This window comes from Apium graveolens, chromosome 8 (genome assembly GCF_009905375.1).
Source record: "Apium graveolens cultivar Ventura chromosome 8, ASM990537v1, whole genome shotgun sequence".
NCBI lineage: Eukaryota > Viridiplantae > Streptophyta > Magnoliopsida > Apiales > Apiaceae > Apium > Apium graveolens.
Window position 1 is genome coordinate 238,308,491 of NC_133654.1, and position 72,089 is coordinate 238,380,579.

Genomic DNA, 72,089 nt, shown 5'->3' on the forward strand with positions numbered 1-72,089 from the left:
GCTAGACTTGCAAGAGCTGGGTGTACGAGCTGAGTTAGCACCACAACAATCTGGTAAACGTGCGTATCTACCTCCCGCTTGTTACACTTTGTCCTTGAAAGAGAAAATAAGCTTTTGTGAGTGTTTATCAAGTGTCAAAGTTCCATCTGGATATTCCTCAAATCTAAAAAACCTCGTCTCAATGAAAGATTTGAAGCTTCTAGGTTTGAAGTCACATGATTGTCACGTGCTAATGCAACATCTTCTACCGGTTGCAATTCGAGGCATATTGCCGAGGCACGTGAGAGTGGTTATCACGAAATTGTGCTTCTTCTTTAATGCTATATGTAGCAAGGTCATCGATCCCTTGACTTTGGATAAATTGCAAGCTGATATTATAGTCACACTTTGTGAATTTGAAATGTATTTCCTACATTCATTCTTCGACATTATGGTGCATTTAGTGACTCATCTTGTGAGAGAGATAAAAATTTGTGGTCCTTTGTATGTGCGTCAAATGTATCCTTTCGAGAGGTTTCTGTGCATTTTAAAAGCATATGTGAGAAATCGGCGTCATCCTGAAGCAAGCATAGTTGAAGGGTATTCGGTTGAAGAGACTATTGAATTTTACACGGACTATCTAGCATCTACCGATCCAGTTGGAATTCCAAGATCTCGTCAGAAGGTAGACTTGACGGTCAGGGTACAGTAGGACATAAAATGATCACTCCCGGTGCTGAAATGCTTGATAGAGCCCATCTCTTTGTTCTACAACACATGACAAAAGTTAATCCTTACTTACAAGAGCACATACTGAAGATTCGACGAAAGAATCCCTCTAAGGGTGGCAAGTGGGTTACAAATGAACATAATCGATCTTTTATGAAATGGTTTAAAGATCGAGTGATGTCTCAATATTCAAAAAATCCTTCAACAGTTTCCAATACTCTGAAGTGGTTAGCTTATGGCCCAAACATGCCACTGAGTTCTTTCCAAGGATATGATGTAAATGGGTACAGTTTCTACACACAACATCAAGATAATAAGAGCACCGTGCAAAATAGTGGAATATCTGTAGAAGCTTTTTCAACAGAATTTGAAAGAGGCAATTCCATTGCATCACGAGATGTAAAGAAGTCTTATTATGGGGTGATTGAGGAAATCTGGGAGATTGATTACAAAGATTTCAAAGTTGCACTATTTAAATGTAAATGGTTTGATATCCGTCGTGGTGTTCGAGTGGATGAGTCATGTTTCACTTTGGTTGACTTCAATCGGTTTGGTCATGAGGACGATCCATTTATACTTGCAACACAGGTCAAATAAGTTTTTTATATTTGAGACCCGGCTGATGTGAGGTGGTCAATTGTTCTTCAAGGTAAGCGACGTATTATTGGAGTTGATAATGTCGAAGATGAGGAAGAGTATAATCAATTTGACGTGAACCCCCCTTTCTCGATTGGCCTACAAACCACATCTATAGAAGATAGTACGGATATAAGTTATGCACGCAATGACCATGACGAAGGGGTATGGATTGATCATCAATAATGATTTGAAATACCTTCATGCCAATGAAGGTAATTTTCTACCCTATAATTAAGAACAGAAAAACAGAAGAACTCTGACAAATTCATCTTCAATTTATTCATTTAGTGGACACAAAGTGTATGCAGAAGTGTTGATTTTTTTTAAGTAATTCTACTTTAAAACGTTAAGTTCAACATTTCCAACCTGCAAGTCCTGAAAAAATATTGCCTGGAGAACAGAAGCTGATATTCCTTTCTAGACTCACTTTTACTTAATGTGAAGATTATACCATACAAAAGTTTGTTAATCGGATACTATTGCCAGATGAAGACACTGATGTACTAGAAACTCGATTGCTATATATTTTACTTATGTGTGAACTTGTAGTTCTACTTATAATCAGAAATATTTTTTTCTTTTCCAGGTCACTAGTGTTAAATTTGTAAACAAAGGTGAACTGGTAGTTACCGATCCGGTGATAATGTAAGCTCCGTTCTTTTTTGTGCTTCAGTACATGGCTTGAATTTATTTAAATTTTGATAACATGGCCATAGTTTTCTGGTTCTAATAAATACTAATAGGTTGTTAATTCTTTTTTCTTTCCTGTTCTTCCCTTCTTAATTATATAAACTTTGTAGTAATTTTTAACTTGGGCTTGTAATACGACGTAATTAGAATTTCCTTATAATGTGCCTGGACTGGTTTTAGTGATGAACTGGTTCTCATTTTGTCCATGTGCACAGTTGGACTTGGTATTTTAATATTGGATTAGAGCATAAGCTGGTGATTCTTTTGCAGACTGTTCGTGTGTGGAAAAGGTCTGAGAAAAGGGAGCTATAAGTGCAAAGATATAGTAGACCATCACACTGCAGAGGTAAGTCATACTTCATTTATTGGTGTCATTAAACTGTCACGAGTAGGTAGAGTTCAAAATGTCATTAGTTGGTAGATTAGTGCTCAAAATTGCCTATTCTATTTTGCACTGTCATGCACTATAAATGTTACATAGTTGATTATCTAGATAAGCATTATAGTAGTTATTTTTAGTCTATTACAAGTAATGTGTTTGTATTATCATTTAGAAATGTAATAATTTGATACTATCAAATTAGTATCATTTACGTAATCATCAACAGGTGCGAGCTGTCACAGTCCATCCATCTCAGAAGTACTTTGTAACAGCGTCCCTTGATTGTACATGGCATATCAAACCTTGATCTGCAAAACTGTCAAAAAACTAAAGATTTGCTCATAGATTGAAAAATATAGTTATTATATTTAAGACATTTACTATTAATAATGTGGTAAAGTAAAATGTGGAATCACTATACTTGATAAATAAAAATACTATTGCATAATTACTTATAATAGCCAGGATCAAATTATAGATGGTAGATACATGAAGCAAAAAAAAAGGCTTGGTTTGAAATGTATGGAATAATGAATTATAATACATTTTGCAATTTTAAAGGATTGCAGTAGGAGTCTGTGTGCTTTATTCTTATGACTTGTGTATGGCTCCTCACAAACTACGGTTGAGTATTCAACTTGTCCTTTAAATAGTAAGTGCAAGTTTCATCTATGTATTCACAATACTCCACTGATTTTTACTTATCTTTTAGATATTTCAAAATTTTATTTTCGAAAATCTAGTAATGAAGTTTTCTGGACCAGATCTAGTAATGAGTACAGTATTAATATCCAAAATTGAAATGATTCAGTAGTAATGAAGTTTTCTGGACCAGATCTAGTAATGAGTTAGAAAACTTTCAGTCTTTCACATACGAGTAATTACTTTAAATTGTTCAACTTTCATAGGTTTCTGCAACAAATGGTATCAATTATCAGCTCCATAGACACTGTTGCAATAATCCCAGCTATACATGATATTTGATCTTACAGGTGCAATAACTTAATGTATCATATGTACCATATGTAATAGCTCTTACATTTCCTAACCTATTATGTTACAGGTATAAGATTAATGGATCAAGATGAAGATAGGAGGGAGCAAAACAGAGAGGAAGACAGAGAGCAAGACGGGAGCAAAGTTCTAAATAATTAGTCAAGAAAAGAAGCAGAGGTCCAACGTTGTGCAAAAACTTGAAAAGAAGGATCGCAAAACAGAATTTGGATTGTACCATTTCTTTCAATGAATATGGTGAGCCAATTGGGGATATGCTTAAAGATTTTAGGACTTATGTAGGATCAGTGGTTCAATTCCAAGTTGATATAAATATCGAGAGTTGGGACCTTGTAAATCAAGGCTTGAAAGATGCAATATGGGAAGATATTAAGGTACAATAAGACAATAAGGCATTTGACTTCAACTATATTTAACATTCTTTGGCTGCTTGCTAATATTTCACTATTAGTAATTTATAACTTACTCATTATGTTCAGACCCGGTGGAAATTGGATGATTCACGGAAAAAGAACGTGTTAGAAAGAGCAAGAAAGCAGTGGAGAGATTTCAAGGGAAAGCTGACTAAGAATTATTTTCGAGAAGGCAAGGATCCATGTGAAAAATACAGCTTCATTACCGAGGACACGTGGAAAACATTCAAACAGAGACGTGAGATTGCAGAGTTTAAGTTAATTCAATGTCAATTCCTGAAAGTAGGCATGTCTGATAAATTATAAATTATAAAGAAGTATAACACATCTAGATTTTGCAAACCAGAATTTTTTTTTGATAAATTATAAGACTATACTCAGAATTTTCGAATGGAATCCATCTCAGTACAATAAAGAACTTACACAAATGATCGGGTAGGTCAGGGAGTTCAATAAATCTCAATCATTATTCGACAAAAATAATTGATTATAGTAGGCAGAAAGGCTTACTGATAATGAGAATCAGTTGAACTGTTAAACAACTCAGAGAAGTTCTCATCCAACAAATCTTGTCTATACCCACCTGAAAAATCCTAGTAATTACCTAGTCTTGTAATGATGCAGTTTACTAGTTCACATTGCCAATAAAAAACAATGAAATTAAACAAGGGATTGCAAAATTACAGCTTCGGAAAGTAGAATTTGCTGCACTGAGACAAGTCTGACATATAAAACTGAACTGGATGTGGTATCATCTATTGTTTCTTCCCCTTTCATACTCAAACTGGATTCATAAGATTGAAATGTTGGTGGTTCAATGATGGCTCCTCCTGATTTTACTGTCTTGACGGATCTGAAGGACAGTTGGGTGGTTTCAGTGACACATGAGATGGCCCCTCCTGACTATACCATCTTCTCAGATTATGAGGAAAATGAGGTGGTTTCAGTGACACCTAAGCCATGTGAACTTGTCAATGTTCCCGATGGTTCATGGTTTTGAGGGAAAACAGACTGAAAATGTACAATCTTTTCAAGCTAGATGTGGTGGCAGCTGCAGCGCAAAGAACCTGCAATAACTGAAAATGCTATTGATATTACGAATATTTTACAAGCTTCTATGCGGAGTGAGAAGTACGAAGTGGTACCTACTAATCTAGAAGATGTAATTGCTACAGAGCCTGCTGTAGATATAAACACAACGTCATAAAAAGCTGACACTTAGCTAACAGAATATTATGTCCAAGTTTCTATTGTAAATTAAATTCATCACTGTAGCTAATTCTTCACCAATATCACATTCTTCTTCATCATTGTCATCTTTTTTATATTCATCTGAATTAACTAATTTTGACTAACATGAAACTTTTTTATCTTTATTAAACAGGAAATAAGCGAAAAGGCAAAAGAAAGTCAGAAACATAATGAACATGTTCATTACCTGGGGCCTAGTGGATATGCTTCAAAAAGAACAAAGTGGTCTATTGATGACCCCATCGCTTCTCTCAATGATTCTGATTGCAGCAATCTGTCAATGCTATCAACTGAGTGTACTGGACGCGGTTTTGATTGGCTTAGAGCATGTGCAAGAGCTGATGGACAGGGTGGTCATTACTTTCCAAATAAGAAGACAAAGGATGTGTGCCTGACCATGGTAATTCACTATACTTTTTAAAATCAGCAGGGGTATCCTTGTGAAATGAAGTGTTTCTAATGAATTTATTTTACAGAATGAGTTGCACAATCAAGCATCAGAAGGTTCATGGACTCCACAAGGCCATGATGACTTATTAGCACGTGCACTTGGGAATAAAGAGCACGGGGGACGTGTTAGAGGCGTTGGTGGAGGCGTGAAAATAAAAGATGTATTTAAGTCAGGGCCAAGGAGACATAGTGCTCTTGTATCGACAGATGAATTGGCCACCATTATGGAAGAAATCAGAAAGAAAGTTCAGAAATAGTGCGAGAAAATGATGAATTCAAAATTGGAAGGCATCTTCAATCAGTTGAAGCAGATGGGTGTGTCACTCGAGGCTGATCAATTTGTAAATGATGCTGGTGCCCGAAAAGTTGATAATGCTCGAAGTAGTTGTCATTCGGTGGATCCGGAAGATTATTTCTCAACTATCAAGGTATTGTCAACATAATTTTGGACTATTAAATCTCTTGATTAGTTGGGTTGAACCCGTCAAAAAAGTTGTTCATGCTTAAGATTGTGGACTTGTGATTCTTCTTTCATATTAATTCAACACTGATTCAAATCGAAATCCTGACTCAACTGGAAAATTAGTGAAATTTCTACCGTATAGATTCACAGGGGCCAGTGAATCAAACATATAGTACTTATACGACTGAATTATTTTGTGCTCTCAAAAGACATGACTTGAACCTGATATAAAAATCTCTTTCTAATGAAAATTTCTTTTGAATATTGCAGGTTCCAACACTTTGTCGGCTATGTGTAATACATGTAGAAAGAGGAAAAGTTGTTACAGCTAGAGGGACTCTTTTCCCAACCAATCAAGGAGAGATGATCCATAATAACCCGATTGCCCCTCAGAATGTTAGAGTATCAGTTGATGATGTTATAACTGAATACCAACTTACTCCACTTCCTGTTCCATGTTACGAACACGAGACAATAGGAAATGCAGCTGGTAGCTTTGTTCAATGGCCGAAGGACCTTGTGATGTTGGGACATGTATATCTTGTTTGGTTCAATTATGAAAAGTTTCCATTAAATATAACCCAATAAATATGTCTTTGATTAGGATCCTATATTGGAAAAGAAAAAACTCCATGAGATGACGCCAATTCAAAAGTCATCAAAGGTTGAAAGTAAAGGGTCGGTGATTCCCCTGAAGCAAAGCCCTCAAGTAGTTGGTGATGACATAAATTCGAGTGATCACTGTGCAGATTTAAGTTTCTTACTCAAAAAGAGGCCCCCTTCTAAAAAATCTGATGCATTCATTTTTGAGGAAAATGGAGATGGTCCAATATATATCACACTCGAAGATGTCAATCAGTTTTTGAGAATGAGTTGGTTAAACATACCCATTGTGGAACTGTTTGTAAAGTAAGACTCAGTCTTTCTTCCTAATTCACTTTAGAATCTATTAGCATACACATATATTGTGATAAATAATATTTATAGGTATGTTAGCAAGTTGTGCAAACAATTGAAGGACGATAAGTTTGCATTCATGTTGCCATCTAGACTAGCAATACCACATAATCATGAGCAGCAAAAATGCAAGGACGAAGCAACTGATTACATGACAAGTCTTTTGGTTGCTAATAAGGATAAACGTTATATCCCAGCCCCTTACATCCAAGAGTGTAATAACCCCAATTTTTGGAATTTTTGAAACCCTTATGAATAGTGTTATGCTGAATAAGAAAACTTTTCATGCCACACTATGTAGGGGTTCTTTTATTGATCTTCTGGGATATTATTAGTACTCTATGTGGTATATAAGTGTATATAAAGATCGTCAGAATCCAAATTTGAACCTTTTGATTTTTCCCGAGAATCCACCAGATACCGAAAGAATTGAGTATAAGGTAACATGATTGAAAGGATTTAAATTCAAGGATTATAAGAGAGGATCATAAAAGGAATATAATATATTGAGAAAGGTTAAGGGAACCCAAGTAATAAAATCCCGGGTATGATCCCTCAAACGATAAACGAGAACGAAAGTTATGCGAACCGTATGACAGATCAGCGGTCATTAGGCAAGCAATTAAGAGTTAATCAAGGAGGTTAGGGATGATGATGTCATCAAACCAACAAGATGACATAAAAAAGGTGACATAAGCATGACATAAGGGAAGGAGGTGTGGTTGATTTATAACCACACAAATTTTTTTCATGGTTAAAAATGATTAAAGCAAAACAAAAGTCAACCAACCAAGGCAAATCAAAACAAATCACAAAAAAACACTAAACACTCCATTTTTTCATCAAGCTCTCGGCTTTTCCATGGAAAAGCAAGGGAAATTTTTCAAAACTTAAGCTACACACCTTCATGATTCAAGAGGTTTGTTTCTTTAGCTCCTATAATTCATAAATTAAATGAGCCATAAGTTTAAGCTCAAGATTCCATGATTATCATAGTAATCGATTCATCAAAGTTCTTGGTGAATAGTGTTTTTCAAGAACTTGAAATTTTGATCTTGTGTTTTTGTTTAGATATAGCTTTGGTAAGGATTTTGAAGGGTGATTCCAAGCTCCCTAGTACTTTTACTCACCAAGGAAGGTATAATCTCATACCCTAGCCCTACTTTTGTATAAATTAGAGTTAGTATGTTTGGTATGGTTCATGAGAGGCATGGTTATTGTGTATTTAGAGATTGGTTGGTTTTGTGATGTGTTTGGAGTTGTAAATCTTGTTAATTAGTTAAAGAACTTAAGTAAAGCTTTTAGTTCATGTGGGGAATAAGTTTAAATGGTTAATGTTGAGTTTTTAGGGCTGTTATGATGTAGTATGGATGGAGTTTTGATTGGGTTGTGATTGTGGATTGATTGTGGGTTGAATTGGAGTGTTTTAAATTTGGATAATCGCGTAAAGATTGTCGTCGTAATGTCCGATTTACTTTAGGCTGTTTTTGTTCTTAACATTAGGACCCGTGAACTCACTGCTAGGTTTTGACCATTGCCATTATTAGATAGTTCATGTTACGAGCTTCGTTTTGATATGTAGTTCGTTTGATTCCGATGTACGGTTTAGGAGAAACGACCGTTTTAAGTAACGGCGTTTCGCGACCGAACCATTACCCCTCGCCTTACTTTGAAACCTTGGTTAAGGATCTTAAATGACTAATTGGGGTAAGAAACAATTATGTAAAGTGGATTAGGCAGTTGGTAAGGTACTCGTGAAAGAATCGCCTTAAAACCCTTAATGTTTAATTTATTAAAAATGGTGGAGCCGAGGGTACTCGAGCGACTTAAGTAAATCGTTAAGCGCGAAAGCGAACGTTAGGACTCTAAATGGTTAAAGTCTAGTTTCTTAAGCGACCGGGGTTTAATTCCGACTTATGTTTTGTTCATAGGTTATCGGACCCACTCTAAGCTTAAGTCTATCCGGGAGCACTCAGGCAAGTTTTCTACCCGTTATACTGTTATTGTGATGTATATGTGTATATGCATTATCTTGTGATAGATGCATGATTGTTATTAGCAAATTCTTGCGATATATTGGAGCATGTGATATGGTATATATGCATGTCTGTTTCGTAATCCTGATATATATATGTTGGTTCAAATGCTTATTAGTTGCATAATACCTATGCTAGAGCTAAGCAGTAGTTGCGTATACCCTTAGTATAGGGGACCCAAAGGTGAACATTTTCTAAAACCGGGAGTCGATGTTCCCGAGTATAATATATATATATATATATATATATATATATATATTGATATAGTTTTCAAAACTATTAATCGAATAAGGTTTATTCGATAACCTTATTTTATTTATTTAATGAATATTAGTTTGAATATTCATTCAAGGGCTTATGACTCCGTTTATTTTATTAATGAATATTATTTTGAATATTCATTCGAGGGCTTATGACTCCGTTTATTTTATTAATGAATATTATTTTGAATATTCATTCGAGGGCTTATGACTCCCTTTATTTTATTAATGAATATTATTTTGAATATTCATTCGAGGGCTTATGACTCCGCTTATTTTTATTAAATAATATTCTTTATTTTGTTAAAGAATAATGTTTCGATAATCAAACTTACTTTTGATTATTCAAATAAAGATAGTACTTTCGTATAAGTATATCTTTGGTTATTAAATATTCATTTCAAGTATGAGTTTTAACACTTCTACTTCGATTATTTTTATAAGGATTATCTTTATGAGAATATTATTTAAATAATAATATTCAGATATTTCTAATATATTGGGACTGATTTACTTTAATAAATCAGCAGTACTCCAAACATTCTTAAAAATATTTTCGAGTCTTCAAAATGATTTCTAAAAGTTGGGGCGGATCCCAAAACTCATTCTTTTATATTTAAGATCCTCCTTTCGAAGGGGATTTAAATACTCGCTCAAAACCTGGGGGATCCGGCTCTGTGGTGTATTTTACATTCGCAACGTGGTTGCTGTTTTGAGAAAACAATTTGATTACTTGCCCAACGTTCGGGAAGTAAGTCCATCTAATTGAGTCGGCATAAGCGACAGGCCGGGGTACGGTCTATCAAAGTGTAAGTGGCTGGGTGGCAGTCCATCAACGCGTAAGAGGCCGGGTGGCGGTCCAGCACAAGGTCCTTATGTGGCCAGGGTAATGACCGGTGGGGGATTCATCCATCTACTAGTAGAAAAGGTTACTTATTGGTATCTTTGCCTGATCAGCAAGATATCAGGTTTATGCCAATATTTTCTCCTTTCCAAAATTCATTGGATATTGCAACTCTGTTTATAATTTTCATAATAGAGGTTTTCAAGGAGTGTATGAAATGTATATATATATAGGTGTATATATATATCGGGACTTAATGAAGTATCTCCTAACTTCATTATTTATAATGATATTTCAAGGATTGAATCTATTCAAGTCTTATCTTGTAGTCTCATCTGGGTGATGAACTTTTGAAACTGATTATAACTTGAACGGTGGTAGTTCAAGTAGTATTCAGATATAAGTATATTGGAGTAGCTTGTAACTTCATCTTTTAAACTTATATCTAGTAAATGATTATCTTGTGCATATCAAAAATTTTCGGAAAAACATTGAGACAAGGTTAGATATATGAGATCACCTTATAACGATATTTTATACAGTTATAAACGGGAACTCTGTGTATATTATACATGTCAGGGGATTTCAAAGATTGTGAAAAGTATATATATATATATACTGAATATTTTATGACTTGGTCGCGGTAAGATATCAAACTTGGTTAATTTCTTCTTGACCAAGGCTTTCATGAGTACTATGAGAATGCTCATATATTGTAAATCATTATACATATTATTTTGGTGGGCTTGTTGCTCACCCTTGCTTTCTTCTTTCATCACACAACATCAGATAGACAAGATGAACAGGACCAAGCTTCCAATTTACAAGCGGTTAGAAAATGTTCCGCAGTTTTCTGGAAGCGTTGATGCCGCCGTAGCTGAGGTAGGAGCTACCAATAGGCTAGGTTTTTAACTATTGATGAACCAGATTTATGTATATTTATGAATCGTAATAATGGCAAAGAAATGTAAATTTATTCAGAAACCCTTTTAAGGTGTATTGGCATATAATTGTGGAATAAAACGACTTGTGATTATTTTTGGATATTCATCTCTGAGACTATAACTTGTGGTGTGTGTGTTTATGGTGGGGTCATAGTACATAATAGTTGATTATTTATTAAGATTGGGTGTTATTAAAGGAAATTGAACTCGTGACAACCCGGATCCCCGACCCCGGATTTGGGGGTGTTACAAAGAGTAAGAATAAAATCATAGTAATTGTCATGCTATATATATTATATAATTATATTCCGGCTAATATATTATATATGTTTTTATTGTAGAGATCATTGGATGTTGCTACTTTTTTGTCTCAATGAAAGTGCTATATACGTGTTTGATTCGTTGAAAAAAGAAAGGAAGATATGGTTGACCACACCTGCACGAATGTATGTTAAAATTTCAAATTTCATGTTGTATAATTACTACATAGAACCTAGTCCCATAAGTGATGTGATGAAAGTATACATATTTTACAGGGCATTTAAATTATATGTACCTCAAGGTGGATTGAAGAATAACAGAAAAGAGTTTATTTGGCATCACACCGAGGTTCAGGTATAACTTACTTTGGTTTGTTTATTTCACTTATATTATATGCTCCTCACTTTTTAGTTATTATTTATGAATCTTGTTTGTTTATGTGTAGTGTCCCCAACAAAAAGGAGGCATAGAATACGGTTTCGTGATGAGGTACATGTATGACATTGTCATGCTTTCTCAAAAAAATGCCAACATGAATTGGAAAGTGGTAAGGAAACTAAAATATCATAAATATTGGTTTACAATTTTTAAAATCAAGTACTAATATTTGAAGTATGTTAAATTTTTGGTAGGGTCTTGGTTCTAGAAGCTATGGTAGAAAGGAAATTAGCGAGATACGAGAGATTTGGGCTCAATTTTTTACTCTTGAATGTCTATAGTCAGGTAATTTTTTTTAGTACATGTCATTAATTCATGTTCACAATAAATATTGCCATTAATTCATGTTTTGTTGAATAATTTATTCCATATATAATTTTATGTACTAATATAAACTTCTTTTTTCAGGACATGGTACTTGGAGATACAAGAAGAGAGTGTAGAACAATTACAAAGAGTCTAGATATCATCAAGAATCGAGTTAGTCTGAGGGATTTGTCATGAAAACATTAGTTTTGGATGAATTTTTGTAAATATTGGGTTGTAAACTAAAATTATGAACAATTCCAAATTTATTTTAATATAATTTGTGAACCTTTTTTAATTTTTGGGTGTACCTCTCTTTTTAATATGTGTAGTAAACAGGTTAAAAATGATCAGGAAAAAACAAATGCAAAAAAAATTGATCAGGAAAAAACAATTGATCAGGCAAAAAAAATGCAATTATAGACCTAAGGCGTCGGCATTTTAGGACCCGACACATTTGCTCTAAAACTTTTAGCGTCGGCATTTTAGTGAGACCGACGCAATTGATAACCACAATAGTGTCGGCATTTTAAGAAGACCGGCGCAATTGATAGGCACAATAGTGTCGGCATTTTAATAAGACCGACACAACAGGTCTAAGATTTAGCGTCGATTGTTTAATTGACCGACACTGTTTGTAAAACTATAACGTCGGTTGTTTAATTGACCGACACTGTTTGTAAAACTATAGCGTCGGTTTTCTTGCCTTCTGTGTGTGTTATTTAACCGACGCTAAACAGTTTTTTGCGTCGACCATTTAACCGACACTGTAGGCATTTACCTACAGCGTCCCCTGCATTTACTATGCTAAAAAACCGACGCTTTAGGCCTTTTTTGACCGACGCCTTAGGTCTTTTCTGTACTAGTGTAAGTATCAGCCAGCTTTGTGACAAAGGCAATTCAGTAACCTTCAACTCAGAAGCCTGTGTTGTGACTAATAAAAGAAGCAACAAAGTGGTTCTCATTGGTGTGAGAAAAGGAAATGTGTATCTAGCTGATTTCAACTCATCCAAAGCAGAGTCTGTAACTTGTCTTCTCAGTAAAGCAAGTCAGGATGAAAGTTGGCTATGGCACAAGAAGCTATCCCATTTAAACTTCAAGACCATGAATGAGCTGGTAAAGAAAGAAATGGTAAGAGGCATTCCTCTAGTGGAGTTTTCAAAGGATGGACTATGTGATGCCTGCCAAAAAGGGAAGCAGATCAAAGCATCATTCAGGAAGAAACTTGATTCAACAATTGAAGAGCCTTTGCAACTGCTTCACATGGATTTGTTTGGACCAGTCAATGTATTGTCCATCTCAAGGAAAAGATTTTGCCTAGTAATTGTAGATGATTTCTCAAATTTCTCGTGGACATATTTCCTAAAATCTAAAGATGAGGCTAGTGAAATCATCATCAATCACATAAGGCAAGTCAATAATCATCCTGATTTCAAAGTTAGAAGAATCAGGAGTGACAATGGAACTGAGTTTAAGAATTCTATCATGAGAGCATTTTGTGAAGAAAATGGGATTCTACATGAGTTTTCAGCAGCAAGGACTCCACAACAGAATGGAGTAGTGGAAAGGAAGAACAGATCACTTATTGAAGCTGCAAGGACAATGCTTGAAGAATCTAAACTACCAACATATTTCTGGGCTGAAGCTGTAAATACTGCATGCTACGCTCAGAACATTTCTCTGGTTAATCAAGCAAGATGCATGACTCCCTATCAATTGTTCAAGAACAAGAAGCCAACTCTAAACTTTCTTCATGTCTTTGGCTACAAATGCTATATCCTGAGAAATTAAACTGATCAAAATGGGAAGTTTGATACTAAAGCAGATGAAGGAATTTTTGTTGGATATGCTGTTGGTAAAGCATATAGAGTCTACAATCTAAGAACCAACATTGTTGTGGAATCTATACATGTTGTGTTTGATGATAAAAAGATTAAAGGACTGAAAGATGGAGATTACCATGAGAGCCTCAAATTCGACAATGTGGAGATGGTTAGTGATGACAGTGATGATGAAAGTGATCAAGAAACAGTGTCTAAGGATAATGCAGACAAATCTACTACCAATGAAGCACAAAACTCAACATCCGTCGAGTTGCATAATGCTTCATCCGTCGGAAGGCAATCTGCATTATCCGTCAGAAGACAACCTGCCTCATCCGTCGGTACTCAAAATTCACCATCCGTCGGGTTATCAAAAGGAGCAGGAGGTCAAGACAGATGACCTATAGAAAATTCTCCTTTCTCAAATCAAAGATCCACAAACTCAGGGGGAGTTTCTAGCAATCAAAACTCAATCACACATCAAGACAACCATGAGGTCTCTTCATCTAGAGCTAATCTACCTCAACAAAGGACATGGACAAAAGATCAGCCCTTTGAGCTTATCATTGGTGATGTTTCTTCTAGAGTTCAAACAAGAAGAGCAACTCAGGAAGAATGTCTACACAGCAGCTTTCTGTCAAAGGAAGAACCAAAGAAGGTAGAAGAAGCTTTGTTGGATCCTGATTGGATTTTAGCCATGCAGGAGGAGCTAAACCAATTTGAAAGGAATAATGTATGGAAGCTGGTACCCAAACCTAAAGGAAAGAATCCAATAGACACCAAGTGGGTATTCAGAAACAAGATGGATGAAAATGGCATAGTAGTCAGGAACAAAGCTAGATTGGTTGCTAAGGGCTATTGTCAGCAAGAAGGAATAGATTTTGATGAAACATTTGCTCCTGTTGCAAGACTAGAAGCCATCAGAATCTTCTTAGCCTAGGCAGCCCATGCCAATTTCAAGGTCTATCAAATGGATGTAAAAAGTGCCTTTCTGAATGGAGATTTGGAGGAAGAAGTATATGTCAGTCAACCTCCTGGTTTTGAAGATCCAAATTTTCCAGAATATGTCTATTATCTTCTGAAAGCACTTTATGGACTGAAGCAAGCACCTAGAGCTAGGTATGACACTTTATCAAAGTTCCTTTTGGAAAATCACTTCACAAGAGGTACTGTAGATAAAACTTTATTTTTCAGAAATGTTAATGGCTCTAGTATACTTGTTCAAATTTATGTAGATGATATTAGTTTTGGCTCTAAAGATGAGAAACTTTGCAAAAAGTTTGCCAAATTGATGCAAAGTAAGAATGAAATGAGTATGATGGGAGAACTAACTTACTTTCTTGGTTTGCAAGTTAAGCAAGTTAGTGATGGAATATTCATTAGTCAAACTAAATAAATTTTTGATCTTTTAAAGAAGTTTGATCTAATGGATTGCACATCTGCAAAAACTCCCATGGCCACTGCAACTAAGCTTGAATTAAACACTACTGAAAAGTCTGTGGATATTTCAAGTTATAGAGGCATGGTTGGCTCACTTCTGTACTTAACAGCTAGTAGGCCAGATATAATGTTTGCTACATGTTTATGTGCTAGATTTCAGGCTGATCCTAGAGAATCTCACTTGATAGCTATTAAGAGAATTTTCAGATATCTCAAGGGAACACCAAACCTTGGCATTTGGTACCCTAGAGATTCTGGTTTTGATCTAACTGGTTATTCAGATGCAGATTATGCAGGTTGTAGAATTGATAGAAAGAGCACAACAGGAACCTGTCCATTTCTAGGAAACAAGCTTGTGTTCTGGTTCAGTAAAAAATAAAATTCAGTTTCTACTTCTACAGCTGAAGCTGAATATATTGCTGCTGGCAGTTGCTGTGCACATATTTTATGGATGAAAAATCAATTGCTAGACTATGGTTTGCAAGTTGAGAGAATTCCTATTTTCTGTGATAACACAAGTGCAATTGCCATCACTGAAAATCCAGTGCAACATTCAAGGACAAAGCACATAGATATCAAGTACCATTTCATAAGGGAACATGTGATGAATGGTACTGTGGAACTACATTTTGTTCCAAGTGAGAAGCAACTTGCAGATATCTTTGCCAAGCCACTGGACGAATCCACCTTTTCAAGGTTGGTAAGTGAGTTAGGTATGCTTAATTACTCTTAAATTTATCTGAGTTATTTTGCAAGTTGTCATGTAGCCAGAAATTTAATTGATTTTTCAGTCTTGGATGAAATTTTGGCTAAGTCAAAATTTACATCTCGACGGATGACCCTTATCCATCGAGTTTAGCCATCCGTCGATATACTATTTGCTAATGAAAATCAATCACTTTTCTGGAATCTTTCAAAACTCGACGGATAACAGTTTATCCTCATCCGTCAAATTGTCTTAATCTCAGCCGTTAATTCCCTGTACATTATCCATCGAGTATACTTACAGTTTGTAAGCATTACACGACGGATAATGGGTGGAATTTTTACAGTTTATTTTTAAACGGCTATTTTAGGCAATTTCTATTGGTTAATTTACTTTACTTTATTATTTTTAATCAATTATTTTTGAGATAGTATAAAAGCTTATTTCATTGCAATTGTTTTCTTTTATCATTCTCAAATTCAACTGCTCTTATTTCATTCTCTCTCAAGCAATTACTCTCTCTCTCTCTCTTCAAGCTTTCATTCTCTAATAATGGCACATGTAGTAAAGATTATGTCTCAAACTGGGTTCATTTATGAGGAATAATTTCACTGCATTGGTCAATAAGGGTATTCAGCAATCAGAGGACTACCACAAGATGATGGATTTTGTGAAGAACTGCAAGCTCAATTACACTATGCTGGAATCACCCACAATCTTCTGTGAAGTTGTTGAAGAGATGTGGACCACTGCTATCTACAACTCTACTGACAAGACCATCACTCTAACCATCAAAGGTAATGAATTTTGTATCAATAGTGATGTGATAAAAGCATGTTTCAAAATTCCTGATAATCATGTGACTTCACCACACAATGACACTGATATTATCAATATGCTTAATTTCATGCATTATGCACTTCCTACTTCTAAACTGAGTGATATTAGGAGAATAGGTATTAGGAAGGAGTGGAGTTTCATGTGTGATGTAGTTACTAAGGTTTTCTCTGGAAAAGTCAGTAATTTTGATTCAGTGAATATTTCCATGCTATACATGCTAGTTACAGATAAATTTTATAATTTCAGTGACCTTGTCTTGTTTGAGTTAGGTTTTAAATTAGGTGAGTTAGCTAAAAGAGGTAAGAATGTGTATTATTCTAGATGTTTCTTGTTATTGGCTAACCACCTCTGTGAAGAGATTGTGCTTGAGAACCCAAACAACAAACTGGTTTGTTGGGTTCAAGAGAGAAGACTCATTGCAGATTTGAACAGGGCCAATCATCACAAGGATGTGCCAATGTTCTACTTTCCTGTAATGCAGGCACCTCAGGTAAGTGAGGTAAGTTCATCCATCCCTACAACTATTCCAACCTCCACTATTTCTTTGAATTCAGGAGTAGCTATGGCAACTGTGTCAATGACCAAACAGTTGCCTACCAAAGCCTCCAAACCTACTACTATTTCCAAACCTAAATCAAAGAAAACCCCCTCTGGTATCTCTCAAAAGATGCCAGTTGAAAAACCCACCAAAGCCAAAGAGGGGAGTGTGAAGGAGGGTAAGTTAGGTGAGGGAAGGGGTGAACATCAAAGAAACCCCAAGAATAAGGTTGGAGAGTTGAGTGAATCCCAGCCTAGCCACACTGCAGTTTCTCAACAAACTGCAGTGCTTAAAAAGGATAAAAGCTCACTTCTAGCTGCATCCTCCCAAAAGGATGTAGTTATTGAATAAATCTCTCAGCCAAGAGCACAGGCCAAAAGGGTTAGGGACACAAGCTCACCCCAAACTTATACAAGAAAAAAGAAATCTAAAACCTCTGGGGATGCACAGGGCACACATACAGTGCAAACTGGTGCTAAAGACACAGTCCCTGCACTCTCTCAAATTCAGTTTGATGTGGCTCCAATAAATGTGGAGTCACAGCCAAAATCTCTAGTTATAGAAGCATCTCATACACCATACTCACCAACAAACTCTCTGGAAGTGGAAATGATAAACACTTCAATTCCTGATTCCCCTTCTTTAACTCTGTTGGGGAAGCCAAAACTCAGTGCAAGTGAGCATCATCTTTTAGATGATTTGTTGGCTCACTTGCCAATTCTTTCAGAAACTATTGTGACATCTGTGCCCCAAATATCTTCAATCAGCACAGAGTCAACAATAGTTTCTGTTCCCACCTCATTCATTTCTACTCTCTCGACGGATATTGCTCATCCGTCGAGTAGTGACTGTATCCCGATGGATAAGCCTAACAGCAGTTATCCGTCGGATAGCATTACCACTCACTCGATGGATATCACTCATCCGTCGAGTATCTCTGCACAACTTCAAACTTCAATTATTTTAAGTGCAGAAAATTTAGTGGTTGTACAGTCACTCTTAGGACTAAGAGAGGAGAGTGTCTTGAGTGAGAGGTTGGGTTGCTCCCAGGAAAAAAGAGAGGAAATGAGTGAAAATCAGCAATCCATTGATTCAGGATTGGCAAAAGGGAGTGAAAGGAGTCCCACCTTAGTAGGTGAAGGTGAGGGTGTGAGGGTGGGGAGCCAGGGTGAGACCCTAATGCAATAAAAGAGAGAACATGAGAGAAAAGCAGGTACAGAGGGTATAAGGGTGGATCCAGCCATTGCTCATGAGTCAATGATTGTGGATGATGCTGAAAAAGAAAAACAATTTCAGCAACATTATAAAGCTGTAATTGATAACATTTCCTTGGATGTTGACATTTTTACTCATCCTGTGTCAGCCTATCAATTGTTGGCTGCTCAGGGCAATGAGGAGGCAGAAAAGACTTTGAATCTGGTGCATACTTCAGACTCTCTACAAAGGGATAAAGCTGCTGTTAATTTAATGCCTTCTACAGCTGGTGAGCCATATGAGGAATTTGGAGTAAATTCTAATGATGATGACTCTATTTTATTTGATGGAAGCATGAACTTAGGGGGAGATGAAGGCCCAAGTTCTATTCCAGATTTACTTGAATGGGCCTTGACAAAGGAGTCCACACCAGGACAATTTAATATATCCTTGGTCAAACAAATCATGTCTATCCAACAGGCCATTCAGAAGTGCTCAAATGCTGGTACCAAGGCTATTCTTCAAGCTCATCTAGATTCTCTACATCTAATGAAGCTACAGCAATTAAGACAGAATCTGAGTGTAGATGAACTCAAAAAGGATATAGCTGACTTGAAGACCTACAATTTTGAGAAGCTGGATTCAGTCATGCCATATGGTACCATACAAGATCTATTACTGAGACTGCAAAGAGAATCAGATGCTGAAAAGAAGCTGGCCAAGTTGGAAGACAGAGTTCAAGTTATTGAAAATTATGTGGCTACCATTCTTCAAAATCAACAGTCTCAGACCAATCTTCTAATGCAACTGGCTAAAGCACAAGGCCTGACTCCTCAACTTGATGATAACAAAAAGGGGTAGAAAGAACCAAGTGAGGGGGAGAAACTTCAAATACAAATCAGCAAAGTAATTGTGCCTTCAATTACTATCTCAAAGCCACCAGTTGCAGATGGTATAGATCTGATTCAAGCAGCAGCAGCAAACTTGAAAGTTGTTGAGAAAGAAAAGTTGAGTTTGATTAACTGGGAGAAGATTGATGAGGAGATACAGAAGAAGTTCCAACTTGTCAAAGAGCCAGTAAAGTCAGCCATCCATCACTCTCAAGTCAAGCAGATCAGTGTGAATGAGATGAGCATGAATTATCTGGAAAGAGGACAATCTTCCTGAATCAAGTCTCCAAAGGCTGAAATGATCCTTAAACCAAGGGTAAACTATTCAAAATCATCCTTGAAGAACCCCTTGGATACTGTGTATGAGACACCCAAGTCTGATGAGAAGAAGCTTCTGTCAAGATCAATTGTTTTCTATAAAGATCCAACTGATTCAGCTTCTAAAAAGAGGACTGTTAAGATATTCAGAAATGGGAAGGAAATTTGTGTAATAGCTGGACATCCTCAGTTTGGTCAAGCAAAGAGAGAAGAAAAAGCCAGATTGAAGCAGGAAAAGAAGCAAGCTATTCTAGATGCAAAGAAGGCTAAACAAAAGAAAGAGCAGATTGCTATCTTAGCCAAGCTACAGGCTGTAAGTTCATCTCAAAAAATTCCCTCTCAACCATCTGAAGTTACTGAATCAAGGGAGCAAGTTGAAGAATAGAAGAAATCTCCAAGAAAGAAAGAATTGGCTAAAAGAACAAAAAGGAAACTGGATATTGTTGACAAGGAATTGGGAGATCAATTTCCTAAGGAACCCACACCAACTACAATTCAAGCATCAAAGCCCTCTGTGGTATTTGAAGATATAAGGGTGGTGGATCCCTACAGGAATATTCATGGTGAACCTATTGTGCCCAAGGATGAGCCAATAGAATGGGATAACATACCAATTCCTGACTTTAGTCTACCAATCCTTAGCAAGCCAAAGAGGACAGAGTCAAGGGCAGTCAAGAAAGTGAAGCTGTCACCCCTCAAATCCAAATCTGTAGTAAAAGCTCAACCCAAAGTCAATAAGGGAGACTACTTGTACTTGTGTGATATCAAAGAATTTTCTGATCTAAACCTCTATCTGGATGAACTAGATGAAGTGAGGGGAATTGATGCATACAGAAACCTACCTGAAAGGTTAGTGTTCAAGTACAAAGGAGGAAAGGAGATTCACTGGCCACTTCATAGGATTCTTTAAGAGAGCCAAGTTGTACTGATTAAAGTTTATTCATCCTTCAAGAAGAACTTTGGGTTCAATGTCACTGCTAGAAGATTAGTATTGAAGAAGATTGAAGAACTAAGGAGTGTTAGAGCTAAAGATGCACTCCCAAAGACTCTAATCATCCCATATACAGGGAGAAGAGTGCATCTAAGGCCCTACTGGCTGATGGAGTTCATAGATGACAAAGGGGTGAGAAGATTCTTCATATTAGAAGACCAATTGAGCATCTCCAGCAATGAGACTCTATTGGAAATGTAAGAAAGGCTAAATCTCTCAGAATCTGATGAAATGGAATTCCACAGGCAGCTCCAAAATCAGATTGATGAAAACAACAGGAAGCTTGGAAGAAGATCCAGACCTTCAAGAAACTAGAAAAATCTGCTCAGGCAAGAGGAGCATCTTGAAATGACTGTGAGCCAAACTTTGTACATTTTGATTAATTGAAGCACTTTAAGTATTATTTATTTTCTTTTAAAGATGTATGTTTAGGGTGTTTTGTTATCATCAAGTATCTCTTAATTTATGGCTACAATTCCAGTAGACATAAATTGGGGGAGATTGTTGTGCATATGTTGTGTACTTGATGATGACATAAACAAAACACCTAAGTAGATTTTACTTAGTGAAATAATGTAGCACTCGACGGATAAGAATTATAGTCCCGACGGATAATGATTTATTATCCATCGAGTGAGTAGCTTATGTAATAATAAGTATGTAGCACATTTCCGCATACACCTTTATATAGAGTCTGTAGTAGCATATAAGTCATGTGGACTTTAACTAGATATGCAGAATAGGTTGATTAATTGTACATAGATGATGTCTTGTAATTCTGCATAAGTAAAATGAAGTCAAGTGCCTGATTGCTACCCGACGGATAAACTACAAAGCACCTGACGGATGATCAACAACCCGACGGATGATCAACAATCCGACGGATGATCATGAAACCAACGGATAAAGAATTCAAACATCAGTTGACAGTGACAACTGGTCACATGCGTCGGGATGTATGCATATGGAATGACGAAGCCTATTAACTGGGTAATAGAGAACAAAGTAGCAAAGCATAAAAACTGATAGTTTTTATAATGATTCTATCTTTTGACTTTGTAATCTTGGTAATATATAAACCAAGAAGTAGCAAATAGAAACGTAGATCTGAGATACAAAAAGTGAGAAACATTTGTAAGCAGAATTATTAGCATTTCTCTGTATTCTCAGTAGTTCAAATTTGTAAGCAGCTGTGAGCATTCTTGCACACAGAGTTCTCTCGATATAATATATATCTCTGGTGGAATTGTTTAAATCCACCAGAAAGTTTTTAAAGACTCTTGTTTTTAATTACTTATGTTTTGATTCACTTAAATTTTTATTCCGCATTGTGCTAATCAAAAAACTTATATTTGTATTCGAGTTTGAACATTTTTTTATTTTAATAAAAAGGTTCAAGAATTCCATTCAACCCCCCTTCTGTAATTCTTGCTATATTGTTAAGGGACTAACAACTTTCATGTAGCCTTACTTCATAAATTTTACCATGTCTGTATCCTATCAAGAAAATTTTCTTTGACTTGTTATGAATAACTTCGCAGTGTGAGTCATAGAATACAACATGATAACCTATGTCAGTGATTTGACTGATGCTCAGAAGATTATGCTTCAGTCCTTCCACCAGAGCTACATTCTCTATTGCTACCTTTCCAATTATCAAGTTGGCATATCCCAGAGTATGTCCTGCATTTCCATCTCCATAAGATACATCTGGGCCAACCTTCTTCTCAAATTCTGACAGCAGGAATTTATTTCCATTCATGTGTCCTGAACATCCACTATCCAAGACAAGTTTATTTTTCTTGTTACCCTGCAATCAGAAGAATAATTAATTAGAAGGATTTTTAAGGACCCACACTTGTTGGGTCCTCTTTTTGGACAACTTAAGCCTTTGTGTGTCAGAAGTACTTTTGATAGTCTTTCCTTTGTCAGGATTTGTCTTGTCAGAAGCAAATTTAGTAAAACCAACAGAATTAATCACACAAGCAACTTTATTAAATTTAGGTAAAGGTTCATAGTAATTGTGATACAACTTGTGATAAGAACTACAAGTATAAATCGAATGCCAACTACTACCACAATGAAAACAAGGATTTTGTGGTTTATAAAATACTGATCTACCCCTAACATCAGACTCAGGAATAGCAGTTTTCCTTTTTTTATTCCTCATGCAATCAATAGCAAGATGATTAGTATTTCCACAGTTAAAACAAGTTTTCCTAGAAGCATTGGGAACAACCTTGTAATTTGAATTTTTAGAAATACCTTGCTTACCATTCCTGTTTTTTAGGACTTTTTACTTGAGGTTTGTCAGTAACCTCAGATATTTTCTTTTTCAATTGACTTGCTGACAAAAGTCCTATGTTCTTTTCTTTCTGAACAGACTTAATGGTTTCCTTGCTTTTCTTTCTTTGAGTTTTATCATTTACAAGTTTTTCTTGTGATACTGATGTTGAACCCCTTTCAAAAGTGGATTTGGGTTCATCAGCTTCTGATGAAATAAACTTAACAGGAGTTTTAAGGGAAATTTTATTTTCTGTGTCAACATCCTTAATTCCATCTTTATAGCCTAGGCATTCTTTCCAGTTTTTCTTTGAGATCATCTCATGAACCTTTTTGCCTGAATCAGTCCAGGCTTTAAGGGTTTTTCTTTCATTTTCTAGATCCTTTTCTAGCATACTGTACCTAGCCTCAAGAATCTTAACTGTATGTTTAGCTCTCTCACATTCTTTCTTCAAATATATCTGATGAATTAAGTCAGACTCTAACTGATCAATCCTAGATTTCAAGGTCTTAATTTCAGTTATAAGTCTATCATTTTCTAAAGTCTTATTCTTAAAACTACCATGCAAAGATTTAAGAATAGATTTCAATTCAGATATATTTTCAGTATCAAAAGAGAAGAAAGGAGTTTGTATCTTAGGCTCAGAAGCAGCAGGATCATCAAGACTGGACATCAGTGCATAGCATGTGTTTTCACCTTCAGAGTCAGAGGAGTCAATTCAATTCTTGCTTGAAGTGATCAGGGCTTTGCTCTTCCCTTTATCATGCTTTATTTTCTTGTACTCTGAGGTAAAGTGACCAGGTTCATCACAGTTGTAGCACTTGATCTTTGTCCTGTCTAGCTTCCCAGCTTTAGAGTCATTTCCATCTTTTCTCCCAGTTGACTTCTTTTCACCTCTAGTGAACTTCTTCCTGAAGCTTCTGTTGTTCCTAGACTTCCTAAATTGCATTCTACTGAAGCCCTTAACCAGCAATGCGACCATTTGCATGACATCAGAATCTGTCATGTTTTCATCAGTTTCAGAATCAGTATCATCATCAGGATTTGATGATGAATCATTATATCTGATTTTGGCAAATTATCCTTCTTTCGTACAACTACTTTCTCTTCTGGTGTCCATTCTGTATTCTCCTTCAGTTGATAGTGTTCAGAAACAGTAGGAGTTGCAGGCACCAGTTTTGTTGGCATGAAGGGTCCATCATTGATTACGTCTAGATAATCTGGATCTGTAGCTTTCAGGTATATGAGCATCTTCACCTTTCATGTTGGATATTCAGTCTTTTTCAGAATGGGAATTTTAATGCTTTCATACTTGTTCAGAGACATGTTTAGATCATTTCTGATTGTAAATTTATCAGTGTGCTCTGATACCAATTGTTGCCCAGTAAAGATACAATTGTTTAAGGGGGGTTGGATACAATTGTATAAATGTTTCGAACAAGTAATAAAATATAACAGCTTTTTATATATCTGATAAAAACTGTTATAAAATCCTCTCAAGAAATACTGATGTTCTTGAGAGCTGCTAGGTCGAATGATCCTCGAGTATTACACTAAGTGAGGACCTAAACTGTGTTTATATACTACACAGCTACAACTGATTAATCTAAGATATGCATTATCAAAAACTAACTGAAACTGATACATATCTTAAACTAAACAGATAAAGTCCTATCTCTCAGACGTAACAGATATATGCTCCACATTATAAGGAACAGAACAAATCCTCTAATGCTGACTGTCTTCAAATACTGATGTCATACAAATCCTGATGACATACCAAATCCTGACGGTACATCAGATCCTGATGACATCCGAACAGCCAGATCCTGAGCTTCTTCTGATCATTGAGAATTCAATATGTAACAGTACTAAAAAAGATACTATAGTAAATATATAAGACGCACATTTTTGAAATTTGACCTCGACCCATTTTGCAAAAGCTACTATTTTCTATACAAATCAGCATAGATCCCTGCACTATCCAATATTTAATGGGTTTTAAATAAAATATTAGAAACAATATCAATCTTATAATTAAAATGTTTTCACCTCTATAACAAATCAATCATAGATCCACAAAATACGTTAACAAAAAAATTGAAAATTTTTAGATTACATCTTCTTCATTTTTTACGCAGTTAATCATCTAATTCATTTTTCTTTTTCATTCTTCATAAATCCATAATTTCTTATTATTATCTCAGTAAATCTATATATACATATTTTATGTTTATATTTGTGTGTGATGGCTAATTATTCACGTATTATATTTGTTTTTATATGAATACTTACAATTTTGAATCATTTTCTTGCAGATGATAATCAATGGTTGCTCCAATGTGCAGATGACTATCAATTTTTGCTTCTGTACAACAGGTAACCACTTTATTCTTTTAAACGATTCAAAAGTATGCATGTGTTTAACAATTCTTTTTTGGACATACTATTGTATTATAATTCGATACATTTCGATTTCGTTAATATTTTTTCGTTAATCTTTTGAAACATCTCAACACATAATCAGATGATGTTTTTAGTCTTATCTTGATTTAATTATCTTTTCGATTTTGTTAGAAATTAAGTTTTTGCACTCCAACTGCTTGATATTATTCTAAACAACTTTATATATGTTTTGGTGTTGTTTTCTTGCAGGATGATATTAAAATGGAAGATGAGGAAGTGGAATAAGACATCTCGGCTCTATTTGATGAGATAACCACTTTATTTTTTTAAATGATTCAAAAGTATGCATGTGTTTAACCATCATTTTTTGGATATACTATTCTACTATAATTTGATACATTTCAATTTTGCTAATATTTTTTCGTTAATGTTTTGAAACATCTCAATACATAATCAGGTGATCTTTTTAGTCTAATCAGAATTCAATTTTTTTTTATTTTATTAAAACTTAAGTTTTTGCACTCCAACTGTTTGATGATTGTTATAAACAACTTGATGTGTGTTTTATTGTTATTTTCTTGCAGGTTGGTATTCAAATGGAATATGGGGAAGTGAAATAAGATATCTCGACTCTATTTGATGAGGTAATATGTCCGTTAAGTTATTTGTGGAGAGAGTGTATGTAATATCCGAGAAAATTACATGAATATTTTGTGATAATTAAATAAGTATTATGTGTTTACATGAGTTTAAAATAATTATTGCCATGATATTACGTGTTATAGTTGTTATCTGTGGCCCCGCAGGGACCATGAATTTTTTCAATTATCTGTTATATGTTAAAAATGCAATTATATGAATCGACCTGCGATCTGGACGCGTATTTATTAGCATCTTTATTGAGGTACTTGTTTTATAATGTTTTGCATTTTATGTGTTTTCAGGGTTTCTTGTTAATTTAGATAACGTTTCGATTTCTCAAAAATCAACGAACCGGGATCCACAAAGCTCACAAAATTCATGTTTTTATTTTTATAGAATTATACATATTTCAAATACCCATTATTTTTTTATTTTTGAATTATTCATAATTTTTGGGGAATTTTGGCATAAATTCTATATTTATTTGATTTAAAAATTATTCATATAATTATTTTAATTAAGGGAATAAAACACCCTTAATTAATTTTGGGGTATTTATTTTTATGTTAATATAAATAGCAGATTTTATTTATTTTATTTTCAGAATTATCCAAAAATATTATAAAAATCAAAAAAATAAAAAATTGGGGGCTGGGGTTTGCTCATCGAAAATTCGATCGATTGATCTACTTGTAGTGATCTGTGGTTGACGATATTGATACCAAATCAAAGAATGTTTCAAGGCCAACATTTTGATACCTGAATCATCGATTAAGGTTTAGTATTTTGCGAATTCAATTTCCGTTGAGATGAACTCGTAATGGGTTATTGATTTTTGTTGATTGTTTGTTGTTTATGATCTTAGTAATTGATTCTATATGTTACCAGCTTTAATTTGGCACTGAAATCTCTGTGTTTGGTAGAGTTTTTACCCGAATAATTGTTTGATCGGAGTTTCGCCGGTTTTTGGTCGAACTTTAGACGCAATCTTTGATTCAAGGATGTTTGTAGATTGTTGTGGTTTAATTCGTAGTTCCGGACGTTGTTGGAATGGATTTGAGGCACAAAACCGAAGAAACAGTTTTGATTGGAGTTGTCTTGAGTCCTATCGGAGTTCCGCAGGATTTTTGGCCTTCGCCGGAAACTAGTGATTCTCCGGCTGGGTTCTTGACAACCCGAATGTGTTCTTCATGACTCGCTTATAACGCAACTTCAACCCGCTTTCAATCGAATTTCCCCAAATTCCATTTTCGAAAATCTGTTATGCAAATTTTATTTTTAAAAATTATTCAAAATTCATTTCCTATTTTCAAAAATCATTTTTTAAATTCTAAAAATTATTTCCTTATTATTTTTAAATTCAAAAAATTATTTAGTTAATTATTTTAAATTCTAAAAAATTATTTTCTTTTATTATTTCAAAAATTCAATTTGATTTAATTATTTATAATTTATTTTAATTGATTTTTTATAGATTCAAGTAATTGATTAATTCATTTAATCAATTAATTTTATTTATAAATAGTTAAATAAAATCTAATTATTTATAAATAATTAAAATAATTTCTAAAATTACTTTTGAGCTTTTAAAATTTATATTTAAGTATTTAAAAATCAATTAATATTATTATTATTTGATTTATTCCTATTTTATTCTTATTTTATTCGTAATAAATAGACCATTCATCCGTCTAATACGAAACGAACGCTTTTGGACTCATAAAAATTTCCCGCTTTCATTAAAAATACTTTCGGGACCTAAATTCTTTTGTATCGTAAGGTAATTTGATTTGCGAGTCGTTCTGAGTCGATTAGTTATCGTTAAATACTATTTTTGACCCGATTTCAATTCTAAACGTACCGAGACCTGTATTTTGACGATCTGATTTATATGTTACATGAAATATATGATTACGTGTTATATGTATAACATGATTACATGCTATATGATATGCATGCTATCTATTTATAGTTTTAAATGCCATAATTAGTTATAAATGATCGGGTAGACGTCGAGACGTATAGTTACCTCGATTGAGTTCCGTTAATTGAAATATAAATTTTGTTTATAAAATCGAGTAGCAAGGAGCGCAGCCAGGTGTTAGACTGAGTCGGTAGTCAACAGTTATAAGCCGAGGTTGTAGTGAAGAGTTATTGAGCATACCAGGCAATTTTTATGTACTATTCTAATTTCAGAATAGTTTATCATTTTACTTATCAGATTGTTTAATTATAATCATGCAAGTTTATCTTCCCTATTACATGTTCAGAATAATAAATATTTTAAATTTCTCTGCAATTACTTGTTATTCCCAAACAATCTAATAAAGAATTACAAAAGGGAGGTTGAATGTAATTCCGGTTCCTTTTTTATTTCAAAAATATTCTATCTTAAATATATAACAGTGTTTGATTAAGCAAAAGTGCGGAATGAAAATATTGAGGTAATCAAACACAAAGTAATTAAACACAATATTTAAAAACTTTCTGGTGTATTGAAATTTTCCACCAGAGATATATATAAGACCGAGAACTCTGTGATGCAAGGTTTGCACACAGCTGCTTACAAGTAGAATTACAAGAACAGAGAAATTCTTCATGTATACAGCTTTTTCTATTTCTCTATTTCAAGTACTTAATTTACTACTAGCTACTCTTGGTTTATATATTACCAAGATACAAGTGAATAAGACAAACTAATAAAATAAAATGTGTGTTTGTCTAATCACATGCTTCTACATTTCTCCATCCAGTATCTTTGATTTTCTTCAAGTAAGCATGGAAATGGAAATGCTTCTTTGTTCTCTAAAACCTATAAATAGGCTGCCACATTTCATTTGCATCTAATCAACCCATGTGACTGTCAAGTCACTGTAAACTGCAATTTGAATTAGAACATCCGTTGAAACTTCATTAGATCATCCGTTGAAACTGAGTTGGATCATCCGTTGAAACTTCAGTAGATCATCCGTTGAATATGACTTGGATCATCCGTTGAAACCTTGTAAAATCATCTGCTGAAAGTCTTCCATAGCAGTTAAGTCTATTTCACTTATGCAAAATTACAAGGCATCTAATATATACAATTGACCAACCTATTTTGCATATCAATCTAGTAGTCAACATAACTTTAAATATCCTACAACTTCTGGATCTCTAAGGTATTGTCGTATGCAGGAATATGTTACAAAACTTATTAAGACATAGGCTACTCTCTCAACGGATGTGAAAATAAATCATCTGTCAAGAGCTATAAAACACTAAATTAAATCTACTAAGGTGTTTTGGTGAACTTATCATCAAGCCTATGACATATTCCTAACAATCTCCCCCAATTTATGTCTACTGGAATTGTAGGCATAAATTAAGAGAAACTTGATGAACAAAACACCTTATAAATTCAGACTTATTAATAGTAGATAAAATTGATAAGTGCTATAATTTATTAAAAATTATACATAGGAAGGTTCATAGAAAATCTCACAAGCCATTTTTAAGGTGCTCCTTTATACTGAGCAAATTTTATCTTATTTTCTTGAATGTCTGATCTTCTTTCCCAGTTTCTAATTGTTCTCTTCAATCTGGTGTTGAAGTTGCATGTAGAATTTAGATTTATCTTCATTAGTTTGATCCAACATTTCTTGCATCTCCATGAGAGTTTCATTGCTTGAAATCTTTAGTTGATCTTCTAATCTGAAGAATTTTATGGTGTTCTTCTCATCCTTGAACTCTATTATCCAGTATGGCCTTAAATGTACTTTATCTCCATTGTAGGGAATAGTTAAGACTCTTGGGAGTGCATTTGGGTCTCTCCAGCTATTTCTTATCTTCTCAATTTTGTTCAGTATCATCTTTTTGGCAGCAATATTAAACCCAAAGTTCTTCTTTATTGAGGAGAATATTTTCACTAAGACAGAGCCTTCATCAAGAATTCTGTGAAGAGGCCAAGTTAGCTCTTTTCCACCCTTGTACCTGAACACTAATCTCTCTGGAAGCTTTTTGTGAGCATCAATAGCTCTTACTTTATATAGCTCATCCAGATAGAGTTTTAGGTCTAAAAACTCCTTGATGTCACATATGTAGAGTTGATCTCCCTTATTGACAGTTGGTTTGGGTTTGGCTAAGGCTTTGGATTGAAGTCTGACAGGTTTGGCTTGTTTGACTCCTCTTTTCTTTGTTTTTCTTGGTTTGGTTGGGATTGGGATATTTAGATCAGGGATTGGTAGGCTTTCCGAATCTAAGGGTTCATCCTTGGGAATTATGGGTTCACCATGGAAATTTATATCAGAATAAACCTTAAATTCAGTATGCTCTATTGTGGGCAAAGTTGGTTGACTTGTGCATGTACTCTTCCTTTTCCTCATCAAAATCCAGCTTCCTCTTTGCTCTAAATTTCTGTCTTAGTACTTTTACCTATTTTGGTACCTCTTGCTTTTCTTCACTCACAGGCTCAGCTATCACAACAGGCTTTTCAGTTTCTGTGGTTGCAGGCTTTTTGGCTTGGTTCCTGGCATCTAAGGCAGCTTATCTTTTCTGTTGTTTGAGCCTCACTTTTTCTTCTATCTTAGCTTCTGCAAATTGTGGATGTCCAGCCATCACACAGATCAATTTGCCATGCCTTTAGACTTTAGCAATTCTCTTCTTCAAGACTGAGTCTCTTGGATCTTTGTGATAAGCAAAAGATCCACCAAGCAGTTTCTCTTCATCAGGCTTGAGGGTTTCATAGACTAGGTCCGTTAGATTTTTGATTGAATTCTTTGAGTAGTTTTTTTTGCTGTAACATCACATTGGCCCGTGGAAGTCTTCTTGCTGAGGGTTGACTTTCTCCAAATTTCCCAAGCTGATTTTATTGATTGAAATTGGCCTCAATTGAGTGAAGTGTTTCACTTGTTTATCAGGTTTTGCAATTGGACCAAATACCTTTTCAATCTTCTCATTATTTTGCTTCAATTGTTCATTCAGCCTGAGCTCAGCTGCTGCAATATTGATCAAGTCAATGTTATCCAGAACTGGTGGCTTAGAGAAAGTAATTGCTAGAAAAATCACTTTAATGACTTGAATATTCACATCCTTCTCCCCCTCACTACCTTGGGTAAGTGCATCTTTCTCCCCTTGCTGACTGGGACGAGTGCATATTTCTCCCCCTTTTTGTTAGCATCAAGTTGAGCGGGGTTTGAGGTTTGTACAGCCACCAATTTCTGAAGAAGGAGTGTCTGGTGAACTTTGTTGATCTGGATCTTAGTGATTGACTCTTTCAGTGCTTTTAGCCTAGTGTCCAAAGATTCAATCTTGTTACTTAAGTCAGAATCCTTCCTGAGTTGCCTGTTAATGTCTCTCATTATAGAGTCATGAATGGTAGACTCTATCTTTTCAGTGATGTCCTTCTTGACTTGTGCAATTTATGTCTTGATTTTAGTCACATCTTGAATTTGTTTTAGAGCTTGAATCTTGTGCAATTGTAGAGACTCTAGATGGGCTTAGAGTAGACTTTTGGTGCTGGCACTTATGGTTGCTTGAATTGCACTTTGGGTGTCATGAATTAACTTGAAAAGTGTGGTTTGGAGATATGGGTAAGTGCATTCCTTGTTCATCATCAATGATGGAATGTTTACATCCCCCCCATGTTCATGCCTTCTCCTTCATCATCCTCACAATCATCCCCAAAAGAGTCTTTAGAACCACCAGAGGGATACTCAAAATCATCACCAGCTGTGGAGGGCATGGCTTTGATTGCATCCTTGGCCCTTAGTATAGATGATGTTATGTGCACCAAATTCAGAATCTGCTCAGCAGCCTCATTGCCCTATCCAGCAAGAACTTGATATGCTGGATTATGGTGAGTAAATGTCTCAGCATCATAACTGATAGAGTCTAAAATAACTTGATATTCTTGCTGAATTAGCTGTCTCTTTTCAGCCTCATCGACATCCATTAAGTCACTAATGACAGGCATTTCCCATTCATCTGTACATGCTTTTCTCTCATGTTCTCTCTGTTTTTGCATCAAGGGCTCCCCTTGGCTTCCCAACCTCACACCCTCACCTTCACCATCTAAGGTGGGACTCCTCTCACTCTCTTTTGCCAAGCTGGAAGAAATACACTACTAGAAAAAGTAGAATAGACATCAGGGCTTTAATATCGTTTAAAGTTACCACTGATGTAAAAAGTATTTTTTACATCGCTTTTCACATAACCGATGTCTAACATTTATTTGGACATCAATTTCTCATTCAACTGATGTCTTAAGCTTCCCTTAAAAAATCACGCCCCTTACTTCCCCCCTCACATTGAACCAAAATTTTACCCCGCCTTAACCAAAATTCATCCCCCGCCTTGAACCAAAATGACAAAAACATAAACTTAAAACTCAAAACATAGACCCACTAAAAATAAAAAATATAAAAATATAAAACTAAACACATTCGACTCATCAAACACTTCCTCTCACTCATCGAACACATTCCCCTGAAGAACCCTAACTTTATTCAATCCCTTCAATTAGTTTTGTTTTTACTTGTCTCAATCCCTAAATTAGCTTATCATCGTGTATTGCTCCTTTGTGCTCATCGTATGTTGCTCATCTGTGTTGTTCTTGCGGTACTGTGCTTGTATCATCACCTCTATTTTATTGTGCTCTGCTCCTCTATGTTCAAGTAGTTAGATTTTTTATCTGCTTTGATTGTTACTCTCTTAGAAATTGTTGATAGGTTTATTATTTACTTAGGTTTTATTATTTTCATTGAAACCCTAATTTTCAAATTTTGGGGTTTCAATTTTGGGAATTTTATAATTATATTAATACTCTTATTTTTGCAGGTCCCTAAGAGACGATGTAACAATTATACAACTAAGGAATTATGAGTATCAAATACTACTTGGATCTCCTAGTGAACCACTTTCTTGACTAAATTTGAGCTAATTTTTTCAGGGTGTCGGAATAAATCAACTTTAGGGGCCTTTTCTGGTAAATCTTGGAAATTTGAATGACTTAAAAATACTACAAGACTTTTAATAATTATGTATTTAACCATCATTTTTCCAGTGTTTTCATTACGCGGTCTATTCTTTATTTCGAATAATTTTTAGGTTTTAATTTAATTTCTAGGTTTTAATTTAATTCAATTTATTATTTTGCTAAATTCGATTAATTTCTTATTTTATTGTTCAGTGACCAAACATTTGTAAATGTTACAAACTTGGATCACTGTACCAAGTACTTGAATCAAACACTCGTCACATTCAGCTTCTCTCGATTTTTTCGCAACTGATCCGGTGTTGTATCTCGATTTTTATCTAATTTTATCAAAAATTTTGACTTGTGACTGTGTTTGTTGACTTACATTGTGATAATTAAATTTAATTTTGTTAGTTTTATGGTTTGATCAGGTATCGATTGCACATACTTGTAATTGTATGTACTCACTGTTGCAGCAGAGACAGCGCGATATTGAGTTTAGAAAGTCTGCTAATGAGCAGTGATAACGGTATTTTAGTTTGGATTTTGTATTCACATTTTGATGGACTGTATTGTTAGCTTTTTTATTTTATTGATTAAATGTCGTATTATGAATAGATGTGTTAATTTTATGATAAAATGTTAGTTTTTTTTGTGAGAATTATTTTGGAAAGTTTGCTATCTGCGTCTTGAAACTTCTAGTTTAATTTGAATTTCAGCTGGATGATGCATGAAAAGTTTTGATATTTGGTACCTCAGACCCCGGTTGATTTTTTCTTCGTGTAATTAGTCTTAAATTGCAGGTTAAAGTTCTCAGAGTATACAAAATAAATTTGTAGCTCCATTAAATAAGAGTTAACAGTGCGGATATTTTTCAAACTTAATTCAAAGAGAACGTGGGACTTGCACATGCTACAATGTTATCAGCTTTTTTTTCCTGAATTCAATTGAAAATTTAAAATATTTGATATAGAGTATGTGACTTGTTCTTGCCATACAGAGCAGTCTAAAATCCATGTGATTTTATGTATGGAATCCTGTTAACAGTCATATAAATTTAACAGACATAAGCAAAAGTATCACCCCTTCTGTTAAAGTGATATAATAGTGTCTTGACTGTAAGGTAAATGAATTAGCTCAGTGAAATTTTGTTGCAGTGAGGAATGTTAATTTCTGCTCAGTTGGTGAAACCGACATTTAAGTGTTTTATATTTTCACCCTGTCAATTCACACGTCTTTTCTCCTCCTCTTTTTGGTAGTAGATATATTTTCAACCTATAAGGGAACTGCTCGGGGAATCCTTAATTCTATATATATGATCCATCTTATTATAGTTTATTCTTACGAGATTGCAAGTTTAACCTCCACAATTGCAGTTTTCTGCTAAGGATAGAGAGATAACAACTATTACTAGAACGGTTAGATACACTACACACTGATTGATAACTATTGTATGAGAGCCAAATTGTACTGGCTTGTGTGTGTATTTGAAAACACATTAACTACAATGGCCAGGAAGCTAAAGCTGTAGCAGATTTTAAGGCCCATATTCATAAGTTGCAACAAGAGGGAGATAAATTGCAGAGGATGGTCATCGGTAATCAGGTTAGTCAATATCTTAGTTTTTATCCATTACCAGTTAGTTATTGGTAATTGACATATACTTGTTTTAAAAGCTAGCGAGAACTCAAGAAATTAATAAAGTGAAGAAGGAGAAAGAGTACGTGAAGCTGCAGGTAGGATTCTGTTTGCTTATGTAAGTGGAGTAGGTGTTACATTACATTAATAGCTGATTGGTAAATTTTATATGATATGTAATTTGTCTCAGTACAGGAGAGGTTGAACCAAGTAGTAATGGAGAAAAAGAAGTAATCTAGATCGGGCATGGAAATAATGAATCTACTTCAGGTAATGGGTTGCTATTTAACTGTAATATCTGGGATATATCATGTAATTATTTTTGCTAATAAATAAATATTATGCATGTTCAGTATTTATTCTGTGAACTAATTGTTAAGTGGTATATGTATTTGGATGTTTAAAAATAATATCAATTGAGTATTTTAATTTTTATATGTCCAAAATAAAATATAGATAATTGTCATATCTTCCTATTTATTTTTATGTTGATTTATGATTTTATAGGAAATTTATGAATTTTATAAAATCTTTTTCCGAGTATCTATAAACTATTTCATATAATCGGGAACCAACCGACGTCACCCGTTTTTACGTTTTTATAACCCGAAACTCTTCCGAGAACTCCTTCCTAACCTAATTACAATATTCCGAGCATTTTCCATGTTTTGACTTTTTCGATCCAGCGTACGGTTTGTCCTGTGCGGGTCCCGACGCAATATTTTCGATACATTATTCGTTTCGGTAATTCAATAAAACTCGTATTTTTGATAAACAGGATCTTTTTATTAAACTATTACAATTATCACCTCGTAATACGTGTAACCAGGCGCTAAGACCAAGACCGCAGTACAAATTGTACTGATTTGGATAATTATCCCGAAAACCGGTATCGTTTGGATCTGTTTTTATAAATAAACGTACCATTTTGTATCCGGAATGATCCAACGGGATACTAATTTTCCGTAATTATAAATAGCCTTTACCGTATTTTTATTTCGTACCGAAAATCATTTGCAACAGTAATTATAGAATTTTCCAGAGAAAAACCCTAATTTCATATAAACTTTCAAGAATCAAACTACAATTTGGAGGTTTTAGTGAAATCTTCTCGAGAAGCTCTAGTAACCAAAACGGAGGTTTTGAAGTGTTCTATCAGATTATCCAAGTTTCAGAACTGCAGAATCAAAGGTTTATTTTCTATATTTTTATTTATTTTCGAATTATTTTGATTAAAAATATGAATTTTTGTACGAATGATTGTTTGAATGATTTGATGCTTGCATGTTGTAGAGCTTGTTCTCCTGATGATTTTCATATGTCATATGATTGATTTGGAGTTCAATAACATGTTCAAAATTGAGTTTAATTTTCAAATTTTAAAATTAGGGTTTATAACCCGTAAGAATGTTCTTAATTGAAAATTAGGGCTTTATTTTTCTAGGGGTTATTAGCTGTTGAAATATAGTGGGTTGTGTTCCTTATGAAATTTGCAATCGATTGGTGTATAGCTCGTGAACAGAGGATTCCTGAATCAAAGGGAGTTGTGTTTTTAAGTTTACGTCGAGCTCGCCGGAAACCGACGAACTTCCCGGCCATTTTCCGGCCAACTCAGGGGTTATCTGTGTGATTGAATGGTATGGTTAAATTCCTTGTGAATTGTAGATTAATTCTGGAGCTTTTGATGATGGGAGGATTCTAGGAACGAATTCTCCGGCGAACCCCGACTGTTTTCCGGCGAGGTGTGGTAAAATTGCAGTTAGGTCCCCGTATTTTTGAAGATGGTGAAGTTTAGTCCCTGTAGTTTGCAAAGTTTTCAAAAATAGGATTCCTGTTTATAAAATATTTAAAAATCATATTTCCTATTTATTTTAATTATAAAAAAATTCATTTTTTAATTTCTGAAAATTCCAAAAATTATTATTTTAGTTCCAAAAATTATTTTTAATTCAAAAATAAATATAAATTAATTATTTAATTAATTTTAGTTAATAATTAATTGATTAATTGGTCAATTAATTCAAAAAAATAATTGGTTAATTGATTTAATTAATTATTAATTAATTTTAATTAATTAGTAATCAGATTTATTTATTTAAAAATGATTTAAAAATTCTGAAAAATAGTTTCGAGTTTTAAAATATTATTTTAAATTGTTTTCAAGGCTCGATAATTATTAAAAAATTATTTTGAAACCAGATGTGGCCAACCGAACCCTGTTTATTGCTTTAAAATTGATCCAACGACCCGTGTTAATTCCGAAAAATGTTTTAAAAATCATATTAAATACTCGATAGCTAGCTTATGACCCAAGACTCCTTTATAAATGATATATCATTGATTGTTTGACGTGTTATGTGGTATATGTGACTTGTTGCTTGACCGGCGGTCTATATGTTCGGTGTTTACTTGTTTATAGCATAACTTTCAATCCGTTAATCGGATTGGGTAAAGGAAGGGTAGATAGAAGTGTATAACAAATAGAATCATATGACTTGAGTATTGATAAATGTTTATGAAATGTGAGCAGAAGAGGCAAGGCGTAGGAAAGGGAAATAGATAGTCGAGGAGTAGGAGATTGTGATTGAAAGTTAGAGAAGTATAGCAAGCTAATATCAGGCAAGTGTTCTAAATTTTCTCGAGATATATTGTAGTTGATTAATAGTCTTGTTTCATATTGCAAGTGCTTTGAAGCACTGAACCCTAAATCTTGATTCCAGTTATTGATCTTTGAGCCGTAAATCTTATTCTTTCTGAACCATTGATTGTTGTATACCCGAATACGAATCACAGATATACGATACTACTCCACAAATACATACAAACTAAATGCCAAACACTGACTCAAATTGCTTACATACTCAAACCATTCTACCTTATGCTTTGAAAGACCAAATCCTTACAACCTTGAAACTTTGATTCCTTTGTTATCCAATTCTTTCATTATCTAACAGCCATTTTTTGAAATTGACATATTGATCTTTTGTGAAGATTGAAACCATTTCATTGTTGAATATCCAATGTTGCTTATGATTTTGTTTATTGCTTTACATTGTTTATTCTGTTATTATGTTAGAATTGGATTGTTTTATAAAATTGTGGACCAGATTCGTGGTCAGACCAGATTGGTGGTCAAGTTAGGCCAATGTGTGCCTTGGATCCAGTAATTAGAGCAGAGTCGTGTGCCTTGCTCGGGGTTAGTGTGTGACTAATCAGCAGCCTAACCTTGGTTTTTAAAATAAAAATATAATATCCAATTCTAAATCATTAATCATTGTTCACTTGATACTTAATCATTTTCACTTAATGATCATTATTCTCAGTCTTGTCTGTTAGATATATTTGATAATGTCATGTCTAATATGATTTATGTTTAGTTTTCAAATCTTACTTAAACAGGACAAATCAGTACTTAACTGAAATCAGCACTTATACTGAAGTCAGAACTTAAGTCATCAGTACTTAAGGTTCAGGAGATATTTATCAGAAGATAATATTAGGACTTAAAGGAAATATTCAGATAAGGAAGGCAGCTGATTAAAGGAAGAGAAGATCTAGACAAACGTAAGAAGAGATATGCATGAAGAAGGAATTCCGTGAAGAATGGAATACTTGGAAGAAAAGATATTTGATTGATATATTTTAGGAAGCAGAATTATATTCCATATCAATTAGCGATTATCTTGTAACTGTGTAGTATATAAACACAGACATAGGGTTTACACTATAAGTGTTATCATTATCGAGAAGATTATTCATTGTAACCCTAGCAGCTCTCGTGATATTTGTTCATCACTGAGAGAGGACAGTTCCATACTGTAAGGAGTATGATCTTGAAGATTCAAACCTTAAATTCCTGTTGGCTCTTCCTGAAAGCTGGGATTTGAAGGCAACAACAATAAGAGACAACTATAATCTTGATGAAATAACTCTTGATGAAATTTATGGGATGCTCAAGACTCATGAACTTGAGATGCAACAAAAAAGCAAGAGAAAAGGAGGAAAGTCAAGGACTGTCGCTCTTAAGGCTGAAGAAGAATCCCCCAAGGCAGCCACCTCAAGGAAAGGCAAGGGTAAAGCGCTCTTCACAAAGTCTGATACTGAGTCATCAAGTTCTGATAGTGATGATGACTCAGAATCTGAAAGCTTGCCTGAGACGGATGCTGATGAAGAGATAATGAAGCTGTGTGCCCTTATGGTGAAAGGAATCACAAATATTGCATACAGGAAGTTCGGGAAGGGAAAGAAGTTTTCCAGGAAAGGTGCAAGTTCTGATAAGAAGAATTTTAGAAAACCTGAGGGCAAAGGAGGAAAGTCTGACAGAGGAGATTATACAAATGTCAAATGCTACAACTGTGGTGAGAAAGGCCATATATCTCCTGATTGCAAGAAAGTGAAGAGTGACAAAGGCAAGGCTCTTGTCACAAAGAACAAAAGCTGGACAGACACCTCAGATTCTGAAAGTGAGGAGAATTATGCCTTGATGACAAATGTTGATATGGCAAGTGCTGAAAGCAGTTCTGAAGCTGCTGAGTTAAAGGTACCTCAAACTACTTATGCCTTTCATACTGATGATATTAATGAGTTGAGAAGATATCGTAAAACCATGTTCATTAGCTATAGAGATCAAACTTTAACATGTGAAATATTAACTTCTGAAAATCTTGCTTGTAAAAAGAGGAATGATTATTTAGAAAAAGAGTTAGTCATGTTCCATCAAACTCAGAAAGATAGTGATGATGCTTTCTATGTTAGGGATGAATTACTTAAAATGAATGAATCTCTAAAAACTGAGTTAAAAAAGGAAAGAGAGATTATCATGACTTGGACTAACTCTGGCAGAACAACTCAGTATTTGTTATGTAGTGAAAACTGGAAAGAGGGCTTAGGTTATGGAGATGATAAGAATGATAAAGGAACTGTTAAAATTAAGCCTATAGTTGTTAATCAAAAATCTAAGTTAAAGCCTGTTAAGTTTATAGCAATAAAGTCTGATAATGAAAAATCAGAAGTTAAAGAGGAATTAACTTCTGACAAACTAAAACAGGAAAAGACAACTGAAGTAAACGTAGGCTTAATGACAAAGAAGCAGCTTAAGCATAAGCTGAAAGAAGTTAAGAATGCAAACAAGGTAAAATCACCTAGGAAAAATAGGAATGGAAAGGAAGGTGTGAATAAAAGCAATGATTATAAGCCTGTTCCTGATGCTTCTAGAAAAATATGTCATAACTTTGGAAGTTCTAACCATCTGGCTTCTTTTTGCAGGAAGAATAAGAACATAAACTCCTTACCTTCAAAGTCAGGAGTTAAGAGTCAGTCTGTTAGATATAAGCCACAAAATCCTTGTTTTCATTGTGGTAGTTTATGGCATTCCATTTATACTTGTAAGGAATATCATAGTTTGTACTATGATTATTATCAAATAAAACCTTCTTTAAAGAAAGTTACCATTGTTCCTTCTAGTGTAAGTTCTGATTCAAAGTCTGATAGTGTAAATCCTGATAAGAAAAATGTTAACATCAACTCTGATGCTAAATCCGCTGCAAATGTTAACAAACTTAATAAGGCCAAAGGATCCAAGCAAGTCTGGGTCCTTAAAACTAATCATTAGTGGTCTTTGTGATTGCAGGGCAACAGGAAAAACATCCTAGTTCTGGACAGTGCATGTTCAGGACATATGACTGGAAATAAAGCCCGGCTATCAGACTTTGTGGAGAAGGCTGGCCCAAGTGTTTCTTATGGAGATGGCAACATTGGAAAAACATTGGGATATGGCAATATCAATCTTGGGAATGTCATCATTAAAGAAGTAGTTCTGGTCTCAGGACTTAAACACAATCTGCTGAGTGTTAGTCAAATCTGTGACAGAGGTTATCATGTGGATTTCTTTGAAGAACACTGTGAAGTTATTAGTAAATCTATAGGCAAAGCTGTTTTGAAAGGATACAGGCATGGTAACATCTATGAAGCCAAGCTTTCAACAAGTACTGATGGTTCTGCAGTCTATCTGATTAGTAGAGCATCAATTGAAGAAAGCTGGAACTAGCACAAGAAACTCTCTCATTTAAATTTCAACAATATAAATGAATTAGTCAAGAAAGATCTTGTGAGAGGACTGCCAAAGTTAGTATTTGCTCCTGATGGCCTTTGTGATTCTTGTCAGAAGGCTAAAAAAAGGAAATCCTCATTCAAGAGCAAGACTGAATCATCAATTCTTGAGCCTTATCACCTACTACATGTTGATCTATTTGGTCCAGTAAATGTCATGTCTATTGCAAAGAAGAAATATGCTATGGTCATAGAGGATGAGTTCACCAGATACATATGGGTGTATTTCTTGCACACAAAAAGTGAAACTGCATCTCTCTTGATTGATCATGTCAAGCAACTGGATAAATTGGTCAAAGATTCAGTGAAGATAATAAGAAGTGATAATGGTACTGAGTTCAAGAATTTGATAATGGAAGAGTTCTGCAAAGACCATGGAATCAAGCAGGAATTCTATGCTCCTGGAACTCCACAGCAAAATGGAGTTGTTGAAAGAAAGAATAGAACTCTCATTGAAGCTGCACATATAATGCTTGATGAAGCAAAGCTTCCAACCTATTTCTGGGCTGAAGCTGTGCAGACTACTTGTTTTACTCAGAATGCAACACTCACTAACAAGCAAGGAAAGACACCATATGAGATGGTGAAGAAAAAGAAGCCAAATCTGAAGTATTTTCATGTGTTTGGATGCAAATGTTTTGTTCTTAAGACTCACCCTGAACAGCTATCCAAATTTGATCTAAAAGCTGATGAAGGAATCTTTGTTGGATATCCACTTTCCACAAAAGCCTTCAGAGTCTATAACTTGAGAATAAGAGTGGTCATGGAATCTATCAATGTCTCTTTTGATGATAAGAAGATTATTCGACTTGAAGATTTCAATGATCATGATCATCTGAGATTTGAAAATGAAGACTTAAATTCTGATACTGAAAAACCTAACAGTATAAATCCTGATACTGTAAACTCTGATGTTATTGAAACTGTGGTGACTATGCCAAAGGAAGATGCACCTATGCAGGGGGAGCATACTCAAGATATAAGCACATCTCAAGAAGCATCAGAACATACATCTGGATCTTCAAGTTCTGATTCGTCAAATTCTAATAAGACAAGTTCTGATAATTCTGAAAACTTAAATTCTGAAGAATCCAACTCAGAGAGCATAGTTTCAGGGGGAGCATCAGAAAATGTTGATGAAGATAGCATGGATCATGGGGGAGCATCCAGTTCTAGAGAAAACCTTCCATCTGCAAGGAAGTGGACTAAATCACATACACCTGACTTAATAATTGGAAATCCTGATGCAGGTGTCAGAACTAGAACAGCTACTTCAAGTGAATGTCTTTACAATTCTTTTCTTTCTCAGACTGAACCAAAGAAAGTGGAAGAAGCTCTTCAAGATGCTGATTGGGTACAAGCAATGCAGGAAGAGTTAAATGAATTTGAAAGAAACAAAGTCTGGACCCTAGTGCCAAGACCAAAGAACAGATCTGTTGTTGGTACAAAGTGGGTATTCAGAAATAAAACTGATAGTGATGGCATAATTACAAGGAATAAGGCAAGGTTAGTTGCAAAAGGATATTCTCAACATGAGGGAATTGATTATGGTGAAACATTTGCACCAGTTTTTAGATTGGAAGCCATAAGGATATTTTTGGCTTATGTTGCTCACAAAAAGTTTACAGTCTTTCAAATGGATGTTAAAAGTGCTTTTCTCAATGGAGAATTGGAGGAGGAAGTATATGTTGAAAAACCTCCAGGCTTTGTAGATCCCAAATATCCTAATCATGTCTACAGGCTTGATAAAGCACTTTATGGCCTTAAGCAAGCTCCAAGAGCATGGTATGAGACTTTAGCTCAGTTTCTTCTAGAAAGTGGATTTAACAGAAGAACTATAGACAAAACACTGTTCTACCTCAACCATGAAAATGACTTACTTCTGGTTCAGATGTATGTTGATGATATCATCTTTGGTTCTACAAATGACAGACTTTGTAAAAAGTTTGCCAAACTGATGCAGTCAAGATATCAAATGAGTATGATGGGGGAACTTAGCTATTTTCTGGGCCTTCAAGTCAAGCAGAATGAAGAAGGCACTTTTATTTGTCAAACCAAGTATACCAGAAATTTGCTTAAGAAATTTGGAATGCAAGATTGTTCAAGTGCATCCACTCCCATGGCCACTGCAATAAAACTGGATAAGGATACTGGTAAATCAGTAGATATTACTGATTATAGAGGTATGATTGGCTCGTTACTCTATCTAACTGCTAGTAGACCTGATATCATGTATGCTACCTGTCTTTATGCAAGATTTCAAGCAGATCCAAAAGAACCTCACTTAACAGTTGTGAAAAGAATTTTCAAGTATCTTAAAGGAATAGCTGATATGGGATTGTGGTATCCCAGAGAATCAGATTTTAAACTAATAGGTTACTCAGATGCAGATTTTGCAGGTTGCAAAATTGACAGGAAAAGCACAAGTGGAAGCTGCCAATTTCTTGGAGGCAGATTGGTTTCTTGGTTTAGCAAGAAACAAAAGTCAATGTCCACATCAACTGCAGAAGCAAAGTACATTGCTGCAGGAAGCTGTTGTGCACAGATTCTTTGGATGAAGAATCAGTTACTGGATTATGGGTTAACATATTTTAAAATCCCTATTTACTGTGATAATCAAAGTGCTATTGCTATGACAGGTAATCCAGTTCAACACTCAATGACAAAGCACATCAGCATTATGTACCACTTCATAAGGGAACATGTGGATGAAGGTACAGTGGAATTGCATTTTGTTCCAACAGATCAACAACTAACAGATATCTTCACAAAACCACTGTGTGAAGCTACTTTTACAAGATTGGTAAATGAACTTGGAATGGTTTCAGGTTCTTTCTCTAAATCTGCTTAGCTTTTGTTCTGATGCATCAGACTTTATGATCAGTATTTACCGAAATTACTCTCCTTGTGTATTCTGTGCTTAATTGAAAATTGCTTAAGTACTGATTGTTGTCTGATGTGAATTTCTAAACTCTGATAGTGATATGACTGTTTATGTGACTATTCAATCCTATGAGGATAACTGTGCTAGATGTTGACCTAGTAGTCTTTAATATACTAGAGATCCCATGTTAGAAGTAATTATTTATGTGGAAATCTATTGACACAAGCAAATTCTGATATTGAGCTTAGTTAAGTTTACTTTGTCTATCTTATTACTAAGTCAAAAACTAGAATAATGCTTCTCATCTGTTAAGTTCTGATGTTAGTAAATCTGTTGAATGTACTAAGTGCTGATAAACCTCACTTATCAAAAGAAAAAGGAAAAGAAACAAGGAATAAAAATCAGGTACTCCTTTGAGATCTAGAGTAAAAATGTGGAAGGGATGACCCAAGTGCATTGCTGGTATTAAGTAATATGCATCGGAAAAGCAAATAATTATTTTTCTTGGTGACTTTTCACACTCTATAATTACTGGAGAAATACTCTGATAAAAGCATAAATTCTGATAAGCAGTCATGACTCACTTACACTGAGAAGCCACTGTAAAATGGAATTTCAAAAGATGCATAAAATAAGCATAAAACAGTTGAGGTGGACTCGTGCATGAACTCATTCAAAAGTAAACTTCAGAATAATGATAGATTTTTAGTAAAGTTCTTAGTTATGCCTTATTTCTAAGATGTACTGAAGTGAATCAGACTTTACTCTTTGTCTAATATTTTGCTTAATGCACACACTTACACTCCATATGAATGATGAAAATTACTGTAGCGTTCAATGTTGTTTTAGATGAACAGTTTATGTGTCAGATTGCATAAATTCTAAGGACAAGTTCTGCTGGAAGTTCTGATAAATAAGTTCTGAAGAACCGAAATCAGAATTTGTGTGAAGAATCACAGAGATAGGCATTCATTTTTCGAGTTAAGAAATCATGTTCTGATGACTGTTAAGTTCTGATATAAGTCTAAGTGCTGATATTAAATTCTGCTCCTCTACTTGACTTATTTGTGGTTAAAATCTGAAACAGTCTTGTTTTAAATCAGAATATGTACGGGTGAGATATTAACAGTCAATACAATTAGGGTTAGTGGAACACGTACATGCACAGTAATATTTACTTGTTTCTTGTGTGCATTAAACCCTGTTTTATTCTTCCAATGATTGTTTTTTCTTCTTCCCAGTCTAGGGAGACGAGGTAGAATTGTTTCTACCTGTCAGCATTAAATTTCCTTGCGTCTCCTGGCATTCTATTGCCTATATAAACCAACACCTCAAATCAGTCTATACATCATTTCTTTTCTTAAACACTCACTCTCTTTTCCTTCATATCAACAAAATCATGGTTAACTATAACATGTTCTTGAACTATGAGACCTTCAACATGGAGTTGAGCTGTGCAGACTGGCAGCAGGAATGGCATATTACTGCCATTCCTGATGAGATTTGGGACTCGGTTCCCCGGGAGGTTCTCACACACCTCCTGTTCTTTTACATGGACTACCATCGCCATCTTGAGCGATTGGAAGAAGAAAGACTGGAAGCTCTCCGCCAACAAGAGCGAATCATTCGACTCGCTATTCTTTTTGTAGAGAGTCGGAAGAAGAAATAATTTGTTTTCTTCTTCCTGTTTTTCTTCATCGTCAGCTTTGTCTAGCTTCTTAGCAAAGGACAAAAGCTGTTGATGTTGGAGTTTGTAGCTTAGGACAGTCTTGTAATGTTCTGATGTAAATTTCAATTTCATGAATGTATTATCTTAATATATTAATGGAATTTTATATTTTTGCAAGATTTTGTCTCTGAGATGTTTGCAATTCTACTGCATTTTTAAATCCTGATATATCCATATTCTGATGACCATTTTAATTGCTGATATAAATTAAGTTCTGATTCTGAAATGTCAGTACTTGTTTACTTGATTTATTTTTTGGTCATTCTCACACTTTATATTTTTTTTCCAGAAAATGGGTTTTGCAGTAAAAATGATTAAAAAAGTGGGAACAGTTTAAATTTTGAATTAAAACTGACTTACCTCAATTAACGGGATTACTTGGTAAGTGGAACGGTTTTTCCTTGAAAAACTGCATATGATAAGTAATGGTTACTGTTTTCCCGTGCCCATTAACTATTCATTATTACTGCATGTATGACAGGTGTCCAACAGTTATTTTTTTAACCATGTATAAGTAAGAGAGAGAGAAGATTATACAATCTTTTATTTACTTTTACACTTTATCTCTCTTTCTTTACTTTTACTCTCTCTCATCTCCTGACGCTGTTTTTCATACATAAATTTTGTCAAACACCTTACAGGCAAACTTATTTCACAATTTTTCTCATGGCACCTAAGGATTTGATTATAGATGGAGCCAAGTTCGTTCCCAACAACTATGCTGCCATCTTAAATCATGATGAAGCTCCATCTGAGTTGCACTTTGTGCAAGATCTTCATGCATACAGTGAAATTGGGTATGCATTGACCCAGCCACCAGTCTTTTCAAGCCAACAAGTTCTGACATTTTGGCGGACTGGGTATTTTGATAATGGTGGTGCTACTGGTACTCCCAGCATTGTTTTTGAAGTGGATGATTTTGAACATGTGGTAACTCCTGGAACAGTTCGCAAGGCTCTACGTTTACCAGAAGGCTGCATTTTCTCAACACTGGAGGAACCAGTTCTACATCAGCTCATGGCCAAGTTGGGGTATGAGAAGAGTTTGGCTAAGCTTGGACAGTTGAAACGAGCACATATCAGAAAGGAATGGAGCTTTTTCTTCGACTGCATCACTAAAGCCTTCGGGAATAAGTGTTCCAACTTTGATGCCATTCCAATAATGAGTCAGCACATCGGGTATGTTATTATTAACCAAACTCATTTTGATTTTGCAAGTGTTGTGCTAGGTTTTATAGGGGATAGGATGACAGAGGATAGGAATGTTGTCTACTTTGCTAGATTCTGTCAGCTTATATATAATTTATGTTGTGCTGATGAACCCTAACCTACCACTGACTTATTTCCACCCTTTAAACTTGAAAAACGGGCTTTTAATGACTTGGTAAATGCTAATCTTAAGAAAACGGTAGTTAGACCTTTACAGATTCCTTAGTCTGTAAAACAGATCCTGGTAAATGCTGATCCTCAAACCTATAGATCTGTTTATCCTGATGTTCAACCTACCACCACATCCCAAACACCACAACAACCATCAGAAAATACAACTCATACATCTATACCTCAATCCTCTATCAGAACACATCTCAAACCTTCACAGATAGCTCAACCTTCATCCTCAGCACCTACTGTGAAGCCTTCATCTTCCAAGCCCAAGAGGACAAGGACTGTCCCTCAGACACCACAGAAGAGAAGGAGGATTGTTCTGAGAGATGAGTCTGATAGTGAGGAACAGGTTTCTGCATCAGAACCTGTTGTTAAAGAAGCTGAGAAGGTCCCTTCTCAGAAGAATTCTGGAATTGGGGGATCTAAGCTTCTCAAAAGGCTTAGAAGAATGACTTATGCTGAACCTCTCAAGGAATCCCCACCTTCAAAGAGATACAAGAAACAGAGAGCTAAAAGGCCAGCTTCAGATGATGAGGAAGCAACAGCTAAGAAAGGAGATCAGGAATCTCTGATATCAAAAGAACCAGAATTTGTTGAAGCTACTGCATCTCCCTCTACATTGTCCCCAACTCAGGAAGCTGCTACCGATAAGGCAAATACACCATCTATGTCTCCTGTACATGAAACTGTATCTCTTGTAGACCCAGGCATAAGTGCTGAAATTGATATTCACAACCTGGTTGTGCCTGAGGTTCTCTACTTAGAAGCTCCAACAAAAATTAATCCATCAACAACACCTTTTACTGATGCTACTCAAACTCCAGAATTGTCTACAACACCTTCTCTACATCTAGATGTTGATGATCAGAATATAGGTGAGCATCAGGATATGGCTGTTGATCAGAACTTGGAAACAGATCAGCACTTAGAGGATGATGCTGAAGCCTCAATTGCTTCTCATACTGTTGTTTTATCAGAAGATGTTGATTATGTCAGTTCTGATGCTTCAAATGCTGATACTACTGGTTATACTGCTATAAATGAAGATGTTACTGCAGCTGGTCCTTCAGGACATGCACCTCAACAGACTGTTTCTAAATCTGAACTAGTCAAGAAGTTTGCTCGAGGAGAAGCACCAGTAACTTGGAGTGAAACTCCTAGAGGACAGGAGTGGACTAAGGGATGGAACTCCGTTACCTTTGTTCCATCCGAAAAGATTCTTGCTGAGCATTTGGAAAAAGCTGATGAGATGTTAATTAATGATGATTTCAAGACAGCTTCGAGTCACTGCATTGAGTACTAGACATCTGCAAAGTCTCCATTCAACAACTCATGCAGAGTTACATAAAATTCAGGAAGAATTGCTCAAGCAAGAAACGGTTAAGAAAATTGACAAGAAAACTTGCTTCCAACCTACCTTTGATAGAGTTGCTTACATTGAGAAGACCCAAGAAAAGCAACAGTCTCGGATTGATGATATTTTGAAAAATCAAGCTTCTCAGCAATCTCAACTCGATGAAATCTAAGCCTCAGTGGAATTGCTTGTCTCTCTTCTCTTACCTGCCGATGCCAAAAAGGGGGAGAAATTAATTAAGTCCAAATGCAAAACTGATCAGACACTGAAGGGGAAGGTTGATGAAAAAGATGACCAAGGAAACTCTGGAATGGGTGGAGGTCATGGTCAAGGTAGAAGCTTCTCATCAAGAAGAGCTGAAATTACAAGTCACAGGACAAGTTCTAATGCTGGAAAAAGAATTACTTCTGCTACTGGTGAAAGGATAAGTTCTGATGAACTTTTGGATCTTGATGAAGAAATATCAAGACAACTATTTCTGAAAGAAAATCCAGGAATTGGACTTTGAGAGTCTGATGGAAGAAGAAGCTAGACTTAAGTCAGAAAAAGTCAAATCTAAATCTGAAGCTTCTGTTGGTAAAAAGAAACTTCCAAAGGCCAAAGCATTGTGATAAAAGAAAGAACAAATCATGAAGCAACCAAGGCTAAATCACAATTGCAGATTGATCCAAGGTCCAAGGGCAAAGAGAAAGTTGGTGAACCTATCAAGGTTTATGTGCCTCCTGTGGATGAAGAAATTATTGTTGAAGATGTTGATCTTGCTCTGACTTCAAGAAAAATTTCTAAGACAACCTCTGACATGGCTCAAGTTGTTCAGAGTAAAGATATAGTTAGTTCTGATATCTCAAAGAAGCAAGTAACCTCTGACATAGCTCAAGTTGACTTGATATCATAAGATAAATCAAAGGAAACCTCTGACATTGTTCATGTTAAACCTTTAAAGATACTCCTACCAGGATTCACCAAAGCCAAACAGACTCAACCTTTGAAGACTACTGTAAGTGGTTTTGAAGCAAGAGTGGTTACTGGAAAGAAAGCAAGAGATAAATCTGGATTGGGTAGTGCTGATAAAAGAAGAATACAGAACACAACCAATGATCCAACTTCCTTAAGTGAACCAAGTATTGGAGCAACTCCTGAAAGATTAAATCAACTAGAATCTGTATAGATGGTTTACCATACCTACTTGAGAGAACACATCTTGTTGTACTTCATGACAGATGGTAGGGTTTATCATATAAGGGAAAATGTCATTCCACTGAAGTATTTTGAAGAATTGGAACATGTATTATTCTTACTTCAAGTGAATGACAAAATAACAGAAAGTGCTGCAAACTATTTGAAGAGTCAAATTCAGAAACAGAAAAGACTTTATTCTGTTAAGTCTGACAACATATATCTTCCAAAGTACAGAGATCAAGGGTGATATTGTTGAGATGAAGCCTAACTCTGCTAAGATTATAACTACCTTTCTGAGTTACAAGGTTGTGGAATTCAATCTTGAGTCTGACAAGGGATATTTGATCAGACTGGATCAGGACATAAGGAAAGCTAAAATTAATGATCTCGGGGCTGCAATCTTTCAAACTGGTGAAGATTCTGCAGAACTTAAAGATGTTAAAAGGAGGATGATTGATGAACTCAGATATGCTGAGAGATATTTGTTAAAGAATTATCTCAGAACAACTCCTGACATCAGAGAGATCAGAAAGTGAAGCCAAGTCAAGATCTACAACTACTCAAATTCTGATATTTATACAGACTGAAGTTGTTATCAGAAGTTAAAGTTGGTAAAGCTTTAAGGACTATAAGTTGTAGTTATCTAGTCAAATTCGCATGCGTTTGTACTTAATGTTTTTGACATCATCAAATATCTCTTAAACTTGTATATTATGCTAATTTACAAGTTGGGGGAGATTGTTAGATATATTTGATAATGTCATGTCTAATATGATTTATGTTTAGTTTTCAGATCTTACTTAAACAAGACAAATCAGTACTTAACTGAAATCAGCACTTATACTGAAGTCAGAACTTAAGTCATCAGTACTTAAGGTTTAGGAGATATTTATCAGAAGATAATATCAGGACTTAAAGGAAATATTCAGATAAGGAAGGCAGCTGATTAAAGGAAGAGAAGATCTAGACAAACGTAAGAAGAGATATGCATGAAGAAGGAATTCCGTGAAGAATGGAATACTTGGAAGAAAAGATATCTGATTGATATATTTTAGGAAGCAGAATTATATTCCATATCATTTAGTGATTATCTTGTAACTGTGTAGTATATAAACACAGACATAGGGTTTACACTATAAGTGTTATCATTATCGAGAAGATTATTCATTGTAACCCTAGCAGCTCTCATGATATTTGTTCATCACTGAGAGAGGACAGTTCCATACTGTAACAGAGTTTATTGTTTTGAATAAAGTTTGTTTTCTGTTACTTGAGTTATTAGAGTTCGATTTGATTGTGCTATACACTGTATTCACCCCCCTCTACAGTGTGTGTAACCTAACATTGTCATTGTGACTTGCTGAGCTAGTTAGCTCATTTGTGCGATGTTGTTTATGTTCTTTTCCAGTTAAGAAGGAACCAGTTGGTAACGAGGATCCCTAATCCAGTGCGAGAGCTAAGGGTCCAGGTTGATCGAGTTAAGCTAGCTGGCAGCTTTTAAGATAGTTTAAGTTTGTAAAAGTTTATAATAATGTTTAATGTTCAGTTCTAAGTTTGAATAGTTGGGATTTGGACGTTTGTAATATAAGTGTGTGTGTGTGGCTTGTGGACATACTTTAACCTGTTGTGGTCCGTGGTAGTTGGTAAGTAGGGTCACTGCATATTACTATTATCTTTATTATTGTTATAAGAAGGTTATGAATAAGGTATGTGTGTGTGTGTGGACCCTAAACTTCTGACCCGGTTTTGGAGAGCCCCACAGGTTTGGTATCAGAGCTACAGGTTACAAGTCACTAACACAAGCCTAGGTTGACGGGAATGGGTAGAGGGTTAGGATTAGAAGTAAGGAAATAGAAAAATAGAATGTCGAGAGGATGAGTGCAACGGTATAACAGGTATTAGTATAATCCGCATTGTGGTTCGAGATTCTTATATTGCGATATGATTTCAGATAGCAGCGATGGACAACTTTTTTATCTCTGTACCAGCTGATCACTCAGAGCCCTTAGTTGGAGGACCATCTTCGGATCCACGTCCTGTTGTTCCACCAGTGTTGGCTATTTTACCTCCACCTGTGTTGCAGCCCGTACCATTGCAGGCTATTCTACCCCTAGGCATGAGGCCACCTATTAGAGGACCTCCATCAGCTGATTCAGATTCCACTAGGCATTCAGTTGCGGGTGCCCCATTCCGGTCTATGTTACATCCTGCTCCTTATTACTGGTATGAGGCTCTTTTATTGGAGCGTGATTCCTTGTTGGCACAGATCCGAGAGCTGCAGCATATCATCAAGACTACAGATGTTGATCGTGGTGTGAGGGAGCTTTGAGAGGAGATCCATGTGACACGCGGGATTCTTGAGGCTAGGCTACATAGAGCTACATTACATGGTCGAGGCCATGATGCACTTATGGGATGGCCTAGTGAGGTGATGGAAGACTTTGAGAGGCTGGGAGGATCAGAGTTTCCTTGGAGTTAGATCCAGAGATGGAGATGTTGATCAGTGATGTTGTGGTTTTTTAGTATATACATTAGTGTGTAGTATGTATCAGTAGACTTTTGGGTTGTATTTAAAGACTAGATCTGCTGACTAGTGAGTAGGTTTGTTGTACCCTTTTGCTTTTTCTTCCGAAGCGTCTTTATGCTTGTACTACCTAAAACTTTTGATCTATATATATCAGTACCTTTTCCTTTCCAGCATTGTCATCTACATTACTGCACCTGTTTTACTTTACTTTATTTATTGTACCAGTTATACCCTTGTGATACCATGTACCCTATTCCCTTAACTGTTTATATTCTGTAAAGAAGCATGCAATTTACTTAGTTCAACTGTTACAACTGTTTTCAAAATGAGATATTTCTATTTTACAAAACTTTTCTTTTATGTAAAGGATTTGATTTAAAAGCTAAATAAGTTGTTTGATTCTTTACTGAAAATGCCTCCCAGAAGAAATACCCGCACCAAAACCCAGAATGAAGAAACCAACAATAACAACCAAGATGATACTAACCAGAATGCAAACCCAGGACCCATAGACCCAGCAATAGCCCAGATTCTTCAAATCTTGGCCCAACAAACAGTTCACCTGACATAACAACAACAAAGACAAACCAATCCCCAGGTAACTTTCAAAACTTTTCAGGCAGTAAACCCACCAGAATTCAAGGGTTCCCTAGATCCGATTGAAGCAAATGTTTGGTTAAAGGAAATAGAGAAGTCGTATGCTTTAGTTAAAGTGAAGGAAGAACAGAAGGTGGAGTTTGCAAGTTATTATTTGAAGAATGAGGCCACCTATTGGTGGGAGACTGTGAAGACATTGGAAGGTACATATGTTATTACTTGGGAAAGGTTTAAGGAATTGCTTTTAGAAAAATATTTACCCCAGTTTGTTCAGGATCAGATGGAGCTGAAGTGTTTAGAGTTAAAGCAAGGAAATATGTCGGTAGCTGATTATGAAAGTAAGTTTGAAGAGTTGTCAAGGTATGTGCCGTCATATCTAGATACTGACAGAAAGAAGGCTAAGAGATTCCAGCAAGGTCTGAAGCCATGGATCAGAGGGAAGGTAGCCATCTTTGAAATATACCTATGCAGGAGTTGTACAAAAGGCCATGATTGCAGAGACAGAGAGCGAGATGTCACAGAAGGAAAAGGAAAGTAAGAAGAGGAAGTTTGAAGGGAATGAAGGTTAGTCACAACAAGGAAAGTTTCCAAATTTTAAGAAGGGCAGATTTCAGCCGGGGAGAAATTTTAATGTCAACAAACAGAATGTAGGCGATAGAGGTCAAGGCAACCGTCTAGTCAACTTGAATCAGCCGAATCAGTTGAGGCTAACTTTTCCAGATTGTCAGGTATGTAGGAAGAAGCATGTAGGAGTTTGTAATAAGTTGAACGTGGTTTGTTTTAAGTGTAATCAGAAAGGGCACTATTCAAGGGAGTGCCGCAATCAGCCAGCGAGAGAGCCAGCAAACAAGGATCAGCCTACCCGGAATCCAGCGGTTAAGGTTCCAACTATTGGATTTACATGCTTTAAATGTGGGAAGCCAGGACATATAGCTAGGGATTGCAAGACACCAGCCCCAGTCAGTAATGCATTGAGAATTATGGTATCTACCCCAACAGTGAATGAGACTCCAAGGGCTAGAGTTTTTGATATGTCTGTAAAGGACGCTATCCAGGATACTGATGTCGTGGCGGGTACGCTTAATGTGAATTCTTTATGTTCCAAAGTGTTAATAGATTCGGGTGCAACTCGATCGTTTATTTCTCAAGATTTTGTTAGGAAGTTAAATTGATCGGTTGAGTATATAAATGAAATAATGACTATGGAATTAGCAAATCAAGAACGTATATCTGTTAATCAAGTTTATGGGAATTGTGAGATTGAGATTTCTGGCAATAAGTTTTGTGTAGATTTGATACCATTTAAGCTAGGAGAGTTTGACGTTATGTTAGGGATGGATTGGTTATCTAAGCACGATGCCCAGATAGATTGTCGAAATAAGAAGGTAATGGTAAAGACGCCAGACGAGAGGATAGTAACGTTTAAGGGTCAAAAGTAAGCAAAAAAGTTCTTAACAATGATTCAAGCTAAAAAGTTACTACGGCAAGGATGCGAGCATTTCGTTGCTTATGTGATTGATAGAAGTCAGGAGCCAGCAAAACTTGAAGATATTCCAGTAGTCAATGAATTTCCAGACGTGTTTCTCGATGAGTTGCCAGGACTTCCTCCAGACAGAGAAATTGAGTTTGCAATCGACTTAGCACCTGGAACAGAACCAGTATCCAAGGCTTCGTACAGAATGGCGCCCGTTGAGATGAAGGAACTAGCAAAGTAATTGCAACAATTGTTAGAGAAAGGAGTAATCAGACCCAGTGTATCCCCGTGGGGTGCACCAGTACTATTTGTCAAGAAGAAGGATGGAAGCATGAGACTGTGCATCAACTATCGGGAGCTCAACAAGCTTACAATCAAGAACAAGTATCTGTTACCCAAAATTGATGATTTTTTTTACCAATTGAAAGGAGACAAGTACTTCTCCAAGATCGATTTGAGATCGGGATATCATCAACTAAAGATTAAGCCAGAGGATATACCAAAGACAGCTTTTAGGACAATGTATGGATATTATGAATTCTTAGTGATGTCATTTGGATTGACCAATGCCCCGGCAGCATTCATGGACCTGATGAACAAAATTTTCAAGGAATACTTGGACAAGTTTGTTATTGTGTTTATAGATGATATTTTGATTTATTCAAAGACAGAAGAGGATCATGCCGAACATTTGAGGAAAGCTTTGGAGATTTTGAGAAAGAAAAAGTTATACGCTAAATTTTTAAAGTGTGAGTTTTGGTTACAAGAAGTTCAGTTCTTAGGACATATAGTCAGTGATGAAGGGATCAAAGTGGACCCAGCGAAGATTGAAGCAATTACAAATTGGGAAAGACCGAGAACACCAACAGAGGTAAGAAGTTTCTTGGGATTAGCGGGATATTATAGCCGATTTGTTCAACATTTCTCAAGGATTGCAACACCATTGACGAAGCTTACATGGAAGAATGAAAAGTTCATATGGAACGATAAATGTGAAGAAAGTTTTCAGGAATTGAAGCAAAGATTAATTAAGGCACCTGTTTTGTCACTTCCAGATGATCAAGGGAATTTTGTAATCTATAGCGATGCTTCTCATAAAGGACTCGGATGTGTTCTGATGCAGCACGATAAGGTTATTGTGTATGCATCAAGGCAATTGAAACCCCACGAGCAAAAGTATCCTACCCATGATTTGGAGCTAGCAGCCATAGTATTCGCTTTGAAGATTTGGAGACATTATCTATATGGAGAGAAATGCGAGATTTATACGGATCACAAAAGCTTGAAGTACATATTCACGCAGAAGGAGCTTAATATGAGACAGAGAAGATGGTTAGAGTTGATTAAGGATTATGACTGCACGATCAACTATCATCCCGGTAAAGAAAATGTTATGGCGGATGCGTTAAGTCAGAAAGAAAAGTTGAATGTGTTATCAGTACCCGAAGAGATATACAAGGAATTTCAGAAACTGGAATTGGAGATTAGAGTTTGTAAGCCCGATGAAGCAAAAGTGTATAGTATGACTTTCCAGCCGGAGTAGTTAGAAAAGATAAGAAAGTGTCAAGTAGAGATAATGGATCAGGACATTAATCTTTTGGTAGGAGAGGAATTATGCACGCAAAAGGACGATCAAGGTATTCTTAGGTTTTCTTCTAGAATTTGGATTCCACCAGTAACGGAGTTGAAGAATGAAATTTTACAGGAAGCTCATAATTCAAGGTATTCAATCCATCCAGGAAGTACCAAGATGTACAGAGATTTGAAGGAAAATTATTGGTGGCCAGATATGAAGAGGGAAATTACGGAATGGGTTAGCAGATGTTATACATGTCAAAGAGTTAAAGCAGAGCATCAGAGACCAAGTGGATTGCTGTAACCATTGGAGATTCCAGAGTGGAAGTGGGAGCATATTTCCATGGATTTCATAGTCGGATTACCAAGGACGAAAGCCAATCATGATGCCATTTGGGTTATAGTGGACAGACTTACCAAGTCAGCTCATTTTCTGCCTATAAATGAAAGATTTTCACTAGACAAGTTAGTCCATATGTACCTGAAAGAAATCATAGTTCGTCATGGAGTCCCTGTATCTATCATATCCGATCGAGATCCGAGATTTAATTCGAGGTTTTGGAAAAGTTTTCAAGAATGTTTGGGAACGAGACTGAATATGAGTATGGCTTACCATCCACAGACGGACGGCCAAAGCGAAAGGACAATCCAGACGATCGAAGACATGTTACATGTTTGTGCCATTGATTTCAAAGGAAGTTGGGATGAGCATTTACCCTTGGTAGAATTTTCTTACAACAACAGTTATCATGCCAGTATTGGGATGCCACCTTATGAAGCTCTTTATGGATGCAAATGTCGATCTCCCATGTATTGGGACGAAGTAGGAGAACGCAAAATACTTAGACCTGAATTGGTGCAACAGATGAAGGAAGTTATTAAAGTTATCCAGAAGAGATTGATAGCAGCACAAGACCGTCAAAGGAAATATGCAGATTAATCAAGGAAAGATATGGAATTTGAAGAAGGAAATCTTGTATTACTGAAAGTATCGCCGTGGAAAGGATTGACACGATTTGGAAAGAAAGGAAAACTGAGCCCAAGATAAGTTGGACCTTTTGAGATTTTAAAGCGCGTTGGCAAAGTAGCTTACGAGTTGGCGTTACCTCCGCACATGGAGCACATTCATAATTTTTTTCACGTATCGATGCTTAAGAAGTATAATCCAGACTCCAGGCATGTAATCGAATATGAGCCAGTAGAACTTCAAGCAGATTTATCATATGTAGAGAGTCCGGTAGAGATTCTAGAAGAAAGAGAGAAAGTGTTAAGAAATAAAGTGGTAAAGTTAGTAAGAGTACTATGGAGAAACCCAAAGGTTGAAGAGTCAACCTGGGAGTTAGAAAGTGATATGAGAGAAAAGTACCCTCATTTGTTTCCTTACGAGATTCTGAGGACAGAATCCTTTTAAGGGGGGAAGGATGTAATATCTGGGATATATTGTGTAATTATTTTTGCTAATAAATAAATATTATGCATGTTCAGTATTTATTCTGTGAATTAATTGTTAAGTGGTATATGTATTTGGATGTTTAAAAATAATATCAATTGAGTATTTTAATTTTTATATGTCCAAAATGAAATATAGATAATTGTCATATCTTCCTATTTATTTTTATGTTGATTTATGATTTTATAGGAAATTTATGGATTTTATAAAATCTTTTTCTGAGTATCTATAAACTATTTTATATAATCGGGAACCAACCGACGTCACCCGTTTTTACGTTTTTATAATCTGAAACTCTTTCGAGAACTCCTTTTTAATTGCAATATTCCGAGCATTTTCCATGTTTTGACTTTTTCGATCCGGCGTACGGTTTGTCCTGTACGGGTCCCCGCGCCATATTTTCGATACATTATTTGTTTCGGTAATTCAATAAAACTCGTATTTTTGATAAACGGGATCTTTTTATTAAACTATTACAATTATCACCTCGTAATACGTGTAACCAGGCGATGAGACCAAGACCGCAGTATAAATTGTACTGATTTGGATAATTATCTCGAAAACCGGTACCATTTGGATCTGTTTTTATAAATAAACGTACCATTTTGTATCCGGAATGATCCAACGGGATACTAATTTTCCGTAATTATAAATAACCTTTACCGTATTTTATTTCGTACCGAAAATTATTTGCAAACAGTAATTATATAATTTTCCAGAGAAAAACCCTAATTTCATATAAACTTTCAAGAATCAAACTACAATTTGGAGGTGTTAGTGAAATCTGCTCGGGAAGCTCTCGTAACCAAAACGGTGGTTTTGAAGTGTTCTATCAGATTATCCAAGTTTCAGAACTGCAGAATCAAAGGTTTATTTTCTATATTTTATTTATTTTCAAATTATTTTGATTAAAAATATGAATTTTTGTACGGATGATTGTTTCAATGATTTGATGCTTGCATGTTATAGAGCTTGTTCTCCTGATGATTTTCATATGTCATATGACTGATTTGGAGTTCAATAACATGTTCAAAATTGAGTTTAATTTTCAAATTTTAAAATTAGGGTTTATAACCCGTATGAATGTTTTTAATTGAAAATTAGGGCTTTTTGTTCTAGGGATTATTAACTGTTGAAATATAGTGGGTTGTGTTCCTTATGAAATTTGCAATCGATTGGTGTATAGCTCATTAACAGAGGATTCCTGAATCGAAGGGAGTTGTGTTTTTAAGTTTACGTCGAGCTCGCCGGAAACCGGCGAACTTCCCGGCCATTTTCCGGCCAACTCAGGGGTTATCTGTGTGATTGAATGGTATAGTTAAATTCCTTGTGAATTGTAGATTAATTCTGGAGCTTTTGATGATGGGAGGATTCCGGGTACGAATTCTCCGGCGAACCCCGACTATTTTCCGGCGAGGGGTGGTAAAATTGCAGTTATGTCCCTGTATTTTTGAAGATGGAGAAGTTTAGTCCCTGTAGTTTGCAAAGTTTTCAAAAATAGGATTCCTGTTTATAAAATATTTAAAAATCATATTTCCTATTTATTTTAATTATAAAAAAATTCATTTTTAATTTCTGAAAATTCCAAAAATTATTATTTTAGTTCCAAAAATTATTTTTAATTCAAAAATAAATCTGAATTAATTATTTAATTAATTTTAGTTAATAATTAATTGATTAATTGGTCAATTAATTCAAAAAAATTAATTGATTAATTGATTTAATTAATTATTAATTAATTTTAATTAATTATTTAATTAGATTTAATTATTTAAAAATAATTTAAAAATTCTGAAAAATAGTTTCGAGCTTTAAAATATTATTTTAAATTGTTTTCAAGGCTCGATAATTATTAGAAAATTATTTTGAAGCCAGATGTGGCCAACCGAACCCTGTTTATTACTTTAAAATTGATCCAACGACTCGTGTTAATTCCGAAAAATGTTTTAAAAATCATATTAAATACCCGAAAGCTTGGTTATGACCCAAGACTCCTTTATAAATGATATATCATTGATTGTTTGACATGTTATGTGTTATATGTGACTTGTTGCTTGACTGACGGTCTATATGTTCGGTGTTTACTTGTTTATAGCATAACTTTCAATCCGTTAATCGGATTTGGGCAAAACGAAGGGTAGATAGAAGTGTATATCAAATAGAATCGTATGAGTTGAGTATTGATAGATGTTTATGATATGTAAGCAGAAGAGGCAAGGCGTAGGAAAGGAAAATAGATAGTCGAGGAGCAGGAGATTGTGATTGGAAGTTAGAGAAGTATAGTAAGCTAATATCAGGCAAGTGTTCTGAAATTTCTTGAGATATATTGTAGTTAATTAATAGTCTTGTTTCATATTGCAAGTGCTTTGAAGCACTGAACCCTAAACCTTGATTCCAGTTGTTGATCTTTGAGCCGTAAACCTTATTCTTTCTGAACCATTGATTGTTGTATACCCGAATATGAATCACAGATACGATACTACTCCACAAATACATACAAACTAAATGCCAAACACTGACTCAAATTGCTTACATACTCAAACCATTGTACCTTATACTTTGAAAGACCAAATCCTTTAAACCTTAAAACTTTGATTCCTTTGTTATCCAATTCTTTCATTACCTAACAACCATTCTTTGAAATTGACATATTGATCATTTGTGAAGATTGAAACCATTTCATTGTTGAATATCCAATATTGCTTATGATTTTGTTTATTGCTTTACATTTTTTATTCTGTTATTATGTTAGAATTGGATTATTTTATAAAATTGTGGACCAGATTCGTGGTCAGACCAGATTAGTGGTCAAGTTAGGCCAATGCGTGCCTTGGATCCGGTAATTAGAGCAGAGCTGTGTGCCTTGCTCGGGGTTATTGTGTGACTGATCAACAGCCTAACCTTGGTTTTTAAAATAAAAATATAATATCCAATTCTAAATCATTAATCATTGTTCACTTGATACCTTAATCATTTTCACTTGATGATCATTATTCTCAGTCTTGTCAATGTGACTTGCTGTGCTAGTTAGCCCATTTGTGCGATGTTGTTTATGTTCTTTTCCAGTTAAGAAGGAACCAGTTGGTAGTGAGGATCCCCAATCCAGTGCGAGAGCTAGGGGTCCAGGTTGATCAAGTTAAGCTAGCTGGCAGCTTTTGAGATAGTTTAAGTTTGTAAAAGTTTGTAATAATGTTTAATGTTCAGTTCTAAGTTTGAATAGTTGGGATTTGGACGTTTGTAATATAAGTGTGTGTGTGGCTTGTGGCTTGTGGATATACTTTAACCTGTTGCGGTCCGTGGTAGTTGGTAAGTAGGGTCACTGCATATTACTATTATCTTTATTATTGTTATAAGCAGGTTATAAATAAGGTATGTGTGTGTGTGGACCCCAAACTTCTGACCCGGGCTTGGAGGGCCCCACATTAACAATCCTAATTGAAGATATAGTTTTTTAAAATGTCTTTATATATTTTGAACAGAAAGAAGGGCGGCAATGTGGGACGTGGAATGGAAAGAAGGCCGGCAATAACTTATATAAGAAAATTATATGGAGTTATTAATATTGGTATTATTGTTTAATAATGACTTGATAATCTTTTTATGACCATTTACAACTAATTGCTATCAGGTGGATGCTTATGAGTCAAAAAATCAAGAGTTAGTTGTTGAGAACGCTGATTTGAGAGCATAATTATGGTCGATGCAGGTAATTTTTCCCACAAGAATTGATAGTTATTGTTTAAATGATGTAATAATCACTTGTGGAGTGAATTTGATGGCAGTGTCTCATGTCTGGTATTCTCTTTATCAATGACAGACCAGTGTGCAAGTCAGTTGACTATAAAATTTTGGTTACAAGTAGAGCTTTCGATAAGCTTAATATGTTTTATAATAATTTTGATTCTTACATTTTGCAAATCCAGTTGTTATGTTTTCAATTTTGTGGATCAATTGAATACAAATGTATTTTATATATTTTGTTTTCCGTTAATCTTATATATTTTATATTGATGCTTGAAAGTTCTTATTGTATATAGGCCAATTTAATGTGTGTTGTGATTAATTAATGATATTTCAGCCAGATATAATTGCCCTAGGAGTAGATTGTTTTGGCAGCATTTTCACCAGCTGCTTCACCTTTAGACGACATCAAATACGATAAGAGATCTCTGAAATATAGTATATTATCGGGAACTTCAATGGCCTATCCTCACATTTCTGGTGCAGCAGCTTATGTAAAATCATTGCACCCCAAATGGTCTGCTTCAGCAATACAATCTTCCCTCATGACTACTGGTAATTTTTTTATTTATTACATGATAAATTATCAAATTAAGCTGTGTTGGTTAAGGCAGCCATGTCTATTTAATATGCTAGCATGGTGCATGGATGCTTCAAAGAATCCAGATGCAGAGTTTGCTTATGGAGCAGGGCATCTTGATCCATTAAAAGACGTAAATCATGGTCTACTATATGAAATATCCAAAGAAGACTATGTCAGAATGCTCTACAACATTAGTTTTGGCAACTCCAAGCTTATAATTATATCCGGAAATAACATTAGTTGCGCTACATCAGACACATTAACACCCAAGGATCTCAACTATCCTATAATGACCATAAATATTACCAAAACCCAACCATTTACAGTTAAATTTCCAAGAACCGTTACCAATGTTGGCTTATGAAACTCCACGTACAAGGCACACATCTTTAAGAATTCTCGGTTAATTATATGACTCTTTTTCAAACTTATGCGTATTAGTTATGTTGCAATATTAATTAACTTAGCCGATATGTGGTTTGATAATTGCAAACAGAGTTTGGAGATTTTAATTTGTTGGTTTTGTGTTTACGTTTTAGCTAGTTTTTTTGTTTTGGCATTTGGTATGTTTGGGTGCATATAATACAATCACTGTATAGGCTAATTTAAGTCTATAGACATCATTTTTTACAGATTGGACATTATGTCCTACACGAAATTTCTTAAAAACTGTTGTTAAAAAGGTATATGGATATCAGTTCTTAAACAAAACTAGAAAGAAGTTGATGTAAACTTAAAAGAATACATCGGTCAAATGTTAAAAATTGATGTTACATAGGTAGCCAGACTACTGTTCCCAGAACTAAACTGATGTTAAAAAGGAAAAAACACATCGAGTCAGAAATTATAACCAATGTAAAAAAAAAGAACTTACATCAACTGTTGTTCAAAAGCGATGTTAAAGCGGGCTTTGACATCGGTTTTATTTTTATAAACGATGTAAATACTGATTTATAATTTATAAATTAATAGTTAAGGTTCATAATTAGATCATATACAAGCTATTTAGAAAAGATTGTAATGCAGTTTCTGGATAAAAACAGAGAATATACGTTGGGTTTTAATCCGGAACCGATGTTAAAGTTGTTCCCAGATATCAGTTCACGACCGATGTCATATGGGGGTACCTTTCTCTACAACCGCATATACATTGGTCAGGAAAACTTTTAACATCGGTTTCTGGCCGATGTCTATTGAAGGTTTTATAGTAGTGATAGCTTGCATTTGTTCACTCTTTTCCTCTCCTTTTTCCTGAAAGCAACTCATCCTCTCACTCTATTCACTCCCTTCCCTCAATCCTAGGAGTGATTGTACAACTACTAGATCATCTACTCTTGTAACATTTTTGGAAATTTCAAGTTGTGTAGTGTCTTTCAACGGATGAGCAACATCCGTTGTAGTAGTAGTTGAGAAATTCAACGAATAATTGCTGTTAAGCACATCCATCGAGATACAATCACTAGTTGACGAATGAAAAATATCTTTCGAATTATTAGAAATGATTGAGTTTGGAGTTGAAATTATTGTAGAATCTGTGGTGATTGATTTCAGATTGTCCACAGATTTCTCAATATTTTCATAAAGAAATGGCAAGTGAGCCAACAAATCATCTAAAAGATTATGCCTACTTGCTTGAGATTTTTCCTCTTCCAAGAGAGTTAGAGATGGAGAATCAGGAAATGATGTGTGAATCATGTCCACATCCAGAGAATATGTGGGTGACTTTTATGTGTGAGGTGCTTCTATAGTAATAGATTTTGGTTGTGACTCCACATTTATTGGAGCCACATCAATCTGAATTTGAGAAGGTGCTATGACTGAGTTTTTGACTACAGTTTGCACAGTGTGTGCACCTTGTGTATCCCCAGTGTGTTTAGATTTCTTCTTTCTTGTGTAAGTTTAAGGTAGGTCTAAGCCCCTAACCCTTTTGGCCTATGCTCTTGGATGTGAGCTTTGTTCAATAGTCACATCCTGTTGGGAGGATGTAATTAGTAATGAGTTTGATTCGTTATTAATCACCACAGTTTGTTGGGAAACTGTAATGTGGTTAGGCTGGGTTACACACACCTCTCTTTCCTTATTCTTAGGGCTTCTTTTATGTTCACCCTGTCCCTCACCATCCTCACTTCCCTTCACACTCCCCTCCATAGTTTTGGTAGTTTTTAAAACTAGTCCCTTTTGAGAGGAACTAGAATGGGGTCGCTGAGACTTGGATTTAGAAAGTTTTGTTTTAGTGGCTTGTGTCGGCATCCGTTGGGTCAAACTCACAGATGCCATAACCACACTTGTCTGTAAAGAAGTTTATGATAGAAAAGTAGTAGAGATAATGGAACTTCTTACCTCACTTACCTGAGGCGCCTCCATGATTGGCAAGTAGATTAGAGGAACCTCATTGAGATTATTTGCCCTGTTCAAATCAGCAATAACTCTCATCTCATGTACTAAATAATCTAACTTGTTTGTTGGATTTTCAATATGAATATCTTTAGAAACATGGTTAGACAACATCATAAAGAATCTAGCATAATATATGTTTTTTTTATCTTCTAATTTATAACCTAACTCATACAAGACAGACTCACTAAAATTATGATACTTATCACTAAGAAGCATATATAGCATGTTAACAAGTGAGTAAGTCACAACATCAAAATTGCTTATTTTCTCATAGAAGACCTTAATGAAAGAATCACTGAGAAAGCTCCACTCCTTTCTAAGGCCTTTTCTCATAACCTCACCTAGCTTGGTGGGGTCAAGAGAATGACCCATAAAAGTAAGCATAGAACTTACATTTGTGTATGTGTGTTGTGACGCCCTCAATCTCGGGGTTAGGAAATGAGGACTCACACACACCTCTAATCTAGTAATTAAATAAGCATAAACCCCGATTAGCTACTAACATGATCAACAGGATAAAGTATGAGACAAGATTACAACTACCAATCATAAAATATAATTTACAAACCCAAAATATTATTAAATAAACAATATCGATTCTAGCTGGGAACCGACATATAACCCATTGTATCTTTAAACATTTCCTTCTAGGCGCGAGCTCACTCATAAATACCACTACCTGCTCTGGCAACCGGAAGCCCTCAACACGGTAGGGACCACCAGGTACGCTCTTACGAGCAGTGCGCCTAAGCCTGGCCATCTTCTTGCTTAACTGCCATGGTTAGATTAAAACAAAACATATGAGTATAAAACTCAGCAATTAACTATATAGCAGTTCTATATAGCAGGACGAAAGCCGACATTCACCACAAATCATTAAAGGATCATAATAGATCTTTCAAAAGAGGAAAGCAATAGTATTTGAATATATGGAATCAATCATATGATCAACAAATTCAAGAATCAGGGTTCTCGAGCTTTAAGCTTCACATTGACATAATCAACTCTTTTCAAAACAATATAAACCATTTTCATTTTCAAGAATCAATTTACTGAACAGAAAGTTTCAGTTCCCTTTTAAATAATCATTTAGAACCCTTGATTGGATCACTTTATCTTTCCTTTTTATTATATACGGGTGATAAGCCCGTACCGACCTCCATTCCGGTCTTTAAGGTACTAATCGGCATAATTTCAGCCTTAAGTTGGACTAGCCCCGCTAGCCTCTTACCATGAATGGACTAGTCCCACTAGCCTCTTACGTCCCAATCCAATCCATCAGGAATTCATTTGGAAAACCTTGAGTTGGAAAAACAAATAGGTTTTCTAAAATTCATTTTATCATTACCAAGAATTTGAAATCATTCGGACTCTTTCAAGTCGAAACTCATTCTTAATTCAGATTTTAAGGAAACAAAGTTCAGGGAGTGATTCAAAGATAAACAAGGAACAATTCATAAGGATTCTGTATCAAGGATAACAAGGAACTTAAGTTAGAAGGATCAACATCTGTTTAGGGATAAATAAGGTGATCAGGAAATAAGGTATCATTAAACAGGGTTAACAAGGATAATCATAGGGTTCAATACAATTCATGGCTTAATAAATAACTTGAACAGAAAGAACAGATTATCAAAGGGTTGAATCATTAAGCTTATCAATAACAATTTATCAAGAACAAAGGCAGAGTATCTCAAATCAATATCAGGGTTTCATAATTAAACAGTTCAATACTCTACATGGTATGAACAACATTCTCTTTATAACCATTTACACAAGTAATCAGAGTTACTTGCCTGAATTTGCTTTCCTGAAGGTTGAACTACTGCCACCTAGTATATCATTTCCTTTCCTAGCCTGAATGCCCTCACGCCCTGAATCTACAATAAGAATCAAAATCTCAATAAGTTCTCAACTCTCGTTCCCGGAACGATCACTCAATACGATAACTCGATTATATCCTTGACTCGAGTATACGATTATAGCTTATACACATAAGCACATAGCACATAGCATATCCCTTTCTCGTAACTTTTATATCCTTATATACTTAACAATCAAAGCGTACTTGCTTAACCTTAGCTATTTCTCAAATCACACTAATATAACTCTTTTACAACCATAGCTATCACTTATAGCTCTTAATAACAAATGATTTAATTCCCTTTTTCTTTTATTCCTTAATTCAAATCATACATACAAAACACAACCAAGTATATTCAATTTCAACCTAATATATAATCAAACACAACTAATGCAATCACAAGAGTCATTTCGCACTTAAAGTTCATCCTTTTTAATCAAAAATCCGAATCATAATCACATTAAGGATCAAAATCAACACCTTCTTTTAATCATCAAAATTCGAACATAACCACCACCCCAATCTTTGTCATGCAATCAAGTTCTCACTAGCCATTAAGATAATTAACAAAAACCAACTTAATTCCTCTTTTTACTCCTAAGACCCATTCGGGTTTTTCCATAAATCAAACATGCAAGAATCAATTTTGACATGCAAGGTTATATATCACATTTCCCACTTGTTTTAATCCTTTTCTAAGTCATTCCATTCATTTAAACACCAAATCATGCATCACCTAGTGATTCTAACTTTAATTAACTCATTCAATCAACATGCATCCACTTAATAAACAAGCAAATCCATTTTCCATTCGGCAAAAACATAATTTACAACTTCAAGGATCCAACAATTACATGCACTACTTGATTTTCTCTAAAACTAACATGCAATCACTTTTTATGCTAAATAAGCTTAGTGTTCACTAAGATCAACTCATCAAATCAAATTCCTCTTTTTAATTAGCATAAAGCCGAATTAAAAACTCACATGCAACCTTAAATTTTAATCTCCTAATCATCAAACAACTTATACACATATCAACAATCAATATATATCCATTTTCTAATCACATATTCAAGTTTTAAAAGAATTTATCAAAAACTCTTTTGATCTTTTCGAAAACCAAACATGCAAAGTTTTAGAATCAAATTATCATATCATAGAAACTCCACCGTCTCTCCTTGGATCATAGCCGGTGATGGTCAAACTTGAGAGAGCCCATAACGGGTCTCCTCTCGAATTTATGACCCCAAAAATCTCTTGAATTCACTCTTATAGTTATGTATCAAGAAATCATTTTCCTTGAATACCACCATAGTGATTAATCATTAAAACACTTGCAAACACTTACACGCAAATGGGAATCGAGAAGTATACCGAAAATAAAGACTAAAGGAAGCAATATCTTTGAGTTTGAGTGAGGTTTGAGTGTTGCATGCAAGAGAGAGAGATGAGAGATGGAGAGAGCCGAGAGAGAGAGTGAGAGTGTTCGAGAGAGAGAGGGATGAGAAAGAAAAGAGAAGGGAAGAGTGGGTGCACGGGGAGGAAAATGAAAAAAGAGGGGGGAGAAATGGATTTATATATTACCAAAACAAGGGAAAACTTGTACTTTACTAATGCTTTTTATGCTTATAAATCCCTTTTCTTTTTACTCAAATGCAACAAAAGTTATATCAAAATATATCTCTCTCGGAAAGTTAGAAATTATTACAAGTGACGATTTTAACACGTAGATCTCGAAATTAGCTTTTTAACCATTACACATAATAGATTTTTGAGCGGACGGTTGATTTTATATGAATTTCGCAAGCTTGCCTTAATAATAACATTTTCCACATAAAATTAATTTAAAAATACAAAGACCACCAAATAAATCCACTCATCATTTTTAAAAAGTCTCTAGGACCACTAAGAAGATATCAAAACAAATCCCATATTTTTATCTTACTCGGATGATTTTATAAAAATACGCAAAGGTTAATTAAACCTTTATTTAAATCATATAATCCCTTTTAAATTTATAAAAATGTCACAGAACACATAGTCATGCACACAGACAACAATCTCACATATATAATCACATAAGAACTCAGGTCTGATCATAGAATTTATCCCTCTTTAATCTTTATCCTTTTCTACGCGTACCAGGTCACGTTCAGCCTGACGGCCCGACGCTCAGCGTTTTGATTACGCTTCTCATTATCTTTACCAATCAACACGTCACTTAGGACGAAATACTTTATTTAAACATTCATTTCATTCAATCACACATAATTCACATTTTATATTCTTTAACTCCTTATTAGGACGGGTTCCGTTCTACCTGACGGCCTGACACCACAGCTTAACTTCTAAGTTGACTCTTTAAATTGGAACGTTTTTATTTACGCTCCTATATTCTAATATACAGAAAAGACAATTAATCAGCACATAGTCACATAATTATAATCACATCATATAACACATACTTTATTGACTTAATTACATCGCAAAATTCTCAGTCGTCACAATCTACCCTCCTTAAAAATATTTTGTCCCCAGAATCTAATCTAAGCAAATAGATGGGGATACTTTTCTTTCATTTCGCTTTCTAATTCCCAAGTCGATTCTTCGACTAATGGATTTCTCCATAACACTCTAACTAGAGGTACAACCTTATTTCTAAGCGTCTTCTCTTTTCGGTCCAAAATTCGAACTGGCTGTTCCACATAGGACAAATCTGGTTGGATTCCCACTGGTTCCAACTCGATCACATGGCTCGCATCAGCATTATACTTATTTAGAAGAGATACATGAAATACATTGTGCAAATGTTGCATTTGCGGAGGTAGCGCCAACTCATATGCCACTTTCCCAACTCGACGTAATACTACAAATGGTCCAATATACCTAGAACTCAACTTTCCTTTCTTTCCGAATCGGGTTAAACCTTTCCAAGGAGATATCTTTAACAATACTTTGTCTCCAGATTCGAATTGCACATCTTTACGTTCTTGATTTGAGTACTTTGTTTGTCGATCTTGAGCTGCAATTAATCTCTTTCGAATCATTTCGACTTTTTCCTTCGTTTGTTGAACTAGCTCTGGGCCAATTAATTTGCGCTCACCAACTTCGTCCCAATAAGTAGGGGACCTACACTTTCTTACATACAATGCTTCATAAGGCAGCATACCAATACTCGCGTGATAACTGTTGTTGTAGGAAAACTCAATTAAGGGCAAATGATCGTCCCAATTTCCTTTGAAATCTATTGCATAGGTTCGCAACATATCTTTAATTGTCTGAATTGTCCTTTCACTTTGTCCGTCTGTCTGCGGATGATATGCCATACTCATTTTCAACTTAGTTCCCAAATGATCATGGAATTGTCGCCAAAATCTCGAGTTAAACCTTGGATCTCTATCAGACACGATAGACACAGGAACTCCATGACGCATCACAATCTCATTTAAATACAATTTGACCAACTTTTCCAACGAAAACCTTTCGTTCATCGGCAAGAAATGTGCTGACTTTGTCAACCGATCGATTACCACCCAAATCGCATCATGATTTGACTTGGTTTTAGGTAATCCTACCACAAAATCCATTGCTATATGTTCCCATTTCCATTCGGGTATGTCCAGTGGCTGAAGCAATCCGCTTGGCCTTTGATGTTCCACTTTGACTATTTGGCATGTATAACATTTACTTATCCATTCCACAATTTCATTTTCCATGTTTGGCCACCGATATCTTTCTTTTAAATCCTGGTACATTTTCGTACTTCCAGGGTGAATTGAAAATCTCGAGTTATGCGCTTCTTGCAAAATCTCGTGCTTTAGTTCCACGACATTAGGTATCCAAATACGTGAATTAACACAGTATATTCCTTTTCCATCTTTTTGAGCTTTAATTTCTTTTCCCGTCAACTTATCCTTTTCGCGATTCATCACTTGCTCTTGACAACATCGAATCTTTTCCAAAATCTCGGGTTGAAACAATATTGCATATATAGCTTCACCTCCACATTCTGGAGTCTGCACCTCTATTTCCATCTTTTCAAAGTCCTTGATCAATTCTTCTGATGATGATAACATATTCAACCTTTCTTTTCGACTTAAAGCATCAGCTACCATATTTGCCTTTCCAGGATGATAGTTTATCGCACAATCATAATCTTTGATCAATTCCAACCATCTTCTTTGTCACATATTCAATTCTTTCTGGGTAAAGATATACTTTAAACTTTTATGATCCGTATAAATCTCGCACTTTTCCCCGTACAAATAATGCCTCCAAATATTAAGGGCAAACACAATTGCTGCCAATTCCAAATCGTGCATTGGATACTTTTGCTCATGCGGCTTGAGTTGCCTTGACGCATATGCTATTACCTTCCCGTGTTGCATTAACACGTATCCAAGTCCTTTATATGAAGCATCACTGAATATCACGAATTCCCCTTTTTCATCTGGTAATACCAACACTGGGGCGGTTACCAGCCTCTTCTTTAGCTCTTGGAAGCTTTCCTCGCACTTTTCTGTCCATACAAACTTCTCGTTCTTTCTCGTCAACTTTGTCAACGGAACGGCAATCTTAGAGAAATCTTGCACAAATCTCCTATAATATCCGGCCAATCCCAGAAAACTTCTGACTTCCGTAGGAGTCTTGGGTCTTTTCCAATTTATTACAGCTTCTATCTTGGCTGGGTCCACTTTGATTCCTTCTTTATTAACTACATGACCAAGAAATTGCACTTCCTTTAGCCAAAATTCGCACTTTGAAAACTTAGCATACAGCTTCTCTCTTCGTAGAATTTCCAAAGAAATCCTCAAATGCTCCTTATGATCTCCTTCCGTCTTGGAGTAAATCAGTATATCATCGATAAACACAATAACGAACTTATCCAAATACTGCTTGAATACTCTATTCATAAGATCCATAAATGCGGCCGGTGCATTCGTCAAGCCAAACGCCATTACCAAAAACTCATAATATCCGTATCTCATTCGGAATGCTGTCTTGGGTATATCTTCTGCTTTAATCTTTAATTGATGATACCCAGACCTTAAATCAATCTTCGAGAAACACGAAGCTCCTTTTAACTGGTCAAACAAGTCATCGATCCGCGGTAGAGGGTACTTATTCTTGATCGTCAATTTATTCAGTTCGTGGTAATCTATGCACAACCTCATACTTCCATCCTTTTTCTTTACAAATAACACCGGTGTGCCCCACGGGGATACACTCGGTCGGATCACTCTTTTATCTAACAATTCTTGCAACTGAGCTGCCAATTCCTTCATCTCGACTGGCGTCATGCGATAGGGAGCTTTTGACACTGGTTCCGTTCCAAGAGCCAAATCAATCGTAAACTCGATCTCTCTGTCTGGAGGTAGTCCAGGCAATTCATCAGGAAACACATCCGGAAAATCTCTTACTACCGGAATATCCTCGATCTTCACAGATTCTTTCTCCATATTCACGACATGAGCCAAATAAACTTCGCATCCTTGATGTAATAATCTTCTTGCCTCAATAGCCGTTAGAAATTTCTTCTCTTGCCTTTTTCCTTTAAATATCACCTCTTCTCCCTCCTTGGTTCTTAACTTCACCTTTTTACTTTTACATTCTATTTGCGCTTCATGGTTTGACAACCAATCCATTCCTAGTATGACCTCAAATTCTCCTAACTTAAAGGGAATTAAGTCAGCAGACTAGTGCCGACCTTCTATAGTCACATCACAATCAGGACAAATCTTGCTAGCAATAACTTTTTCTTGATTTTCTACCTCTATAATCAAATTAGGTTCCAGAGGGTACGCAACACAATTTAACTTATCAAGAATACTTTCAGAGATAAAAGATCTAGTTGCTCCAGAATCCATCAAAACTTTTACTTCTACTGAGTTTATAACAAGCATACCTGCTACCACTTCCACATCTTGCACCGCATCTTTCATCATCATGTTAAAGGTCCTAGCTCTGGGTTGAGCTGATGGTGCTGGAAGAGACGGCGGTCCAGCAATTCTAAGAATATTAGCCTTCTAAACAGGCTCCTTGCAATTCCTGGTCATATGGCCCACTTTACCACACTTAAAACAAGCCAAATCAGGCTTCCTCACTCCATTTAGGCATTCTGAAGAGTAATGCCCCTTCTGGTTGCACTTGAAACACGTTATATCCAACTTATTACATCTTCCCGGGTGTCTCTTTCCATAATTCTTGCATTCTTGCATCTGGGGTCTGCTATCCTTCCCCAGTTGTCCAGTTTTCTGGAAACGGTTCTTCTGAGCTCCGTTACCGGGTTTAAACTTCTGGAATTTTTGGTTCTGACCTCCACTATTCTTTCCAAACCTTCCTCTAAACTTTGAGCTTCCTTGCTCCACTTGCTCAGAGCTTTCAAACTTCCTCTTTCTCCCTTCATTTTCTCTCCTTGCAGCTTCTCGCTCACCTTCCACTATCATTGCTTTTTGAACTAAGACAGCATAATTCTTGATCTCCAACATTGTTATTTGACTTCTAATCCATGGCTTAAG

The 72,089-nt window shown here is 35.4% G+C and overlaps 1 pseudogene; it reads left to right on the forward strand.

Annotated features, from left to right (window-relative positions):
• The first annotated feature begins 11,495 nt into the window (after window positions 1-11,495).
• On the forward strand, window positions 11,496-60,674 carry LOC141680467 (uncharacterized; annotated as a pseudogene).
• The last annotated feature ends 11,415 nt before the right edge of the window (window positions 60,675-72,089 follow it).